Here is a 72,089-nt window from a genome sequence, read left to right on the forward strand (position 1 = left end):
ACGCATCTTTGGTTTTTGAGAGGGATTACGGGAAGTACCGCTTGCCCGACCCTTACAGAAACTGCAAGATGTCAGTGAATAGTAAAGTGGTTACAGGACTGGTTGACACTGCGGGGTCCCTGAGGCGTTCCAGATCAGGAAACCTGGAGGTTGTCAGATCCTTCTACTCGCACCTCTTGGGGAAGAGGGATCTTGATTGGGATGAGATGTCGGCTTTCCTGGCTGAAGTCGTCCCCGAACCAGGGGTAGACATCTCTCTTGACGTTTTGACAGAAATGATCAGGGAAGAGGAAGTTCAATTGGCGATTGAAGGGCTTGACATCTGAATTCTATAAGACCTTTAAGGACGTTTTGGTTCCCCTCTTGACTGAGGTATTCAATGAGTGTCTTTCCTCGGGCACTCTGCCAAAGTCAATGAGGAGGTCTGTTCTGATCATCTTGTCAAAGGGTAAGGACCCATCCTGCATTGAGAATTGGCATCCCATAGCGCTTCTCAATGCAGACAGGAAGGTTCTGGTAAAGGTGCTGTTTAATCGGCTGGTGAAATTTGCACCCCGACTCCTTTCGGAGGCCCAGCATTGCTCTGTTCCAGGCCGCAGCACATTTAGTGCTGTGCTCTGTGTCCGAAAGGCATTGGAGCAGGGTAGGGCTGGTCACTGGAAGGGGCACATGCTTCACTGGACCAGGCAAAAGCGTTTGATCGGGTTAATCATGAGTACCTCTGGTCCGTCCTTCTGAGATATGGCCTGCTGGGGGGTTTGTTGATTGGCTTAAGACCTTGTACAGTGGGGCAGAGAGTTTCCCGATTGTGAATGGTTGGATTGGCAGCTCTTTTGAGGTTGGGTCCGGTGTTCGCCAGGGTTGTCCCTTGAGCCCGCTGCTGTATGTGTTTGCGATTGACCCTCTTCTTAGGAGGGTGGAGCGTGGACCGTTGGCCGGGATCGGGATGGACCAGGCAGCACCGGAAGCCACTCTGAGGGTGGTGGCGTATGCCGATGATGTCACTGTGTTTGTTTCCTCTCACGAGGAGGCAGGGTGGCTGATGTCAGAGGTAGATCGCTACTCGGAGGCATCCGGGTCCAAGATCAACCGGGATAAGTGTGTGAGTCTCTGGCTGGGAGGAGGAGATCCTGGTTTTGATCTCCCGGACACCCTTCCAGGACCCAAAATCTCTGCAAAAGTCCTTGGCATCGAATTTGGCCAGGGGGATTACCCCAAACAAAATTGGGACAGCAGGCTAGAGATCGCCACTCAGAAGGTGAACCAATGGAATGGTCGGTCTTTGACCCTAAGGGAAAGGGTAAACCTGATCAAAACTTACCTGCTCCCTTTACTGATTTATCTGGGCAGTGTGTGCATCTTGCCGGAATTTCTCTGGACTCGGGTCTACTGTTTGTTCTTCCAACTGTTATGGGGGAATAGATTGAACCTGGTCAAGAGGGAGGTTACTTACCGTAGGAGGAGACTAGGAGGGTTGGGTGTGAAGAAACCAGATTGTATGTTAATTACCCAGACAGCTACGCTTTTGCATAAACAAAAGAACTGTTTTTTTTATCTGTATATTGGCTTGTGAATTTAAGTGTTTATGTCTGGTGGGTCAAAAAGACAGACTGCCCACTGATATACTATCTAACATACTGTGTAAGTCTGTAATAGTGACTGTACATTGAGTGGGTTAAGCTTTGTTTATTGATGTGTGCTTTAATAAAGTATTGCCGCCCTGTTTCACCTTAACCCTGTGTTGTCTGTGTAGTGTGTTGCCCACTGGGAGATAGCGCGGGCGTTTAGTGGTATGAGCCGTGGTCCATGCAGTCTTGCTAAAGACAGCCGGGCCAGCGGACAAGAGCACCCACTGACCCCGCTTCTCCGTAATACTAGGAGGGTTGGATATGGTCAACCCTGTGGTATTCCTTGTGGATACCTTCATTAAGATCAATATTGCAAACCTCTGGAAAGAGAGGGCTCCTCCGTGGGTATTCTCCTGTAGGGGATGGTTTCAGCCTTTCTTCCAGGAATGGGAGACAGGAGGGCAAGTGAAGGATCCTCGCACAACGCATGGACATCTTCCGGCTTACGCTACCTTGGTTCTGAGGGTAATTCGTCGGTGTGGTCTGGGAATGTGGGAGATCAGGACTCTGCCAAGGAAACTCCTTGACAATAGGGTTCTGTTGACCCATTTCCAGAGGCCTCTGGTGCTCAGGGACTGCCCAAGTCGGGATCTTGGGGTGGGTTTGCATCTTTTGAATTCTATCAGGATCCCCTCAAAGTTTTGGGACTTGGCTTGGCGGTGCTTCCATGGGAAACTGTGTGTGAGGGACAATCTGAAGTGTAGGAGCTCTGAGGACAGGAATTGTCCTCGGGAGCATTGTGGTACCTTGCTGGAAAGCATGGACCACTTCCTGCTTCATTGTCTCTTCAACACAGAGGTGTACAACAGGGTGGGCGCCTCCATTGACTGGTCTCGGCTAGCCGGTCTCTTCTATGCGGAATGGGCCTATGGAGCATTCGGAGACCTTGGTGGTCGGGACCGCTGCACCTTATTTCTAGTTCATGAAACAAGAAAAAAGCTGGCGCACTCTAATGCCACATACTAATATAAACAAAATGGGGGTGCGAACCAAAGTGGCTGAAATAGTATTAAAGCAAAAAGAAAAAAGAAGCCACTAGAACATATTCGCACACCACCAATACTACATATCAAAAAGGAACAACTTTATTGGAAGCATAATTAAAAACAATTAAAATCAGTACAAATAACAGCTACCTCCACCCACATATAAGGCCTGGACAATACTGCAAATACTGCAGAAATAGCGCCAAAATGGTAGAGAATTATTATATACAATAAACATATATCGGGATACAATGCACAGAATCAAAAATCTGCTACTGGGCAAGGGTACATCCACAGATAAGGAACATCAAAGTCTAATAGACATAATACACTAATGGTCCTTCATAACCCTATTTGACCAGGAAGTGGGCACATATTCAAGATCAAGACATAATAAAGATGAAGCCACCCCGGTCACCTCTGTATAGAGGCCAAAGCCCAGAGCAATACCATAGGGAAAAATATCCCAGACAAGACAGAGTATAACCCAGGCACCCAATAGTCACCTGCAATAGAGAGGGTTAAAATGGCAACCAAGCAGTGTCACAGGCCCGGGAGGCAGCTGAGCCCAACGCGTATCGCGGCAGAAAAAAGCCGCTTCGTCAGGGGAAATGCTTACCTCCATAAGTGCACTCCTTTTATAATCGACAGCAATTGTCCCCAGACGCCGGCGTGTGCACCGCCGCGGACCGGAAGCCAGAAGACCGGAAATCAGAGCAGAACGCAGCTGCGCAATGGACCCAGCATATACAAAGTGGGCAGACGTCTCTGCCCACAAGGATCAAATGCGCACGCGCCGGCAGGAAAGCCAGCGGTCCGCATCAGAACCAAAGAGGAGAATGCGCACACCCCGGCAAGAGAGCCAGCGGTCCGCATTAACCTCTTCAGGGAAGGCAAAGCCAGAACAAGGGCACAGGGCTATTAGGGTCATAGTGGAGGGACATATAGATGTTATATCACCCAGATAGAGCAACGGACCAAAAAACCCCCCCCAAAAAAAAAAAAAAAAAAAAAAAAAAAACACACCAACCCTGAGATATTGAACAAAAACTCAAAAAACATGGAATATTGACAAAAAGTAATAAAACACAATAACTGACAAATACAAAACATAAAATAAAATAAAATAGGGCTGGCTGTCTCAGAGTCGGGACTGATACGATGAATATCTTGTCAGCTCTAATCATGTCCACTAATATCAGTGGAGAACCCACTGAATCATAAACGCATGGACCCAATAATCTATCATCCAGTGATATATAGTCCAGTATCCAGACCCCTAGATGGAAATAGAAAGCATCTCCAATATACAAAGATACCAAAGCATACCCCACAAAGAGGACAGTTTAACCCAGGAAACCCGTAAATAGCAGGTCCTCATTGATCCCCTGAGGTGCTGTGGAATGGAGGGAATAAATCCATCGTGACTCAGTTTGTAACAGTCTTTTATGTAGAGAACCACCTCTGCCCGAGCTCCTGATATGTTCCAAGCCAATTATCTTGATGTTAGCGCAGCTGCCCCCATGTTGCAGAAGAAAGTGAGAGGCAACCGTGCTGAGCGTCTTGCCCTTCCGTTTGTCTACTGCTGCCGTGTTGATGGTAGAGAGATGACTTTGAATCCTGCGTCGTAGTTCTTGCGAGGTCTGGCCTACATAGATGCAAGGACATGGACAAATCAAGGCATAGACAACATTGGTCGTTTTGCAGTTTATGTAGGCCCTCAATTTATGCTGTGTGTGATCAACAGGGTCACAAAAAACATCACGCGTAGGATGCATAAACTGGCAAATGCTGCAGTCACCGCATGGAAAAGACCCCCTCATGATTACCCCGCGATTCAATCTCTGTGTTGGCCTTCTATAGTGACTCTGCGTGAGTATGTCCTTAAAATTTGGTGCCCTCCTGGCCGTGATTAGTGGCCGAGTACTAATGATTTGAGATGTTTGCGTGTCAGAGGTCAAAATTCTCCAATGATTATTGAGAATCCTACTCACCTCAGACCAATGGGTATGATAGCCCGTAATAAAACGTACAAGGCCATCCGATTTCCTTTCCCTCGCAACCAATAGAGAATCCTGCGACTGTTGATTAGCCCTCTGGAATGCACGAGAAATGCATTTCTTGGGATAATTCCTGGTTTTAAACCTGCTCGTAAGATCCTGAGCCTCTCTCCTAAAATCCACGTCCCGAGTGCAATTACGCCTGGCTCTAAGGAATTGGCCAGTCGGCACTCCATCCTTCGTGTGCCTGGGGTGAAAACTCCGATAATCCAAAAGTCCATTAGCTGCTGTGGGCTTACGGTAAAGGCATGTTGAGAGTGTGCCGTCCTGAAACCCTATCTCCAAATCCAGAAAATTGACTGAAATAGAAGAGAATTGATAAGTCAAAAAAACATTGATAGAATTATTGTTGAGAAGGTCCATAAACTGACACAGTTCCTCAGATGAACCTGACCAAATGAAAAAAACGTCATCAATGAAACGTGACCACTGTCGCACCCTATTCCTAAAGTAATCAGAAGCAAAAACAATAGTAGCCTCCCACCACCCTAAAAAAAGATTTGCGAACGAGGGGGCACATCGCGCCCCCATCGCCACACCCGATGTCTGTAAATAATATACCCTGTCAAATAAGAAAAAATTGTGCCTTAACGCAAAATCAAGTAAATCAATAATAAAAGAATCATGTAATCTATCGGAGTTTAACTGTAGGTCCAAAAAGAATAGAACCGCTTGCATGCCGTCATCATGATTAATATTAGAGTATAACGACTCAACGTCGCAAGTGACCAGGAGGTCCCCAGGATTCAGCCGAACCCCTTTGTGCATACTGATGAAGTGAGAGGAATCCCTGATATATGAAGGGAGTGTGGTAACCAAAGGCTGTAGAAAGAAATCTATGTAAGAACATGCCTTTTCACATAAACTCCCAATACTGGAGACTATTGGGCGACCAGGAGGCTTACTAGTGCATTTATGAACTTTTGGTAGCATATAAAAAGTCGGCGTGATAGAATGTTCCACCCAAATAAAGTTCCGCTCATGCACATTAATGATACCTAGTTCAAAAGTTCTATCCAACAGTACTCTCAGTTTACTGGAATAGACCCCTGTCGGATCCGAAGGCAGCCTACGATAAAAGCGCACATTCTCCAGCTGTCTACGAGCCTCCTCCACATACATCTGGTGGGGCCATAAAATGATGTTACCCCCCTTATCCGCCTCTCTAATCACAAAGTCCTGATTATCTCGCAGGCCATAAAGCGCCTTACGCTCTTGGTTGGTAAGATTGACACCAATATGAGGCCGACTGGACAATGCCTCAATGTCCTGTTTGACCATATCAAAGAAGATCTTTACTGCAGGCACTGTAGACAGAGGGGGGCATACCATTGATCTATTCCTATATGGAAATCGTGGCCTACCTCTAGCGGACTCCTCATCTTGTAGCAAATCCAGAAGGTCCTGAAGAACTCTTTGTTCAATCTGATCGGAGGTTGGTGCAGGGCCTGATTGGTTGTGTAAAACTTGTAGAATAATTTTTCTACAAAAAAGAAAAAGGTCTTTGATCAAGGTGAATTTATCAATCACCTGTGATGGTGAAAAAGTCAAGCCTCTCCTAAGTACTGATATTTCAATAGGGCTTAGCTGATGTTCAGACAGATTTATAATTTGTAAAGGATCATTTACTGTAGAGTTATCATACTCACGGGCGTCATCGGTGGTCTCAGAAGTTACTTGCGATTCTTCTTCCGTTGGTTGTGATAAACCGGCCTGTAGCCTCCATTCCTGGTGATCCGGGTGAAGAGATTTGTATCTCCTCCGACCACGCCTGGTCCTGACCCTCCTTCTGGCTCGCTTTCCGTGGAGGATAAAAAATCACTAGACGATTGTCTTTCAAAAGTTGAGCCATGAGCCGCTGGCTCACCGACATGGGCTTTGGTTACATGACCCCGTCTTTGATTCCCCTGATGTTTCCACTTATAAGCCCTATTCTGGTCAAAGTCCGATTTGTCTCTCAAGAATTTGGACCTCTTTTTGTCCATGATTTCTCGGTCATATTTGTCCAGAACTTCTTTGATTTTAACCTTAAAAGGCTGGATTTGCGACACTTCATCAAACTTACTGAGATCACCTTCCAAACTCTTGATCTCCATTTTCACCTGACCCAACAGGTCCCTATCATGTGACACCAATAAATTGATCAAAATCTGCGAGCACTGCAAAAGCCCTCCTTCCCAGGTAGCCCGAAAGCTATCAGATGGCTCCCAGGCAGGGAAGATAGGAATCCTCAAGCCCCTGGGCACCAATTTTAGTTTGAGATATTCCTCCAAGCATCTGATGTTCCATAATAATTTAATCCCCTGCTTCTGGGCCGCCATAAGTTTAGAGGAAACCCGTATAAAGTCCGAATCAGGGCCACTCTGTATATTATCCATGAAGGCCGTGGAAGCCGAAGCCCTCCATGCGGCCTCTCTGGTGTCCCAGTCCATGATGCACACGCCAGACACCGTCTGGCCCAACACTGCACAAAACAAAATATATGAGAATAAGGAATTAATATAGACAATTGGTCCTAATAAACCCGGTGCTGCCAAGCAAGAAAGAACATCAAAGAGATGTTCAAAATCTACAACATGAAACAAGAAAAAAGCTGGCGCACTCTAATGCCACATACTAATATAAACAAAATGGGGGTGCGAACCAAAGTGGCTGAAATAGTATTAAAGCAAAAAGAAAAAAGAAGCCACTAGAACATATTCGCACACCACCAATACTACATATCAAAAAGGAACAACTTTATTGGAAGCATAATTAAAAACAATTAAAATCAGTACAAATAACAGCTACCTCCACCCACATATAAGGCCTGGACAATACTGCAAATACTGCAGAAATAGCGCCAAAATGGTAGAGAATTATTATATACAATAAACATATATCGGGATACAATGCACAGAATCAAAAATCTGCTACTGGGCAAAGGTACATCCACAGATAAGGAACATCAAAGTCTAATAGACATAATACACTAATGGTCCTTCATAACCCTATTTGACCAGGAAGTGGGCACATATTCAAGATCAAGACATAATAAAGATGAAGCCACCCCGGTCACCTCTGTATAGAGGCCAAAGCCCAGAGCAATACCATAGGGAAAAATATCCCAGACAAGACAGAGTATAACCCAGGCACCCAATAGTCACCTGCAATAGAGAGGGTTAAAATGGCAACCAAGCAGTGTCACAGGCCCGGGAGGCAGCTGAGCCCAACGCGTATCGCGGCAGAAAAAAGCCGCTTCGTCAGGGGAAATGCTTACCTCCATAAGTGCACTCCTTTTATAATCGACAGCAATTGTCCCCAGACGCCGGCGTGTGCACCGCCGCGGACCGGAAGCCAGAAGACCGGAAATCAGAGCAGAACGCAGCTGCGCAATGGACCCAGCATATACAAAGTGGGCAGACGTCTCTGCCCACAAGGATCAAATGCGCACGCGCCGGCAGGAAAGCCAGCGGTCCGCATCAGAACCAAAGAGGAGAATGCGCACACCCCGGCAAGAGAGCCAGCGGTCCGCATTAACCTCTTCAGGGAAGGCAAAGCCAGAACAAGGGCACAGGGCTATTAGGGTCATAGTGGAGGGACATATAGATGTTATATCACCCAGATAGAGCAACGGACCAAAAAACCCCCCCAAAAAAAAAAAAAAAAAAAAAAAAAAAAAAAAACACACCAACCCTGAGATATTGAACAAAAACTCAAAAAACATGGAATATTGACAAAAAGTAATAAAACACAATAACTGACAAATACAAAACATAAAATAAAATAAAATAGGGCTGGCTGTCTTAGAGTCGGGACTGATACGATGAATATCTTGTCAGCTCTAATCATGTCCACTAATATCAGTGGAGAACCCACTGAATCATAAACGCATGGACCCAATAATCTATCATCCAGTGATATATAGTCCAGTATCCAGACCCCTAGATGGAAATAGAAAGCATCTCCAATATACAAAGATACCAAAGCATACCCCACAAAGAGGACAGTTTAACCCAGGAAACCCGTAAATAGCAGGTCCTCATTGATCCCCTGAGGTGCTGTGGAATGGAGGGAATAAATCCATCGTGACTCAGTTTGTAACAGTCTTTTATGTAGAGAACCACCTCTGCCCGAGCTCCTGATATGTTCCAAGCCAATTATCTTGATGTTAGCGCAGCTGCCCCCATGTTGCAGAAGAAAGTGAGAGGCAACCGTGCTGAGCGTCTTGCCCTTCCGTTTGTCTACTGCTGCCGTGTTGATGGTAGAGAGATGACTTTGAATCCTGCGTCGTAGTTCTTGCGAGGTCTGGCCTACATAGATGCAAGGACATGGACAAATCAAGGCATAGACAACATTGGTCGTTTTGCAGTTTATGTAGGCCCTCAATTTATGCTGTGTGTGATCAACAGGGTCACAAAAAACATCACGCGTAGGATGCATAAACTGGCAAATGCTGCAGTCACCGCATGGAAAAGACCCCCTCATGATTACCCCGCGATTCAATCTCTGTGTTGGCCTTCTATAGTGACTCTGCGTGAGTATGTCCTTAAAATTTGGTGCCCTCCTGGCCGTGATTAGTGGCCGAGTACTAATGATTTGAGATGTTTGCGTGTCAGAGGTCAAAATTCTCCAATCATTATTGAGAATCCTACTCACCTCAGACCAATGGGTATGATAGCCCGTAATAAAACGTACAAGGCCATCCGATTTCCTTTCCCTCGCAACCAATAGAGAATCCTGCGACTGTTGATTAGCCCTCTGGAATGCACGAGAAATGCATTTCTTGGGATAATTCCTGGTTTTAAACCTGCTCGTAAGATCCTGAGCCTCTCTCCTAAAATCCACGTCCCGAGTGCAATTACGCCTGGCTCTAAGGAATTGGCCAGTCGGCACTCCATCCTTCGTGTGCCTGGGGTGAAAACTCCGATAATCCAAAAGTCCATTAGCTGCTGTGGGCTTACGGTAAAGGCATGTTGAGAGTGTGCCGTCCTGAAACCCTATCTCCAAATCCAGAAAATTGACTGAAATAGAAGAGAATTGATAAGTCAAAAAAACATTGATAGAATTATTGTTGAGAAGGTCCATAAACTGACACAGTTCCTCAGATGAACCTGACCAAATGAAAAAAACGTCATCAATGAAACGTGACCACTGTCGCACCCTATTCCTAAAGTAATCAGAAGCAAAAACAATAGTAGCCTCCCACCACCCTAAAAAAAGATTTGCGAACGAGGGGGCACATCGCGCCCCCATCGCCACACCCGATGTCTGTAAATAATATACCCTGTCAAATAAGAAAAAATTGTGCCTTAACGCAAAATCAAGTAAATCAATAATAAAAGAATCATGTAATCTATCGGAGTTTAACTGTAGGTCCAAAAAGAATAGAACCGCTTGCATGCCGTCATCATGATTAATATTAGAGTATAACGACTCAACGTCGCAAGTGACCAGGAGGTCCCCAGGATTCAGCCGAACCCCTTTGTGCATACTGATGAAGTGAGAGGAATCCCTGATATATGAAGGGAGTGTGGTAACCAAAGGCTGTAGAAAGAAATCTATGTAAGAACATGCCTTTTCACATAAACTCCCAATACTGGAGACTATTGGGCGACCAGGAGGCTTACTAGTGCATTTATGAACTTTTGGTAGCATATAAAAAGTCGGCGTGATAGAATGTTCCACCCAAATAAAGTTCCGCTCATGCACATTAATGATACCTAGTTCAAAAGTTCTATCCAACAGTACTCTCAGTTTACTGGAATAGACCCCTGTCGGATCCGAAGGCAGCCTACGATAAAAGCGCACATTCTCCAGCTGTCTACGAGCCTCCTCCACATACATCTGGTGGGGCCATAAAATGATGTTACCCCCCTTATCCGCCTCTCTAATCACAAAGTCCTGATTATCTCGCAGGCCATAAAGCGCCTTACGCTCTTGGTTGGTAAGATTGACACCAATATGAGGCCGACTGGACAATGCCTCAATGTCCTGTTTGACCATATCAAAGAAGATCTTTACTGCAGGCACTGTAGACAGAGGGGGGCATACCATTGATCTATTCCTATATGGAAATCGTGGCCTACCTCTAGCGGACTCCTCATCTTGTAGCAAATCCAGAAGGTCCTGAAGAACTCTTTGTTCAATCTGATCGGAGGTTGGTGCAGGGCCTGATTGGTTGTGTAAAACTTGTAGAATAATTTTTCTACAAAAAAGAAAAAGGTCTTTGATCAAGGTGAATTTATCAATCACCTGTGATGGTGAAAAAGTCAAGCCTCTCCTAAGTACTGATATTTCAATAGGGCTTAGCTGATGTTCAGACAGATTTATAATTTGTAAAGGATCATTTACTGTAGAGTTATCATACTCACGGGCGTCATCGGTGGTCTCAGAAGTTACTTGCGATTCTTCTTCCGTTGGTTGTGATAAACCGGCCTGTAGCCTCCATTCCTGGTGATCCGGGTGAAGAGATTTGTATCTCCTCCGACCACGCCTGGTCCTGACCCTCCTTCTGGCTCGCTTTCCGTGGAGGATAAAAAATCACTAGACGATTGTCTTTCAAAAGTTGAGCCATGAGCCGCTGGCTCACCGACATGGGCTTTGGTTACATGACCCCGTCTTTGATTCCCCTGATGTTTCCACTTATAAGCCCTATTCTGGTCAAAGTCCGATTTGTCTCTCAAGAATTTGGACCTCTTTTTGTCCATGATTTCTCGGTCATATTTGTCCAGAACTTCTTTGATTTTAACCTTAAAAGGCTGGATTTGCGACACTTCATCAAACTTACTGAGATCACCTTCCAAACTCTTGATCTCCATTTTCACCTGACCCAACAGGTCCCTATCATGTGACACCAATAAATATGTCCCTCCACTATGACCCTAATAGCCCTGTGCCCTTGTTCTGGCTTTGCCTTCCCTGTAGAGGTTAATGCGGACCGCTGGCTCTCTTGCCGGGGTGTGCGCATTCTCCTCTTTGGTTCTGATGCGGACCGCTGGCTTTCCTGCCGGCGCGTGTGCATTTGATCCTTGTGGGCAGAGACGTCTGCCCACTTTGTATATGCTGGGTCCATTGCGCAGCTGCGTTCTGCTCTGATTTCCGGTCTTCTGGCTTCCGGTCCGCGGCGGTGCACACGCCGGCGTCTGGGGACAATTGCTGTCGATTATAAAAGGAGTGCACTTATGGAGGTAAGCATTTCCCCTGACGAAGCGGCTTTTTTCTGCCGCGATACGCGTTGGGCTCAGCTGCCTCCCGGGCCTGTGACACTGCTTGGTTGCCATTTTAACCCTCTCTATTGCAGGTGACTATTGGGTGCCTGGGTTATACTCTGTCTTGTCTGGGATATTTTTCCCTATGGTATTGCTCTGGGCTTTGGCCTCTATACAGAGGTGACCGGGGTGGCTTCATCTTTATTATGTCTTGATCTTGAATATGTGCCCACTTCCTGGTCAAATAGGGTTATGAAGGACCATTAGTGTATTATGTCTATTAGACTTTGATGTTCCTTATCTGTGGATGTACCCTTGCCCAGTAGCAGATTTTTGATTCTGTGCATTGTATCCCGATATATGTTTATTGTATATAATAATTCTCTACCATTTTGGCGCTATTTCTGCAGTATTTGCAGTATTGTCCAGGCCTTATATGTGGGTGGAGGTAGCTGTTATTTGTACTGATTTTAATTGTTTTTAATTATGCTTCCAATAAAGTTGTTCCTTTTTGATATGTAGTATTGGTGGTGTGCGAATATGTTCTAGTGGCTTCTTTTTTCTTTTTGCTTTAATACTATTTCAGCCACTTTGGTTCGCACCCCCATTTTGTTTATATTAGTATGTGGCATTAGAGTGCGCCAGCTTTTTTCTTGTTTCATGTTGTAGATTTTGAACATCTCTTTGATGTTCTTTCTTGCTTGGCAGCACCGGGTTTATTAGGACCAATTGTCTATATTAATTCCTTATTCTCATATATTTTGTTTTGTGCAGTGTTGGGCCAGACGGTGTCTGGCGTGTGCATCATGGACTGGGACACCAGAGAGGCCGCATGGAGGGCTTCGGCTTCCACGGCCTTCATGGATAATATACAGAGTGGCCCTGATTCGGACTTTATACGGGTTTCCTCTAAACTTATGGCGGCCCAGAAGCAGGGGATTAAATTATTATGGAACATCAGATGCTTGGAGGAATATCTCAAACTAAAATTGGTGCCCAGGGGCTTGAGGATTCCTATCTTCCCTGCCTGGGAGCCATCTGATAGCTTTCGGGCTACCTGGGAAGGAGGGCTTTTGCAGTGCTCGCAGATTTTGATCAATTTATTGGTGTCACATGATAGGGACCTGTTGGGTCAGGTGAAAATGGAGATCAAGAGTTTGGAAGGTGATCTCAGTAAGTTTGATGAAGTGTCGCAAATCCAGCCTTTTAAGGTTAAAATCAAAGAAGTTCTGGACAAATATGACCGAGAAATCATGGACAAAAAGAGGTCCAAATTTTTGAGAGACAAATCGGACTTTGACCAGAATAGGGCTTATAAGTGGAAACATCAGGGGAATCAAAGACGGGGTCATGTAACCAAAGCCCATGTCGGTGAGCCAGCGGCTCATGGCTCAACTTTTGAAAGACAATCGTCTAGTGATTTTTTATCCTCCACGGAAAGCGAGCCAGAAGGAGGGTCAGGACCAGGCGTGGTCGGAGGAGATACAAATCTCTTCACCCGGATCACCAGGAATGGAGGCTACAGGCCGGTTTATCACAACCAACGGAAGAAGAATCGCAAGTAACTTCTGAGACCACCGATGACGCCCGTGAGTATGATAACTCTACAGTAAATGATCCTTTACAAATTATAAATCTGTCTGAACATCAGCTAAGCCCTATTGAAATATCAGTACTTAGGAGAGGCTTGACTTTTTCACCATCACAGGTGATTGATAAATTCACCTTGATCAAAGACCTTTTTCTTTTTTGTAGAAAAATTATTCTACAAGTTTTACACAACCAATCAGGCCCTGCACCAACCTCCGATCAGATTGAACAAAGAGTTCTTCAGGACCTTCTGGATTTGCTACAAGATGAGGAGTCCGCTAGAGGTAGGCCACGATTTCCATATAGGAATAGATCAATGGTATGCCCCCCTCTGTCTACAGTGCCTGCAGTAAAGATCTTCTTTGATATGGTCAAACAGGACATTGAGGCATTGTCCAGTCGGCCTCATATTGGTGTCAATCTTACCAACCAAGAGCGTAAGGCGCTTTATGGCCTGCGAGATAATCAGGACTTTGTGATTAGAGAGGCGGATAAGGGGGGTAACATCATTTTATGGCCCCACCAGATGTATGTGGAGGAGGCTCGTAGACAGCTGGAGAATGTGCGCTTTTATCGTAGGCTGCCTTCGGATCCGACAGGGGTCTATTCCAGTAAACTGAGAGTACTGTTGGATAGAACTTTTGAACTAGGTATCATTAATGTGCATGAGCGGAACTTTATTTGGGTGGAACATTCTATCACGCCGACTTTTTATATGCTACCAAAAGTTCATAAATGCACTAGTAAGCCTCCTGGTCGCCCAATAGTCTCCAGTATTGGGAGTTTATGTGAAAAGGCATGTTCTTACATAGATTTCTTTCTACAGCCTTTGGTTACCACACTCCCTTCATATATCAGGGATTCCTCTCACTTCATCAGTATGCACAAAGGGGTTCGGCTGAATCCTGGGGACCTCCTGGTCACTTGCGACGTTGAGTCGTTATACTCTAATATTAATCATGATGACGGCATGCAAGCGGTTCTATTCTTTTTGGACCTACAGTTAAACTCCGATAGATTACATGATTCTTTTATTATTGATTTACTTGATTTTGCGTTAAGGCACAATTTTTTCTTATTTGACAGGGTATATTATTTACAGACATCGGGTGTGGCGATGGGGGCGCGATGTGCCCCCTCGTTCGCAAATCTTTTTTTAGGGTGGTGGGAGGCTACTATTGTTTTTGCTTCTGATTACTTTAGGAATAGGGTGCGACAGTGGTCACGTTTCATTGATGACGTTTTTTTCATTTGGTCAGGTTCATCTGAGGAACTGTGTCACTTTATGGACCTTCTCAACAATAATTCTATCAATGTTTTTTTGACTTATCAATTCTCTTCTATTTCAGTCAATTTTCTGGATTTGGAGATAGGGTTTCAGGACGGCACACTCTCAACATGCCTTTACCGTAAGCCCACAGCAGCTAATGGACTTTTGGATTATCGGAGTTTTCACCCCAGGCACACGAAGGATGGAGTGCCGACTGGCCAATTCCTTAGAGCCAGGCGTAATTGCACTCGGGACGTGGATTTTAGGAGAGAGGCTCAGGATCTTACGAGCAGGTTTAAAACCAGGAATTATCCCAAGAAATGCATTTCTCGTGCATTCCAGAGGGCTAATCAACAGTCGCAGGATTCTCTATTGGTTGCGAGGGAAAGGAAATCGGATGGCCTTGTACGTTTTATTACGGGCTATCATACCCATTGGTCTGAGGTGAGTAGGATTCTCAATAATCATTGGAGAATTTTGACCTCTGACACGCAAACATCTCAAATCATTAGTACTCGGCCACTAATCACGGCCAGGAGGGCACCAAATTTTAAGGACATACTCACGCAGAGTCACTATAGAAGGCCAACACAGAGATTGAATCGCGGGGTAATCATGAGGGGGTCTTTTCCATGCGGTGACTGCAGCATTTGCCAGTTTATGCATCCTACGCGTGATGTTTTTTGTGACCCTGTTGATCACACACAGCATAAATTGAGGGCCTACATAAACTGCAAAACGACCAATGTTGTCTATGCCTTGATTTGTCCATGTCCTTGCATCTATGTAGGCCAGACCTCGCAAGAACTACGACGCAGGATTCAAAGTCATCTCTCTACCATCAACACGGCAGCAGTAGACAAACGGAAGGGCAAGACGCTCAGCACGGTTGCCTCTCACTTTCTTCTGCAACATGGGGGCAGCTGCGCTAACATCAAGATAATTGGCTTGGAACATATCAGGAGCTCGGGCAGAGGTGGTTCTCTACATAAAAGACTGTTACAAACTGAGTCACGATGGATTTATTCCCTCCATTCCACAGCACCTCAGGGGATCAATGAGGACCTGCTATTTACGGGTTTCCTGGGTTAAACTGTCCTCTTTGTGGGGTATGCTTTGGTATCTTTGTATATTGGAGATGCTTTCTATTTCCATCTAGGGGTCTGGATACTGGACTATATATCACTGGATGATAGATTATTGGGTCCATGCGTTTATGATTCAGTGGGTTCTCCACTGATATTAGTGGACATGATTAGAGCTGACAAGATATTCATCGTATCAGTCCCGACTCTGAGACAGCCAGCCCTATTTTATTTTATTTTATGTTTTGTATTTGTCAGTTATTGTGTTTTATTACTTTTTGTCAATATTCCATGTTTTTTGAGTTTTTGTTCAATATCTCAGGGTTGGTGTGTTTTTTTTTTTTTTTTTTGGGGGGTTTTTTGGTCCGTTGCTCTATCTGGGTGATATAACATCTATATGTCCCTCCACTATGACCCTAATAGCCCTGTGCCCTTGTTCTGGCTTTGCCTTCCCTGAAGAGGTTAATGCGGACCGCTGGCTCTCTTGCCGGGGTGTGCGCATTCTCCTCTTTGGTTCTGATGCGGACCGCTGGCTTTCCTGCCGGCGCGTGCGCATTTGATCCTTGTGGGCAGAGACGTCTGCCCACTTTGTATATGCTGGGTCCATTGCGCAGCTGCGTTCTGCTCTGATTTCCGGTCTTCTGGCTTCCGGTCCGCGGCGGTGCACACGCCGGCGTCTGGGGACAATTGCTGTCGATTATAAAAGGAGTGCACTTATGGAGGTAAGCATTTCCCCTGACGAAGCGGCTTTTTTCTGCCGCGATACGCGTTGGGCTCAGCTGCCTCCCGGGCCTGTGACACTGCTTGGTTGCCATTTTAACCCTCTCTATTGCAGGTGACTATTGGGTGCCTGGGTTATACTCTGTCTTGTCTGGGATATTTTTCCCTATGGTATTGCTCTGGGCTTTGGCCTCTATACAGAGGTGACCGGGGTGGCTTCATCTTTATTATGTCTTGATCTTGAATATGTGCCCACTTCCTGGTCAAATAGGGTTATGAAGGACCATTAGTGTATTATGTCTATTAGACTTTGATGTTCCTTATCTGTGGATGTACCCTTGCCCAGTAGCAGATTTTTGATTCTGTGCATTGTATCCCGATATATGTTTATTGTATATAATAATTCTCTACCATTTTGGCGCTATTTCTGCAGTATTTGCAGTATTGTCCAGGCCTTATATGTGGGTGGAGGTAGCTGTTATTTGTACTGATTTTAATTGTTTTTAATTATGCTTCCAATAAAGTTGTTCCTTTTTGATATGTAGTATTGGTGGTGTGCGAATATGTTCTAGTGGCTTCTTTTTTCTTTTTGCTTTAACCTTATTTCTAGTTAGCGCAGTGGTTAGGTATCACACGTGGAACGCACGGTGCTTAGTATCGACGCTATGAAAAATCCTCCCAGTGGACGATGTGTTTAGGACCATACTGGGTGACCTGGTGAAGGTTCGCTCTCTGGAGTATGGGAGACTGGGCGCACGGAGGGCCGCTCTCCTCTGGAGGGGCTTTTCTTTTAGTGTGCCCTAGTCTGGTCATCTCCTTTCCTGGTGGTGGGCTGCTGCTGACACTGTAGATTTATTTTTTCTTTGATCATTATACAGTGATGTAGGGCTGCAGGCGCCGAACTTGGGCTTCGTGATTTGTAATTATTGTGATGTGTGCTGCTGTATATAATGTATATATTGTATATAGGGATATAGAATTGGGTGTAGGTGTTAGGTTGGGTGGTGGGAAAAGGGGGGAGGTGGGATTATCTTGTGGGTCTATGGGACACTGGGTTGTTTGGAGGAAAACTAGCACTGCCTGATCTGGCCTATGGACATTGGACATGGACTGAGGCATGAGACGCAGGACCAGCTCTCAGGTCAGTGCGGGGGGTTGGGAATGAAGGATAGCTTAGTATTGTATATACAGTATTTGTCTAATGTATAGTTATTTTATTTAAAACTAAAAAAATAAATAAAAAAAATATAAAAAGGTCATGTATATAGTTTTTGTTTGCCATTGTTTATTTTATTTGTTATTATTATTTTGTTTGGTGACCGGACCAGAAGGTCAAAGTAGTTTATTCTGTATATACTGTATAATATGTGTGAGAGGAGAGAATGAGCGGCTGGACCAGTGTTAAGTATACTGATTATTTTTTGGCTAATATTTTTGTTATGTTTTCTGCTATTATTATTGTTATGTTTTTCATTTTTATAATAAAAGATCTACAGGATGTAACTCAGGATCAGTAATGTAATGTATGTACACAGTGACTGCACCAGCAGAATAGTGAGTGCAGCTCTGGGGTATAATACAGGATGTAACTCAGGATCAGTAATGTAATGTATGTACACAGTGACTGCACCAGCAGAATAGTGAGTGCAGCTCTGGAGTATAATACAGGAGGTAACTCAGGATCAGTAATGTAATGTATGTACACAGTGACTGCACCAGCAGAATAGTGAGTGCAGCTCTGGAGTATAATACAGGATGTAACTCAGGATCAGTAATGTAATGTATGCACACAGTGACTCCACCAGCAGAATAGTGAGTGCAGCTCTGGGGTATAATACAGGAGGTAACTCAGGATCATTAATGTAATGTATGTACACAGTGACTGCACCAGCAGAATAGTGAGTGCAGCTCTGGGGTATAATACAGGATGTAACTCAGGATCAGTAATGTAATGTATGTACACAGTGACTGCACCAGCAGAATAGTGAGTGCAGCTCTGGAGTATAATGCAGGAGGTAACTCAGGATCAGTAATGTAATGTATGTACACAGTGACTGCACCAGCAGAATAGTGAGTGCAGCTCTGGAGTATAATACAGGAGGTAACTCAGGATCAGTAATGTAATGTATGTACACAGTGACTGCACCAGCAGAATAGTGAGTGCAGCTCTGGAGTATAATACAGGAGGTAACTCAGGATCAGTAATGTAATGTATGTACACAGTGACTGCACCAGCAGAATAGTGAGTGCAGCTCTGGGGTATAATACAGGATGTAACTCAGGATCAGTAATGTAATGTATGTACACAGTGACTGCATCAGCAGAATAGTGAGTGCAGCTCTGGAGTATAATACAGGAGGTAACTCAGGATCAGTAATGTAATGTATGTACACAGTGACTGCACCAGCAGAATAGTGAGTGCAGCTCTGGGGTATAATACAGGATGTAACTCAGGATCAGTAATGTAATGTATGTACACAGTGACTGCACCAGCAGAATAGTGAGTGCAGCTCTGGAGTATAATACAGGAGGTAACTCAGGATCAGTAATGTAATGTATGTACACAGTGACTGCACCAGCAGAATAGTGAGTGCAGCTCTGGGGTATAATACAGGATGTAACTCAGGATCAGTAATGTAATGTATGTACACAGTGACTGCACCAGCAGAATAGTGAGTGCAGCTCTGGAATATAATACAGGAGGTAACTCAGGATCAGTAATGTAATGTATGTACACAGTGACTGCACCAGCAGAATAGTGAGTGCAGCTCTGGGGTATAATACAGGATGTAACTCAGGATCAGTAATGTAATGTATGTACACAGTGACTGCACCAGCAGAATAGTGAGTGCAGCTCTGGAGTATAATACAGGAGGTAACTCAGGATCAGTAATGTAATGTATGTACACAGTGACTGCACCAGCAGAATAGTGAGTGCAGCTCTGGGGTATAATACAGGATGTAACTCAGGATCAGTAATGTAATGTATGTACACAGTGACTGCATCAGCAGAAGAGTGAGTGCAGCTCTGGGGTATAATACAGGAGGTAACTCAGGATCAGTAATGTATGTACACAGTGACTGCCCAGCAGAATAGTGAGTGCAGCTCTGGAGTATAATACAGGATGTAACTCAGGATCAGTAATGTAATGTATGTACACAGTGACTGCACCAGCAGAATAGTGAGTGCAGCTCTGGAGTATAATACAGGATAAGTAAAGGGGTTATCATACAACAAGAGATGGTGGAGACAATAGGCAGGGTTCCATGAAAAATGTTGTGATACAAAGGATCATGTTGCAGAGTTTCGTGTTATTACTCAGCTCTTCAGAAAGTAGCAGATAAGTCATCAGACATCAGACAGGATAAATCATCTGAGATCTAGGACTCCTCGGTCGCAGTCCTTTCCTTGCTGCTCTTGTGAGGTCTCCTCCCCTGTCCCCTCCTATCCTGTTTCCTCTCCTATTGTCACAATCCCCCCAGAGCGAACATAGAGGGTCCCCAGTACAGACGGAGGAGCGCTGCGTGGAGCTGTGTATGTATTACTAAACATTTATATCTTGTCCTGATTCTTTACGGTTTCAGTTGCTGATTCTGGATTATTTCCATCACTTCGGGGAGTTTTATGTTGTTTGTTCAAAGAAATGAAAGTATCAACAACACGACAACATGAGCACTCCGCATATTCCACCGCTCACAGTGTAGCATTAACAGGAGCGGCCGATGGAACAAACAAGACAAGGTCTCCAGATCTGTACTATTAGGTCTTATGGCAGAGGCTTACATGATCCTCACTAAGGAAAACCTCTCCGCATACGCTCTCTATGGAGAAAAGTATGTGCCCCCATAGTCTGACCTCCATCCTACACCCATAGACATAATATAGAGAAAAGTATGTGCCCCCATAGTCTGACGTCCATCCTTCACCCATAGAAATAATATGGAGAAAAGTATGTGCCCCCATAGTCTGACCTCCATCCTACACCCATAGACATAATATAGAGAAAAGTATGTGCCCCCATAGTCTGACGTCCATCCTTCACCCATAGAAATAATATGGAGAAAAGTATGTGCCCCCATAGTCTGACCTCCATCCTACACCCATAGACATAATATAGAGAAAAGTATGTGCCTCCCATAGTCTGACCTCCATCCTACACCCATAGACATACTATAGAGAAAAGTATGTGCCCCCATAGTCTGACGTCCATCCTTCACCCATAGACATAATATAGAGAAAAGTATGTGCCTCCCATAGTCTGACCTCCATCCTACACCCATAGACATAATATAGAGAAAAGTATGTGCCCCCATAGTCTGACGTCCATCCTTCACCCATAGACATAATACGGAGAAAAGTATGTGCCCCCCATAGTCTGACCTCCATCCTACACCCATAGACATAATACGGAGAAAAGTATGTGCCCCCCATAGTCTGACCTCCATCCTACACCCATAGACATAATACGGAGAAAAGTATGTGCCCCCATAGTCTGACCTCCATCCTACACCCATAGACATACTATAGAGAAAAGTATGTGCCCCCCATAGTCTGACCTCCATCCTTCACCCATAGACATAATATGGAGAAAAGTATGTGCCCCCCATAGTCTGACCTCCATCCTTCACCCATAGACATAATACGGAGAAAAGTATGTGCCCCCCATAGTCTGACCTCCATCCTACACCCATAGACATAATATAGAGAAAAGTATGTGCCCCCATAGTCTGACCTCCATCCTTCACCCATAGACATAATATGGAGAAAAGTATGTGCCCCCATAGTCTGACCTCCATCCTACACCCATAGACATAATATGGAGAAAAGTATGTGCCCCCCATAGTCTGACCTCCATCCTACACCCATAGACATAATATAGAGAAAAGTATGTGCCTCCCATAGTCTGACCTCCATCCTTCACCCATAGACATAATATGGAGAAAAGTATGTGCCCCCCATAGTCTGACCTCCATCCTTCACCCATAGACATAATACGGAGAAAAGTATGTGCCCCCCATAGTCTGACCTCCATCCTACACCCATAGACATAATATAGAGAAAAGTATGTGCCCCCATAGTCTGACCTCCATCCTTCACCCATAGACATAATATGGAGAAAAGTATGTGCCCCCATAGTCTGACCTCCATCCTACACCCATAGACATAATATGGAGAAAAGTATGTGCCCCCCATAGTCTGACCTCCATCCTACACCCATAGACATAATATAGAGAAAAGTATGTGCCTCCCATAGTCTGACCTCCATCCTTCACCCATAGACATAATATGGAGAAAAGTATGTGCCCCCCATAGTCTGACCTCCATCCTTCACCCATAGACATAATACGGAGAAAAGTATGTGCCCCCCATAGTCTGACCTCCATCCTACACCCATAGACATAATACGGAGAAAAGTATGTGCCCCCCATAGTCTGACCTCCATCCTACACCCATAGACATAATATAGAGAAAAGTATGTGCCTCCCATAGTCTGACCTCCATCCTTCACCCATAGACATAATATGGAGAAAAGTATGTGCCCCCCATAGTCTGACCTCCATCCTTCACCCATAGACATAATACGGAGAAAAGTATGTGCTCCCCATAGTCTGACCTCCATCCTACACCCATAGACATAATATGGAGAAAAGTATGTGCCCCCCATAGTCTGACCTCCCATCCTACACCCATAGACATAATATAGAGAAAAGTATGTGCCCCCCATAGTCTGACCTCCCATCCTACACCCATAGACATAATATGGAGAAAAGTATGTGCCCTCCATAGTCTGACCTCCATCCTACTCCCATAGACATAATATAGAGAAAAGTATGTGCCCCCATAGTCTGACCTCCATCCTACACCCATAGACATAATATGGAGAAAAGTATGTGCCCCCCATAGTCTGACCTCCCATCCTACACCCATAGACATAATATGGAGAAAAGTATGTGCCCTCCATAGTCTGACCTCCATCCTACTCCCATAGACATAATATAGAGAAAAGTATGTGCCCCCATAGTCTGACCTCCATCCTACACCCATAGACATAATATGGAGAAAAGTATGTGCCCTCCATAGTCTGACCTCCATCCTACTCCCATAGACATAATATAGAGAAAAGTATGTGCCCCCATAGTCTGACCTCCATCCTACACCCATAGACATAATACGGAGAAAAGTATGTGCCCCCCATAGTCTGACCTCCATCCTACACCCATAGACATAATATGGAGAAAAGTATGTGCCCCCCATAGTCTGACCTCCATCCTTCACCCATAGAAATAATACGGAGAAAAGTATGTGCCCCCCATAGTCTGACCTCCATCCTTCACCCATAGACATAATACGGAGAAAAGTATGTGCCCCCCATAGTCTGACCTCCATCCTACACCCATAGACATAATATGGAGAAAAGTATGTGCCCCCATAGTCTGACCTCCCATCCTACACCCATAGACATAATATGGAGAAAAGTATGTGCCCCCCATAGTCTGACCTCCATCCTACACCCATAGACATAATATAGAGAAAAGTATGTGCCCCCATAGTCTGACCTCCCATCCTACACCCATAGACATAATATAGAGAAAAGTATGTGCCCCCCATAGTCTGACCTCCATCCTACACCCATAGACATAATATGGAGAAAAGTATGTGCCCCCCATAGTCTGACCTCCATCCTACACCCATAGACATAATATAGAGAAAAGTATGTGCCCCCATAGTCTGACCTCCCATCCTACACCCATAGACATAATACAGAGAAAAGTATGTGCCTCCCATAGTCTGACCTCCATCCTACACCCATAGACATAATATGGAGAAAAGTATGTGCCCCCCATAGTCTGACCTCCATCCTACGCTCATAGACATAATACAGAGAAAAGTATGTGCCCCCCCAGTCTGACCTCCATCCTACATCCATAGACATAATATAGAGAAAAGTATGTGCCCCCCATAGTCTGACCTCCATCCTACACCTATAGACATAATATAGAGAAAAGTATGTGCCCCCATAGTCTGACCTCCCATCCTACACCCATAGACATAATACAGAGAAAAGTATGTGCCTCCCATAGTCTGACCTCCATCCTACACCCATAGACATAATATGGAGAAAAGTATGTGCCCCCCATAGTCTGACCTCCATCCTACGCTCATAGACATAATACAGAGAAAAGTATGTGCCCCCCCAGTCTGACCTCCATCCTACATCCATAGACATAATATAGAGAAAAGTATGTGCCCCCATAGTCTGACCTCCCATCCTACACCCATAGACATAATATGGAGAAAAGTATGTGCCCCCATAGTCTGACCTCCATCCTACACCCATAGACATAATATAGAGAAAAGTATGTGCCCCCATAGTCTGACCTCCCATCCTACACCCATAGACATAATACAGAGAAAAGTATGTGCCTCCCATAGTCTGACCTCCATCCTACACCCATAGACATAATATGGAGAAAAGTATGTGCCCCCCATAGTCTGACCTCCATCCTACGCTCATAGACATAATACAGAGAAAAGTATGTGCCCCCATAGTCTGACCTCCATCCTACACCCATAGACATAATATAGAGAAAAGTATGTGCCCCCCATAGTCTGACCTCCATCCTACACCTATAGACATAATATAGAGAAAAGTATGTGCCCCCATAGTCTGACCTCCATCCTACACCCATAGACATAATATAGAGAAAAGTATGTGCCCCCCATAGTCTGACCTCCATCCTACACCCATAGACATAATATAGAGAAAAGTATGTGCCCCCCATAGTCTGACCTCCATCCTACACCTATAGACATAATATAGAGAAAAGTATGTGCCCCCCATAGTCTGACCTCCATCCTACACCCATAGACATAATATAGAGAAAAGTATGTGCCCCCCATTATCTGACCTCCATCCTACACCCATAGACATAATATGGAGAAAAGTATGTGCCCCCCATAGTCTGACCTCCATCCTACACCCATAGACATAATATAGAGAAAAGTATGTGCCCCCCATTATCTGACCTCCATCCTACACCCATAGACATAATATGGAGAAAAGTATGTGCCCCCCATACTCTGACCTCCATCCTACACCCATAGACATAATATAGAGAAAAGTATGTGCCCCCCATACTCTGACCTCCATCCTACACCCATAGACATAATATAGAGAAAAGTATGTGCCCCCCATAGTCTGACCTCCATCCTACACCCATAGACATAATATGGAGAAAAGTATGTGCCCCCCATAGTCTGACCTCCATCCTACACCCATAGACATAATATGGAGAAAAGTATGTGCCCTCCATTATCTGACCTCCATCCTACACCCATAGACATAATATGGAGAAAAGTATGTGCCCCCCATAGTCTGACCTCCCATCCTACACCCATAGACATAATATAGAGAAAAGTATGTGCCCCCCATAGCCTGACCTCCATCCTGCACCCATAGACATAATATAGAGAAAAGTATGAGCCCCCCATAGCCTGACCTCCATCCTACACCCATAGACATAATATGGAGAAAAGTATGTGCCCCCCATAGTCTGACCTCCATCCTACACCCATAGACATAATATGGAGTCGTCCTCTGCAGATATAACGGCTCTCGCTCTTCTGGGAAGATTTTCTACAAGATGTTGGAGGCGTCTGTGGGAATTTTTGCCCCTTCATTCAGAAGGACATTTGTGGGGTCAGACCCTGATGTTGGGGGTCCGGGCTCACAATCTCAATTATAGGATGGGGCTGGGGTCCGGGCTCTGTGCGGCCGCTCATGTTCCTCCTCCTCCATGCCTGTATGGAGCTTGTGCACTGGGCACCGTCATGGGGGGCAGATGAGGGTCTTCCCCAAACTGTTCCCACAAAGCTGAAGCTACAATTGTCCACATCTTGTGCTGAAGATTAAGATTTCCCATCACAGGAGCTGAGGGTCCGAGGAGCCTCCTGATAACAGCACATAGCATTATCCCCCTCCACCATCTATACAGGGGGCACAATGCAGTCAGGGGGGGGGGAACGTCCTCCTGGAATCACCAAACCCAGACTCCTCCATCAGACGCAGATAGAGAAGTGCGATCCGTCACTGCACAGAACACGTCTCCTCCAGAGTCCAGTGGTGGCAGCTTTGCACCACTCCATCAGACGCTTAGCATCGTGCTAGGTGTCACCAGTGTCACTCTATAGGCAACGCAAAATGTCGCATAGGCCCTAACGGGGTCGATGATTCTACCACATTGGTGAGTTACTCGGTACACTCGTCATCACACTGGCCACTTTTTCTTTTCTTGACGCACGGCGAGGGTCTCCACTTTGTACCGTACGTCCACACTACACACAACATCTCACATGATCCTCCCTCCGCTGCTGTCTAATCGTCTGTCACTCTGCCCTAGTTCTGCTCAGCACTCCCAGCTCTGGTCTCACGACTCCTTCACTCAGATCTGGTCTCTCGTAATGGTGGCTATAAGCCAGCGCACTGTACCACACATCCGTCCTACTACAGGCTCGGACGTCAACGCCTCCTCTTCTCTACCCTCTTAGTCTTTTATTATTACTAACAGCGCCACAACTATCACCTGACCTGGCGTTTCCTCCAATCTCTTCCCTGAGGGAACATGCACTTCACTCTTGAGTTCCTACTACTGTAATTCCTTCTGCTTTCACTTTCTCTTTGACCAGCAGATATCTCTTTACATTACTACCAGAGGAGGTCTGGACTCTGCAGTTATGGGGCCAGCAGAGCGGTGGTGACTATTCTGCCCTCAGCATTCGACCCCTGATTTGTAACATTACGGGGTCTCCACTTTTTGGCCGAGTTGCTGCGGTTCCTTCCACTTCTCAATAATATCACTTACAGGTGATGGGGAAGATTTAGGAGGAGAAATGTAATAGACGGACTTGGTACCCGGCGGCTCCTATTACCGGACCGCGCGGGTATCAGTGACCTCTGCACCACCGGCCGCTCTGTCACATAGTAGTTAATGTAGATGGCATGGCGGGGGGGGGGGGGGGGGGGCAGAAGTTATACACGAGGGGCCAGGGAGCCGGATGTTACATACTTTAGACCAGGGGTGTCAAACTGCATTCCTCGAGGGCTGCAAACAGGTCATGTTTTCAGGATTTCCTTGTACTGCACAGGTGATAATTTAATCACCAACTCATTATTTGTGTAGGTGATTAAATTATCACCTGTGCAGTACAAGGAAATCCTGAAAACATGACCTGTTTGCAGCCCTCGAGGAATGCAGTTTGACACCCCTGCTTTAGACAATGAGGCCAGAAGGAATATACTGGGGGGGGCGATGGGATTGAATGAGAATTCGGAAATGATTAGACAATGCGTCCTTTATCTAAACACAGTGTAGACCTGTATATATTACGCCCCCCTCATCACATTTGCGCTGTTCAGCCACAGATGGTCCCAGATTCGCGTGTAGACTTCTGACGACGCGGCGCCCCACGATGCTGGAATGTGATCGCTTCCTGTAAACAGGGACTAATTATGAGAAATGTTTCCTCACACTCTCAGCCGGCATCTAAATCCCTACAGTAAAAAAAAAAACACAAAACTAGCAACAAATCCCCTAACCCTTTCTATGAAGTTTCATCCCGACCCAGAACCAAAAAAGCTTTTTGTTATAATCTGTTGCACAGATCTTTGTATTCTGACTGATTACAGCTGATCACATTGGATGGATAATTAACCAATACATTTTCTTCTTCCGTAAGAAACAAACAGATTTTGTCCAGATTATCTTCCAACAACAACAGTCATCACAATGAAGGCAGCGGCCATAACATGGTGGATCATATCTGTTCTCGTAATTGTCAGCTCAGAGGGTCAGAGCTTAACGAACAACTTCTCCGAGAACCAGAACAAAACAATGAAAATGATCATGGAACATTTCCATAACAAAGATCATATCAGAAACGGATTCAAGGTGTCAAATGTCATCAAAGCTGTGGAAATAGTAAGTATCTAAAGGAGAAGTCAGGGGTAGAGTGTACTATTATAACAGATATATTCTAGTATATAGGGGCAGTATTATAGCAGATACAGTTAGGGCCAGAAATATTTGGACAGTGACACAAGTTTTGCTATTTTAGCTGTTTACAAAAACATGTTCAGAAATACAATTATATATATAATATGGGCTGAAAGTGCACACTCCCAGCTGCAATATGATAGTTTCCACATCCAAATCGGAGAAAGGGTTTAGGAATCATAGCTCTGTAATGCATAGCGTCCTCTTTTTCAAGGGACCAAAAGTAATTGGACAATGGACTCTAAGGGCTGCAATTAACTCTGAAGGCGTCTCCCTCGTTAACCTGTAATCAATGAAGTAGTTAAAAGGTCAGGGGTGGATTCCAGGTGTGTGGTTTTGCATTTGGAAGCTGTTGCTGTGAGCAGACAACATGCGGTCAAAGGAACTCTCAATTGAGGTGAAGCAGAACATCCTGAGGCTGAAAAAAAAGAAAAAATCCATCAGAGAGATAGCAGACATGCTTGGAGTAGCAAAATCAACAGTTGGGTACATTCTGAGAAAAAAGGAATTGACTGGTGAGCTTGGGAACTCAAAAAGGCCTGGGCGTCCACGGATGACAACAGTGGTGGATGATCGCCGCATACTTGATTTGGTGAAGAAGAACCCGTTCACAACATCAACTGAAGTCCAGAACACTCTCAGTGAAGTAGGTGTATCTGTCTCTAAGTCAACAGTAAAGAGAAGACTCCATGACAGTAAATACAAAGGGTTCACATCTAGATGCAAACCATTCATCAATACCAAAAATAGACAGAAAAACACCTCAAGAAGCCAGCTCAGTTCTGGAAAAGTATTCTATGGACAGATGAGACAAAGATCAACCTGTACCAGAATGATGGGAAGAAAAAAGTTTGGAGAAGAAAGGGAACGGCACATGATCCAAGGCACACCACATCCTCTGTAAAACATGGTGGAGGCAACGTGATGGCATGGGCATGCATGGCTTTCAATGGCACTGGGTCACTTGTGTTTATTGATGACATAAGAGCAGACAAGAGTAGCCGGATGAATTCTGAAGTGGACCGGGATATACTTTCAGCCCAGATTCAGCCAAATGCTGCAAAGTTGATTGGCCGGCGCTTCATAGTACAGATGGACCATGACCCCAAGCATACAGCCAAAGCTACCCAGGAGTTCATGAGTGCCAAAAAGTGGAACATTCTGCAATGGCCAAGTCAATCTCCAGATCTAAACCCAATTGAGCATGCATTTCACTTGCTCAAATCCAGACTTAAGACGGAAAGACCCACAAACAAGCAAGACCTGAAGGCTGCGGCTGTAAAGGCCTGGCAAAGCATTAAGAAGGAGGAAACCCAGCGTTTGGTGATGTCCATGGGTTCCAGACTTAAGGCAGTGATTGCCTCCAAAGGATTTGCAACAAAATATTGAAAATAAAAATATTTTGTTTGGGTTATGTTTATTTGTCCAATTACTTTTGACCTCCTAAAATGTGGAGTGTTTGTAAAGAAATGTGTACAATTCCTACATTTTCTATCAGATATTTCTGTTCAACCCTTCAAATTAAACGTTACAATCTGCACTTGAATTCTGTTGTAGAGGTTTCATTTCAAATCCAATGTGGTGGCATGCAGAGCCCAACTCGCGAAAATTGTGTCACTGTCCAAATATTTCTGGCCCTAACTGTATATTCTAGTATATAGGGGCAGTATTATAGTAGTTACATTCTTGTACATAGGGGCAGTATTATAGTAGTTATATTCTTATACATAGGGGCAGTATTATAGTAGTTATATTCTTGTACATAGGGGGCAGTATTATAGTAGTTATATTCTTGTACATAGGGGCAGTGTTATCGTAGTTATATTCTTGTACATAGGAGCAGTTTTATAGTAGTTATATTCCTGTACATAGGGGGCAGTGTTATCGTAGTTATATTCTTGTACATAGGAGCAGTATTATAGTAGTTATATTCCTGTACATAGGGGGCAGTATTATCGTAGTTATATTCTTGTACATAGGAGCAGTATTATAGTAGTTATATTCTTGTACATAGGGAGCAGTATTATAGTAGTATATTCTTGTACATAGGTGTAGTATTATAGTAGTTATATTCTTGTACATAGGGGACAGTATTATAGTAGTTATATTCTTGTACTTAGCGGCAGTATTATAGTAGTTATATTCTTGTACATAGCGGCAGTATTATAGTAGTTATATTCTTGTATATAGGAGCAGTATTATAGGAGTTATATACTTGTACATAGGGGCAGTATTATCGTAGTTATATTCTTGTACATAGGGGGCAGTATTATAGTATATTCTTGTACTTAGCGGCAGTATTATAGTAGTTATATTCTTGTACATAGGAGCAGTATTATAGGAGTTATATACTTGTACATAGGGGTAGTATTATAGTAGTTATATTCTTGTATATAGGAGCAGTATTATAGTAGTTATATTCTTGTACATAGGGGCAGTATTATAGTAGTTATATTCTTGTACATAGGGAGCAGTATTATAGTAGTTATATTCTTGTACATAGGGCAGTATTATAGTAGTTATATTCTTGTATATAGGAGCAGTATTATAGGAGTTATATACTTGTACATAGGGGTAGTATTATAGTAGTTATATTCTTGTATATAGGAGCAGTATTATAGTAGTTATATTCTTGTACATAGGGGCAGTATTATAGTAGTTATATTCTTGTACATAGGGAGCAGTATTATAGTAGTTATATTCTTGTACATAGGGCAGTATTATAGTAGTTATATTCTTGTACATCGGGGCAGTATTATAGTAGTTTTATTCTTGTACATAAGGGCAGAATTACTGTAGTGGGGAGGTACGTTCAGAAATAAAAAATAGTCATTGTGTTTCAGTATATTGATTTTATCTCATATTGTAGTGGGGTATGTTTATATTTTTAGCTTCCTTTATTCTTCCTTCTAGGACTACATCTCTGGTGCATTTGTGAACTTGGAGATAGAACTAAAACAGACGACTTGCCACAAAAGTCACTGGACTAAAACAGACTGTGGCCTACTGAAAAATGGGGTAAGGTTCCTCCCAGTTTCCCTGCCCGTGGTGCCCAATACAGTCACAGCTCTGGCTTACCCCGTAGGTCTGTGCATTACATTGTCATCCACAATTCCACAATTCCCGTGCTCATCTTTGCCGTAAAGGTTGATTGTGCTTTATAACAGAGTGAGGGAGCAGCATCAGCAGTGCAGACAGTGAGGAGAGAGGATCCTGGAGACGTCTTCTCTAGGAGAGTTATCAAGTTGTGAAAGTTTCTATCTAAACCTATCGCCCTCTCCTCCATTCTGCCTGTTTTCAGTCTGCTAAGGCCACGTCTGTAAGAGCCAGGAGATGAAAGGAGAAAGTCATGAAAATCTGACACAATTAATGGAAATGTGTCATAAGAATATTACCTATAGTTTAAATTAGGGTTTATGTTAAATATATTATTTTAAATTCTTTTGATAATGTTTTTGGAAGCTCACCTCCTCCTCTACAATGACTGATAACACCTCTATATACAGTAGATAACACAGGATCCACCATTCACAATAGGTGATGTCACAGCTCACCTCCTCCTCCTGTATAATGACTGATAACACCTCTATATACAGTAGATAACACAGGATCTACCATTCACAATAGGTGATGTCACAGCTCACCTCCTCCTCATGTACAATGACTGATAACACCTCTATATACAGTAGATAACACAGGATCCACCATTCACCATAGGTGATGTCACAGCTCACCTCCTCCTGTATAATGACTGATAACACCTCTATATACAGTAGATAACACAGGATCCACCATTCACAATAGGTGATATCACAGCTCACCTCCTCCTCTACAATGACTGATAACACCTCTATATACAGTAGATAACACAGGATCCACCATTCACAATAGGTGATATCACAGCTCACCTCCTCCTCCTGTACAATGACTGATAACACCTCTATATACAGTAGATAACACAGGATCCACCATTCACAGTAGGTGATATCACAGCTCACCTCCTCCTCCTGTACAATGACTGATAACACCTCTATATACAGTTGATAATACAGGATCCACCATTCACAATAGGTGATGTCACAGCTCACCTCCTCCTCCTGTACAATGACTGATAACACCTCTATATACAGTAGATAACACAGGATCCACCATTCACCATAGGTGATGTCACAGCTCACCTCCTCCTGTATAATGACTGATAACACCTCTATATACAGTAGATAACACAGGATCCACCATTCACAATATGTGTTGTCACAGCTCACCTCCTCCTCCTCCTGTACAATGACTGATAACACCTCTATATACAGTAGATAACACAGGATCCACCATTCACAGTAGGTGATATCACAGCTCACCTCCTCCTCCTGTACAATGACTGATAACACCTCTATATACAGTTGATAATACAGGATCCACCATTCACAATAGGTGATGTCACAGCTCACCTCCTCCTCCTGTACAATGACTGATAACACCTCTATATACAGTAGATAACACAGGATCCACCATTCACCATAGGTGATGTCACAGCTCACCTCCTCCTGTATAATGACTGATAACACCTCTATATACAGTAGATAACACAGGATCCACCATTCACAATAGGTGTTGTCACAGCTCACCTCCTCCTCCTCCTGTACAATGACTGATAACACCTCTATATACAGTAGATAACACAGGATCCACCATTCACAATAGGTGATATCACAGCTCACCTCCTCCTCCTGTACAATGACTGATAACACCTCTATATACAGTAGATAACACAGGATCCATCATTCACAATAGGTGATGTCACAGCTCACCTCCTCCTCCTGTACAATGACTGATAACACTTCTATATACAGTAGATAACATGGGATCCACCATTCACAATAGGTGATGTCACAGCTCACCTCCTCCTCCTGTAGAATGACTGATAATGGAGCGCCCCCAGACACAGGGCCACAGGTTACTCAGTACTGGTCCGTTCTGTCTCAGTTCTGGGGTTGTCACTGTGGCTGGACCCGGTCCGTGACCCTGCTAAGGGGCGTCCAATAAAAGGTGATAGGAGTCTGTCAAGGTTTCGAGACGCCACCTGTGGTGTTCGGTCAGGGTGACCGACTCTGCTTGGGGTCAACTGGGGTGATGTGATGGCAGCTAGATGGTATACCTTCCTACAGGTGAAGTGTGTTCCCAGGGCTTCCCAGTAAGGTGGACAGTGATGGTGTGAGGTGCAGTCAATAACGAGGACACAAGGTTGCAGTCTCTTTACCTCTTTACTGAAGACTTCAGGATCCTCAATCCAGAGCACAGTTAACAGGGCTATCAGAGACCGGCCGGTCCGATGGGCACTTCCAGAGTTCCCTTTACAGGTGGAAATCGTTGCCTACCACTAGCGCCTGTGTGTTGTAGTGCTTCCCTGCTGAGGATTCGGTATAGTCCTCACAACTTCTGTTCTAGTTCGTTCGTTCTTTCTAGTTCTTTCTCTTTCGTTCTATTTCGTTCCAGATGTTTCTAGTTTCTCGTCCCCCAGGTATGTTATGGCTAGGATGCACCCGTATGACGGGAAGGCTCAGAGCTCTTCCGGGACCCTAGAGACGCCCCTCTCCACGCGTTGCCCCCTATGTCTTCGTAGGAAATTTAAGGCAGACAGCCAACCTATAATTAACTGTCCTGCGGTATTTGAAGTAAGGCCTAGAGTCAGTTACTTCCTCGGTGTTCCGGCCACCGGCTACGCGCCTCAGTAGGATGTTGCCGTTCTCAGGGCACGACTCCTACTGGCTCTCCTTTGTGCTTGATCTCGTTTCTCACTGTTCCACAATATCCTTCGCTTCGTGTCTCTTTCTTAGGATACCGCCGCAAGGTAGTGCAGGTGCGGTTCCATAACGTTCTGTTCTGTTCGCTAGGTACCTGCCCGGTTCCCACGCCTGACAGGGACCCCCCTGTGTCTTCTCCCTGCAACACCCCCTGCCACGGGATGTTGCCTGAATCCAACCCAGTCAGCTTCTGCCTAACTTCCTATCCAACCCCTAGTTTTACCAGTGTGCGGAGTGGCCCAATAAATAAAGCCTTTTTCTCCCCCTAGTTCCCGTAGTGTGAAGTGTAATGTGTGCTGGTGATACCTGGTCAGGAGAATTCCTTCTGTGCCATCAGATGTACCATCACTCCCCTTAGCGGCAGAGAGACGTTACTGCAACGACCAGATCTCTGGGGCGCTGCAATAACACCTCTATATACAGTAGATAACACAGGATCCACCATTCACAATAGATGATGGCACAGCTCACCTCCTCTTCCTGCACAATGACTGATAACACCTCTATATACAGTAGATAACACAGGATCCACCATTCACAATAGGTGATGTCACAGCTCACCTCCTCCTCCTGTACAATGACTGATAACACCTCTATATACAGTAGATAACACAGGATCCACCATTCACAATAGATGATGGCACAGCTCACCTCCTCCTCCTGCACAATGACTGATAACACCTCTATATACAGTAGATAACACAGGATCCACCATTCACAATAGGTGATATCACAGCTCACCTCCTCCTCCTGTACAATGACCGATAACACCTCTATATACAGTAGATAACACAGGATCCGCCATTCACAATAGGTGATGTCACAGCTCACCTCCTCCTCCTGCACAATGACTGATAACACCTCTATATACAGTAGATAACACAGGATCCGCCATTCACAATAGGTGATATCACAGCTCACCTCCTCCTCCTGTACAATGACCGATAACACCTCTATATACAGTAGATAACACAGGATCCGCCATTCACAATAGGTGATGTCACAGCTCACCTCCTCCTCCTGTGCAATGACTGATAACACCTCTATATACAGTAGATTACACAGGGTCCACCATTCACAATAGGTGATGTCACAGCTCACCTCCTCCTCCTCCCTGCTCAATATCTTCTGCACATATTCGCTCGCGCCTATAAAGCTCTGATGTAGAAGTGATCATTTAGAGCTGGTGTGTTGTTGTCTGTGCTCTGTTCTTCTCTCCTCTTGTATAGGACTCCAGTGATCTAGGGTTGGGGAGCATTATTATGGGCGCCGCCATGTCCGCCATCTTTTAGTGCCGTCTTAGTGTTCTGCTCTCGTCTTCTCTGCTGTGTTCAGACTGATGAGCAGTAAACCTGATTTTTATCTTTTCTTGTAGAGGACATTTAATTGCTTCGCTTGTTTCAAGTTTTCTTACCATTCTGAGAAGATTCTGTCTCAGCTCCTGGACTGTGTCGCCACTCATCAAGTGGAGGCGGTAAAGTATCCTGCACTCATAGCTGGAGATCCCAGAAACCAGTGACCCCCAATGCCCCCCAGCCCCCTGCGTGGGATATAATTAATAATAATTATGGGACTGTACAATATGGAAAGGGGGCGCGGGCAACATTAATATCATCCGCTGGTCTCACAAACTAACCGTATCCAAACAGCCAAGCCCTGTTCACATTATTCCATTGCATGCCTCGGCCACATGCAGCACGTGATACCTCTGCACCCTCCTCATGTAATGCCAACTCTTTACCCACCTGGCAGAGAGTCCAGAGGAGGAATCAGTCCTGCACCGACGTGGAGATGAAGCAAGGATTTGACAAACCTGGAAGTTACGGATTCCTGAAATCTAACTAAGGATCTGACTACAGGAGAACAAGTACGAACTGATGTATCTAATCCTCTCCTGTGTGATACTGTCTGCTGAGCTGTGTATCTAATCCTATCTTGTGTGATACTGTCTGCTGAGCCGTGTATCTAATCCTATCCTGTGTGATACTGTCTGCTGAGCTGTGTATCTAATCCTCTCCTGTGTGATACTGTCTGCTGAGCCGTGTATCTAATCCTCTCCTGTGTGATACTGTCTGCTGAGCTGTGTATCTAATCCTCTCCTGTGTGATACTGTCTGCTGAGCTGTGTATCTAATCCTCTCCTGTGTGATACTGTCTGCTGAGCTGTGTATCTAATCCTATCTTGTGTGATACTGTCTGCTGAGCTGTGTATCTAATCCTATCCTGTGTGATACTGTCTGCTGAGCCGTGTATCTAATCCTCTCCTGTGTGATACTGTCTGCTGAGCTGTGTATCTAATCCTCTCCTGTGTGATACTGTCTGCTGAGCTGTGTATCTAATCCTCTCCTGTGTGATACTGTCTGCTGAGCCGTGTATCTAATCCTCTCCTGTGTGATACTGTCTGCTGAGCTGTGTATCTAATCCTCTCCTGTGTGATACTGTCTGCTGAGCTGTGTATCTAATCCTCTCCTGTGTGATACTGTCTGCTGAGCTGTGTATCTAATCCTATCTTGTGTGATACTGTCTGCTGAGCTGTGTATCTAATCCTATCCTGTGTGATACTGTCTGCTGAGCTGTGTATCTAATCCTATCCTTTGTGATACTGTCTGCTGAGCTGTGTATCTAATCCTATCTTGTGTGATACTGTCTGCTGAGCTGTGTATCTAATCCTATCCTGTGTGATACTGTCTGCTGAGCTGTGTATCTAATCCTATCCTTTGTGATACTGTCTGCTGAGCTGTGTATCTAATCTTATCTTGTGTGATACTGTCTGCTGAGCTGTGTATCTAATCCTCTCCTGTGTGATACTGTCTGCTGAGCTGTGTATCTAATCCTATCCTTTGTGATACTGTCTGCTGAGCTGTGTATCTAATCCTATCCTGTGTGATACTGTCTGCTGAGCTGTGTATCTAATCCTATCCTTTGTGATACTGTCTGCTGAGCTGTGTATCTAATCCTATCCTTTGTGATACTGTCTGCTGAGCTGTGTATCTAATCCTATCTTGTGTGATACTGTCTCCTGAGCTGTGTATCTAATCCTCTCCTGTGTGATACTGTCTGCTGAGCTGTGTATCTAATCCTATCCTTTGTGATACTGTCTGCTGAGCTGTGTATCTAATCCTATCTTGTGTGATACTGTCTGCTGAGCTGTATCTAATCCTATCCTATGATACTGTCTCCTGAGCCGTGTATCTAATCCTATCCTGTGTGATACTGTCTGCTGAGCTGTATCTAATCCTATCCTATGATACTGTCTGCTGAGCTGTATCTAATCCTATCCTGTGTGATACTGTCTGCTGAGCCGTGTATCTAATCCTATCCTGTGTGATACTGTCTGCTGAGTTGTATATCTAATCCTATCTTGTGTGATACTGTCTGCTGAGCTGTATCTAATCCTATCCTATGATACTGTCTCCTGAGCCGTGTATCTAATCCTATCCTGTGTGATACTGTCTGCTGAGCCATGTATCTAATCCTATCCTGTGTGATACTGTCTGCTGAGTTATGTATCTAATACTATCTTGTGTGATACTGTCTGCTGAGTTATGTATCTAATCCTATCTTGTGTGATACTGTCTGCTGAGCTGTATCTAATCCTATCCTATGATACTGTCTCCTGAGCCGTGTATCTAATCCTATCCTGTATGATGCTGTCTGCTGAGCTGTGTATCCAGGGATCTGTAACTTGCTCAGCAGTTTGCTGTAGTTTGAATATAATCAGTGTCTTATCAGCAGGAGATTATCACTGCAAGACTAGGTGTCTCATGCCAGGCAGTCCAGCTAATCTGTGTAATCACTCCCCCAACCACTGATTGGCTGCTTTCTGCCTGTCACACTCGCCTGTGGTGCACATGGTCCGTAGACCCACTGCGCCACGGGGCCGGGTTTACCCAGAAGGGGTGTAGCAAAGTGGCTACCTGGTGTTCACTGGAGCTCCTGATAGTGTAGTCAGGGTTGAGCTGCAGGTAGCCGCCAGGTACCACTCCTAGGTAGTCCTTGGTACCGCAGCTGCCGATCCCAGGGGTGGGGTTCGCTAGACGGGGATTGGGAGACAGACAGCGTGGACAATATAGACTTTGGGGATTGGCTCTCATTCAGACACACACAGGTCTCGGGAAACGGTTTAGATACCGCTGACGTGGCCACAGGATTCAGGTACCACCGACACAGCCGCAGGGTTCAGGTACCGCAGACACGACAACAGGATTCAGGTACCACTGACACGGCCGCAGGGTTCAGGTACCGCAGACACGGCAACAGGGTTAAGGTACCGCAGACACGGCCGCAGGGTTCAGGTACCACAGACACGGCAACAGGGTTAAGGTACCGCAGACACGGCAACAGGGTTAAGGTACCGCAGACACGGCCACAGGGTTAAGGTACCGCAGACACGGCCGCAGGGTTCAGGTACCACAGACACGGCAACAGGGTTAAGGTACCGCAGACACGGCCACAGGGTTAAGGTACCGCAGACACAGCCGCAGGATTCAAGTACTGCAGACAGCTTCAGGGGAACATATAAACTGAACAGGACTACAGGGACAGTACAGGATAGGGAATAACTATAATGGACTAAAGACGGGGGTCCTGGTCACATACAGTTGCACACACCAGCACCAGGAACAGGCTAACTATAAGGGCTGCTCAGGCACCTACCTATTGGGGAGGGTGCCTCATACACAAGATGCCTCTCAGCTATTGCCTAGGAGCCATCTTGTAGGTGAATTATTTTACTAAATGTCTCCTAGCTGTTAGCTGGGGGCTTTTGTATGTGCACACACCGTCCATTTTAGAGCAGGGGAGCGTGCGCTCACTAGACGTGCTGCTGGAAGACAGTGTGGCGTGCACAGAGAGGGAAGGATGAGTGCGAGAACTCTCCTGCGGCTGGGGCAGTGAGTATGCCGCCATCCCCGCATAGAGGGAGCAGAGAAACAGGGATTTATCAAAACTGCAGCAAGCAGCCCAGCAAGTGACACATCCCTGGAATCATGGTCTCTGCCCCTACATCAGATTCTATAGCGAAAAAGCAGGTGACAGATTCCTTTTAATGGGGGGTCATGTGGGGTATGCAGCCTAATTTTTCGGGTGTATGTGGAAAGGGAGTGATTATTTTTTGCAGGTCCTTACATTTTTCACTCTTTTTTTTTTTTTCAGATCCTTAGTGGAACTGTAGAAAAAGAGGTCCCACATGTATGGGGGTGATGAAGACGCGCCCATAGCTGCCTATAACCATACTGTATACAGCATAGTACCGCACTATAGATGCATATTACACACTGAGCTATAGAGGACCTGGAGGACCCCCGACGGGGGCAGAACATGGTTACACACAAGTCTGGAATGATGTACACTGTAATAAAACATTGTAAAACATAAACCGTCTGCAAAATGATTGTATCGAAACTACAGGGGCGACAACTGGGTCATATTCAATAGTGCTGGATGGAAAGTTGTCAGATATCTGATGGCTATGGAGCCAGAGCGGTGTCCGCTTATATCCAGAGGACGGGGCGCCGCACTCTCTTACTCCGCATATACAGGTATGTGAAACTAGCTGAAGAGCCCGGCGTTCCCTGGGCATAGTAAATATCTGTGGTTAGTTATAGCACCTCACTTCTCTCATTTTCCCAATCACTCCTCTCATTTTCTCCCTCACTCCTCTCATTCCCCCCTAACACTTGTCATTTCAACCTCACATCTGTCATTTTCTGATCACTCCACTATTTTTCCTCACTCCTCTCATTTTGCACTCACACCTTTTCATTTTCACCTCACACCTCTCATTTTCACCTCATCACCTCAGTATATACATGTTTGTCATCTCCCTTATATATAGTATACATCTGTATGTCATCTCCTGTATATAGTATATACCTGTATGTCATCTCCCCTGTATATAGTATATACCTGCTGTGTGTCATCTCCCCTATATATAGTATATACCTGAATGTCATCTCCTTCTATATATAGTATATACCTGTATGTCATCTCCTCCTGTATATAGTATATAACTGTGTGTCATCTCCCCTGTATATAGTATATATCTGTGTGTCATCTCCTCCTGTATATAGTATATACCTGCATGTCATCTTCTATATATAGCAAATACCTGTATGTCATCTCCTCCTGTATATAGTATATACCTGTAGGTCATCTGCTCCTGTATATAGTATATACCTGTGTGTCATCTCCTCCTGTATATAGTATATACCTGTATGTCATCTCCTCCTGTATATATATGTACCTGTATGTCATCTCCTCCTCTATATAGTATATACCTGTGTGTCATCTCTCCTGTATATAGTATATATCTGTGTCATCTCCCCTGTATATAGTATATACCTGTGTGTCATCTCCTCCTGTATTAGACCTCGTTCACACATTATTTGCTCAGTATTTTTACCTCAGTATTTGTAAGCTAAATTGGCAGCCTGATAAATCCCCAGCCAACAGGAAGCCCTCCCCCTGGCAGTATATATTAGCTCACACATACACATAATAGACAGGTCATGTGACTGACAGCTGCCGTATTTCCTATATGGTACATTTGTTGTAGTTTGTATGCTTATTAATCAGATTTTTATTTTTGAAGGATAATACCAGACTTGTGTGTGTTTTAGGGCGAGTTTCGTTTGTCAAGTTGTGTGTGTTGAGTTGCGTGTGGCGACATGCATGTAGCGACTTTTGTGAGATGAGTTTTGCGTGGCGACATGCGTGTAGCAACTTTTTGTGTGTCGAGTTGCATGTGACAGGTTAGTGTAGCAAGTTGTGTGCAGCAAGTTTTGCGCATGGCGAGTTTTGCGCATGGCGAGTTTTATGTGTGGTGCCTTTAGAGTATGTGCAAGTTTTGTGTGAGGCAACTTTTGCATGTGTTGTAACTTTTGTGCATGTTGTAATTTTTACGCGTGTGTAAGTTTTGCGTGTGGCGAGTTTTCCATGAGGTGAGTTTTGCACTTGTGGCGAGTTTTGCAAGAGCCTAGTTTTTGCATGTGGCGAGTTCTGCGCGTGGCGAGTTTTGAGCGGCGACTTTTGTGTTTCTACTTTTATGTGGCGAGGTTGGTGTATTTGTGGTGAAATGTGTGCTGAGGGTAATATGTGTTCAAGCACGTGGTAGTGTGTGGCGCATTTTGTGTGTGTGTTCATATCCCCGTGTGTGGTGAGTATCCCATGTCGGGGCCCCACCTTAGCAACTGTACGGTATATACTCTTTGGCCCCATCGCTCTCATTCTTTAAGTCCCCCTTGTTCACATCTGGCAGCTGTCAATTTGCCTCCTACACATTTCCTTTCATTTTTTTCCCATTATGTAGATAGGGGCAAAATTGTTTGGTGAATTGGAAAGCGCGGGGTTAAAATTTCACCTCACAACATAGCCTATGACGCTCTCGGGGTCCAGACGTGTGACTGTGCAAAATTTTGTGGCTGTAGCTGCGACGGTGCAGATGCCAATCCCGGACATACACGCATACATACACACACACACACACACATATAGCTTTATATATTAGATGTAAAAGGAGGGGAGACTGAAGCAGCCACTGATTGGCCGCAGGGGTCGCATGATGTCGCACTGATCGCTGGAGAGACAGTGGAGTCACCGCCGGAACGGGAGTGTAAGTGTTATATGCTGAAAAAGAGAATGGAGCGCACCTCCGAAAATCATACAATGATCTAGGCAAAAATATATATAACTGAGCATGATGTTAAGTCTTGCAGTTTGGGTGCTGTGGGGCACCAGGCCGTCCGCCCTGCCGGTGCATTGTCGCTGCAGCGGTGGTCGGCGCACGGCTCCGCTCAGGGTCCCAGTATGAGGTTCGCCGTGTCGTGGCAGTGGGCTTCATACAAGTCTGATCACAAGGGTAAACTAAGAACCTCATGCTCAGTTATATATATTTTTGCCTAGCAGCATTAGATCACTGCGATTTTTGGAGGTGCGCTCCATGTTCTTTTTCAGCATATTATAAGTGCTGTTATACTTCAAGGGGGAAACAAGAGTATTGCGCAGGGGCTTAGTAGTGGACAGCCCCTCTAATCATCCCTGTGTATCTTCTGACATGATAGTCCTCAAGCTCCACGGGCCGGGTCCTGGCTCAGCGCCTCTTTCGCTACAATCCTCACCAACACAAAGAAATGAGCCAAAAATAACAACAGCTGGACACCTAAGAGTTTATTGATGCAATGAATCCTATACAGAATGTTTGGAAGGATTCTATCTATATTTGTAAGGTTACTGGATACATTAGTTACATCGCTCTAACACAACATGGCAGTGGCAGGACCGATGTAAGTCAGATCAGACGCTTTCATCCGTCATTATTCAGACATGGACCCACTCATCCTCCAGAGTAGAGAATGTGGATCCTGCAGATTCTGATCCTTACTGCCCAAGATCCTGTCCAGGCAAACTCAAAAGAGTGACTGTCTCTCCAGGATCTGGATCACCAGGGATTCCCCACGTGCTGTGCCAGCCAGAAGAAGGACATCATCGCTGCTCTTGTCCTTTTGTGACACCCAATGGCGTAATAAATGCAGATCTGAATTTGCATCTCAAAGTCTGGAGGGATTCTCATTCCAGCAGTCTAAGATTTCATGCAGACTGCCATGTAATTCGGTCAGAGCACGGTCCGCTAATGCACAGACTGGCGCGGCTCTCATGGACATACATGAAGTGTCATGCTGCTGCAGTGCAGTATAGCACAACCTCCACCAGGGGGAGCTTGGGAGTGAAGTGAGGCTGCACACACAGAGTAGCACCACAGAGCAACAGCACAGGTGCCACCAAGTGGCGAGAGAGCGGTCAGACAAGCCGAGTCAAAAAACAGTCCGAAGCAGAAGTACCAGAGGTTGCAGCAGTACACGTGGTCAGGAACAAGCCAGGGGGTTCAGCAACGGTTGAAAGTGGAAAAGACAAATAAGGCAGGAACGAGTCCGAATACAAGCCAAGTCAAAAACCAGGGAATCAAACCAACTAACAGGGAAATACTGGGGAAAGGGCAGACAGAGGGAGTCAACAGACACGGGGCAAGTCGGGGATCACAGCAGGACAAATCAGGATCTACCAGTGTCAGGTTCACACGCCGAAGGCAGAACTATAGCTGACATCGCCGGCAGGAAGCATCGGAGCTAAATAGCAAACCTGAACCCAGAATGAGGCAGAGCAAGTTAACCCTTGACATGATCCGGCCGGAAAAAGGGCAGACAGGACAAAACTCCGGAACGGATCATGACATGAAGCTGTCGGTTCTGGAATGCCGCGGCCAGTCTGTGCATTGCAATCCGACCCTGGACCGATTTGCACGGTCGTCTGAAGCCCTAAGTGTATGTTCACACGAGCAGCAAACATGGTGAATAAAAAATGTAGCCTTTTACATTACCAGCAAAATCGGTGAGATTTCTGAAATCTCATGCACATGCTGCTTTTTTTCAGAGCGTAAATCGCAGCAGTTAATTTTTTTGAGCACTTTTGCAGCATTTTTACCCCCCACTGAAAGCAAGAACAGCCTGCAAAAAGGCTGATATAATGCAAATACTTTCTGCAGCATTTTTACCCTCCCCCCCCCTGCTGAAAGCAATAACAGCCTGCAAAAAGGCTGATATAATGCAAATACTTTCTGCAGCATTTTTTTTTAAATCTATTTGCAGTGTTTTTGTATTATAAAATCGCTTCTCTTTTCAGACATTCTTTTAACTAACTTTATTAACATATACTGTAGACAAAAGCACATATGAAATCCACCTGGGAAATGCACTAAAATACAGTAAAAACTCATGTAAAACAACAAATGTATGCATATTGTTCACAGCACGTTTCCTGCCAAGAGAGTTTTGGGAGCAGAAAAAAATGCTGCAAAAATGCCTTGTAACATAACATAGTAACATAGTTAGTAAGGCCGAAAAAAGACATTTGTCCATCCAGTTCAGCCTATATTCCATTATAATAAATACCCAGATCTACGTCCTTCTACAGAACCTAATAATTGTATGATACAATATTGTTCTGCTCCAGGAAGACATCCAGGCCTCTCTTGAACCCCTCGACTGAGTTCGCCATCACCACCTCCTCAGGCAAGCAATTCCAGATTCTCACTGCCCAAACAGTAAAGAATCCTCTTCTATGTTGGTGGAAAAACCTTCTCTCCTCCAGACGCAAAGAATGCCCCCTTGTGCCCGTCACCTTCCTTGGTATAAACAGATCCTCAGCGAGATATTTGTATTGTCCCCTTATATACTTATACATGGTTATTAGATCGCCCCTCAGTCGTCTTTTTTCTAGACTAAATAATCCTAATTTCGCTAATCTATCTGGGTATTGTAGTTCTCCCATCCCCTTTATTAATTTTGTTGCCCTCCTTTGTACTCTCTCTAGTTCCATTATATCCTTCCTGAGCACCGGTGCCCAAAACTGGACACAGTACTCCATGTGCGGTCTAACTAGGGATTTGTACAGAGGCAGTATAATGCTCTCATCATGTGTATCCAGACCTCTTTTAATGCACCCCATGATCCTGTTTGCCTTGGCAGCTGCTGCCTGGCACTGGCTGCTCCAGGTAAGTTTATCATTAACTAGGATCCCCAAATCCTTCTCCCTGTCAGATTTACCCAGTGGTTTCCCGTTCAGTGTGTAATCGTGGTATTGATTCCTTCTTCCCATGTGTATAACCTTACATTTATCATTGATAAACCTCATCTGCCACCTTTCAGCCCAAGTTTCCAACTTATCCAGATCCATCTGTAGCAGAATACTATCTTCTCTTGTATTAACTGCTTTACATAGTTATGTATCATCTGCAAATATCAATATTTTACTGTGTAAACCTTTTACCAGATCATTAATGAATATGTTGAAGAGAACAGGTCCCAATACTGACCCCTGCGGTCCCCACTGGTCACAGCGACCCAGTTAGAGACTATACCATTTATAACCACCCTCTGCTTTCTATCACTAAGCCAGTTACTAACCCATTTACACACATTTTCCCCCAGACCAAGCATTCTCATTTTGTGTACCAACCTCTTGTGCGGCACGGTATCAAACGCTTTGGAAAAATCGAGATATACCACGTCCAATGACTCACCGTGGTCCAGCCTATAGCTTACCTCTTCATAAAAACTGATTAGATTGGTGACAGGAGCGATTTCTCATAAACCCATGCTGATATGGAGTTAAACAGTTATTCTCATTGAGATAATCCAGAATAACATCCCTCAGAAACCCTTCAAATATTTTACCAACAATAGAGGTTAGACTTACTGGCCTATAATTTCCAGGATCACTTTTAGAGCCCTTTTTGAATATTGGCACCACATTTGCTATGCGCCAGTCCTGCGGAACAGACCCTGTCGCTATAGAGTCCCTAAAAATAAGAAATAATGGTTTATCTATTACATTACTTAGTTCTCTTAGTACTCGTGGGTGTATGCCATCCGGACCCGGAGATTTATCTATTTTAATCTTATTTAGCCGGTTTCGCACCTCATCTTGGGTTAGATTGGTGACCCTTAATATAGGGTTTTCATTGTTTCTTGGGATTTCACCTAGCATTTCATTTTCCACCACGAATACCGTGGAGAAGAAGGTGTTTAATATGTTAGCTTTTTCCTCGTCATCTACAACCATTCTTTCCTCACTATTTTTTAAGGGGCCTACATTAAGGGGCCTTGTGTGAACAAACGCGAAGAGTCGTATTCAAAATGTCAAATTAGTCTGGATCTGGTAGCTGGAAGGATCTGGGGGAGTCTGGAGTGTTTGTGTGGATCTGGTAGCAGGGTGTGAACTGGGAGGATCTGGTATCTGAATGGGGATCTGGTATCTGAATGAGGATATGGTATCTGGGCAAGGATGTGGTTTCGGAGTCTAGCTATGGTGGAGGATCTGGTGTATTGGTAAGAATCTGGTAGCTGGGTGTATCTCTTGAACATGGGCGTAAATTTGATATACGGGTGAGAGTCTGGTATATGGGTGTGGATCTGCTGACTGGATGAAAATGTACTTGCTGGGTTGGGCTGTCTTGGGGATCCAATGACTATATCTAAATCTGGCTGGTTGTTGATATGGTGAGGATCCTTTAGCTGGGATGAGATCTTGAAGATGAAATAGATGTGGGGATCTAGTAGTAGGATGTTGATCTGATAGCTGGGAGTGGACATGGTGTAACTCTGGTAGCTGGGTATCTATGTGGTCGAGGAGGCTTTACTTTGGTGAGGATGTGGTGGGGATCAGTTAGTCTATTGTGGATCTGGTAGAGATCTAGTAGACAGGTTGGGCATCTGTTCGCTGAGGCATGATTCTGTATGTGGAAGAACCATCAATCTCAGGAATCAGGTCAGTATCCACTTCCATTCAAGAGACAGCCATTCTCCATCAAGATGCATGAGGCATGAGTGCTTGAAGTCCTCTCCTCTTGGAAACACCAGTCTAATGTAACAGTCAGAGAAGACTCAGGTAGTAAATGAGATTCAGATGACACAAGGAACTGGGGTTCTGAAGTTGACTTGTGCCCATTAATGATCTTGTAACATTCTTGAGATCTTCTATCTTCTTCTAATACGAATTTGGGCTCTTCTAAGCATCTCAATTCTCCCTTGAAATCCGCAATCTCTTGTATACTGCTCAGATTCAATGAGCTGCTCCATAAATTCATCTTCAGACCTTATGGAAGTGCACTGCCTAACGTGCTCAGTTGCCCTCCTGATAAGTTGAGCGCCATTTTCTCCAAGCTGCTCCGTTTCAGCCTTGAGCCTCTCGAGAACCATTTGGTATGTCAACACTTCTTGGTCGTCTCTTTGATACTTCATCTTTAGGCTTCTGTAAGTGGCTCTTTGGTTGATAACCAGGTTTTGCCATAGAAACTTCTCAGAGAAGTGCTCACTAGATCCGTGTTCACAAACCTTGCAAGTGGCACTGAAATAAAACACTTCGCACAAACGGACGATGGCATTGTAGGCCACAAAGCAATCATGGTGACAGGTGGAGCTGCATTCCCGGCAGTTGGTGCAGTTTTTCATGGTCTCAATCTTCTTTTTGATTGGTTTGGTCACTTCATATTCAAAACATTCATTCTTTTCTATTTCGACTCTGTGTCGAGTAAGGATTTTCTCGGTTTGCTCCAGCTCGTACTGCTTGGACATCACCTCCTTGATTCTATGGACCAGTGCCTCCACCGTGATTTCAGTGGCATTGTTCTGCATGAGGATGTTCTTTGGTAAAATTATATTGTTTCGCGAGGTTCCAGACAAAAATGTAAAAAAGTTCTTGACGTTTTCCATCCCCGAACTCCACTGCTGCTCATTAGCCGTATTGTCATCCAGGGAATTATTTGCATATAACACTTTATCATTGAACATGAACTGGATGGGACAACCATTTCTATCTTTTGCACATGGAACCCTGGCACAGATCTGTGCGTTTTGGTCATCATCGGCAGAAGTCATGAAGATCACTATATTTTTTTGTACGCTTGAGCCAAACATAGCCAGGAGGGAATCAAACGTGTATGTCTGAGTGAGAGACAAATCGGTCATTGATGATTGAGCCACAAAACAAATTGCATCAATGTGGTCTAACTCCGAGTTATAGAATAATTCCCGGATCTGCTGGATAGCTCGTCTATCTGGACTCACACCTCGGGTCTCCGGAAGTCCAGGAGTATCAATGATGGTTACAGAGAATGGGATACAGAATTCCGATTGATGATTGATCTGATACACCATGAGCTTTGATCTCTGACATGAATCCCTGGCCTGTCCTAGGGGGTGTTCTCCAACTAATTGGATCCTGCAGTCGTACTTCCACTGGATCCCAAAAATGTAGTTGACGAGGGCATTGATGAGGACGGTTTTTCCAGCTCCGGTTTCACCAATCATCATTATGACCTTGTTGTCTCTCCCTGGACCTCCATTCCCAAAATCCCATTTCTTGAGTTTTGGATCATAATTTAGGAGCATCTTGTAGATGTTCAGGAGTCCGACCTCCTTATTCTCATTTGACAGATTAGGACTTGATTTAATCCACATCACTTTTCTCAAATCTTCTATGTGAGGTCCACAAAATCCATTACCTGCATGGATGAATATGAGATGGTGAGAGATCTGCTGTTATGTCATTGACACAGTCAGGATATATGGCAAACATATAGTTGTAGCTGCATTTACGGGGGCTTGTTACAGGTTTATTGTAGGGTCAGGACACAATGTCCCTAATATTATTATAAGGAGCCACAAGGGGTGGGAGTTCTCATTACTATAAGGAGGATCGGGAGGTATCATTACTATAAGGAGGAACGGGGGAATCATTACTATAAGGAGGAACGGGGGAATTATTACTATAAGGAGGAACGGGGGAATTATTACTATAAGGAGGAACGGGGGTATCATTACTATAAGGAGGAACGGGGGAATTATTACTATAAGGAGGAACGGGGGAATCATTACTATAAGGAGGAGCGGGGGTATCATTACTATAAGGAGGAACGGGGGAATTATTACTATAAGGAGGAACGGGGGAATCATTACTATAAGGAGGAACGGGGGAATCATTACTATAAGGAGGAACGGGGGAATCATTACTATAAGGAGGAACGGGGGAATCATTACTATAAGGAGGAATGGGGGAATCATTACTATAAGGAGGAGCGGGGGAATCATTACTATAAGGAGGAACGGGGGAATCATTACTATAAGGAGGAACGGGGGAATCATTACTATAAGGAGGAACGGGGGAATCATTACTATAAGGAGGAATGGGGGAATCATTACTATAAGGAGGAACGGGGGAATCATTACTATAAGGAGGAACGGGGGAATCATTACTATAAGGAGGAACGGGGGAATCATTACTATAAGGAGGAATGGGGGAATCATTACTATAAGGAGGAACGGGGAATCATTACTATAAGGAGGAGCGGGGGTATCATTACTATAAGGAGGAACGGGGGAATCATTACTATAAGGAGTAACATGAGGCATCAATACTATAAGGAGGAACGGGGGTATCATTGCTATAAGGAGGAACGGGGGAATCATTACTATAAGGAGGAATGGGGGAATCATTACTATAAGGAGGAACGGGGGAATCATTACTATAAGGAGGAACGGGGGAATCATTACTATAAGGAGTAACATGAGGCATCAATACTATAAGGAGGAACGGGGGTATCATTACTATAAGGAGGAACGGGGGAATCATTACTATAAGGAGTAACATGAGGCATCAATACTATAAGGAGGAACGGGGGTATCATTGCTATAAGGAGGAGCGGGGGAATCATTACTATAAGGAGGAACAGGGGAATCATTACTATATAGAGGAACGGAGGAATCATTACTATAAGGAGGAGCGGGGGAATCATTACTATAAGGAGGAACGGGGGAATCATTACTATAAGGAGGAACGGGGGAATCATTACTATAAGGTGGAACGGGGGAATCATCACTATAAGGAGGAACGGGGAATCATTACTATAAGGAGGAATGGGGGAATCATTACTATAAGGAGGAACGGGGGAATCATTACTATAAGGTGGAACGGGGGAATCATCACTATAAGGAGGAACGGGGAATCATTACTATAAGGAGGAACGGGGGAATCATTACTATAAGGAGGAACGGGGGAATCATTACTACAAGGAGGAACGGGGGGAATCATTACTATAAGGAGGAACGGGGGAATCATTACTATAAGGAGGAACCGGGGGAAACATTACTATAAGGAGGAACGGGGGAATCATTACTATAAGGAGGAACGGGGGAATCATTACTATAAGGAGGAACGGGGGAATCATTACTATAAGGAGGAATGGGGGAATCATTACTATAAGGAGGAACGGGGGAATCATTACTATATAGAGGAACGGGGGAATCATTACTATAAGGAGGAACGGGGGAATCATTACTATAAAGAGGAACGGGGGAATCATTACTATAAGGAGGAACGGGGGAATCATTACTATAAGGAGAAACGGGGTAATCATTACTATAAGGAGGAACGGGGGAATCATTACTATAAGGAGGAGCGGGGGAATCATTACTATAAAGAGGTACGGGGGAATCATTACTATAAAGAGGAATGGGGGAATCATTACTATAAGGAGGAACGGGGGAATCATTACTATAAGGAGGAACGGGGGAATCATTACTATAAGGAGTAACATGAGGCATCAATACTATAAGGAGGAACGGGGGTATCATTACTATAAGGAGGAACGGGGGAATCATTACTATAAGGAGTAACATGAGGCATCAATACTATAAGGAGGAACGGGGGTATCATTGCTATAAGGAGGAGCGGGGGAATCATTACTATAAGGAGGAGCGGGGGAATCATTACTATAAAGAGGTACGGGGGAATCATTACTATAAAGAGGAATGGGGGAATCATTACTATAAGGAGGAACGGGGGAATCATTACTATAAGGAGGAACGGGGGAATCATTACTATAAGGAGTAACATGAGGCATCAATACTATAAGGAGGAACGGGGGTATCATTACTATAAGGAGGAACGGGGGAATCATTACTATAAGGAGTAACATGAGGCATCAATACTATAAGGAGGAACGGGGGTATCATTGCTATAAGGAGGAACGGGGGAATCATTACTATAAGGAGAAACGGGGTAATCATTACTATAAGGAGGAACGGGGGAATCATTACTATAAGGAGGAGCGGGGGAATCATTACTATAAAGAGGTACGGGGGAATCATTACTATAAAGAGGAATGGGGGAATCATTACTATAAGGAGGAACGGGGGAATCATTACTATAAGGAGGAACGGGGGAATCATTACTATAAGGAGTAACATGAGGCATCAATACTATAAGGAGGAACGGGGGTATCATTACTATAAGGAGGAACGGGGGAATCATTACTATAAGGAGTAACATGAGGCATCAATACTATAAGGAGGAACGGGGGTATCATTGCTATAAGGAGGAGCGGGGGAATCATTACTATAAGGAGGAGCGGGGGAATCATTACTATAAAGAGGTACGGGGGAATCATTACTATAAAGAGGAATGGGGGAATCATTACTATAAGGAGGAACGGGGGAATCATTACTATAAGGAGGAACGGGGGAATCATTACTATAAGGAGTAACATGAGGCATCAATACTATAAGGAGGAACGGGGGTATCATTACTATAAGGAGGAACGGGGGAATCATTACTATAAGGAGTAACATGAGGCATCAATACTATAAGGAGGAACGGGGGTATCATTGCTATAAGGAGGAGCGGGGGAATCATTACTATAAGGAGGAACAGGGGAATCATTACTATATAGAGGAACGGAGGAATCATTACTATAAGGAGGAGCGGGGGAATCATTACTATAAGGAGGAACGGGGGAATCATTACTATAAGGAGGAACGGGGGAATCATTACTATAAGGTGGAACGGGGGAATCATCACTATAAGGAGGAACGGGGAATCATTACTATAAGGAGGAATGGGGGAATCATTACTATAAGGAGGAACGGGGGAATCATTACTATAAGGTGGAACGGGGGAATCATCACTATAAGGAGGAACGGGGAATCATTACTATAAGGAGGAACGGGGGAATCATTACTATAAGGAGGAACGGGGGAATCATTACTACAAGGAGGAACGGGGGGAATCATTACTATAAGGAGGAACGGGGGAATCATTACTATAAGGAGGAACCGGGGGAAACATTACTATAAGGAGGAACGGGGGAATCATTACTATAAGGAGGAACGGGGGAATCATTACTATAAGGAGGAACGGGGGAATCATTACTATAAGGAGGAATGGGGGAATCATTACTATAAGGAGGAACGGGGGAATCATTACTATATAGAGGAACGGGGGAATCATTACTATAAGGAGGAACGGGGGAATCATTACTATAAAGAGGAACGGGGGAATCATTACTATAAGGAGGAACGGGGGAATCATTACTATAAGGAGGAACGGGGGAATCATTACTATAAGGAGTAACATGAGGCATCAATACTATAAGGAGGAACGGGGGTATCATTGCTATAAGGAGGAACGGGGGAATCATTACTATAAGGAGGAATGAGGGAATCATTACTATAAGGAGTAACATGAGGCATCAATACTATAATTAGGAACGGGGGAATCATTACTATAAGGAGGAACGGGGGAATCATTACTATAAGGAGGAACGGGGGAATCATTACTATAAGGAGTAACATGAGGCATCAATACTATAAGGAGGAACGGGGGAATCATTACTATAAGGAGGAACGGGGGAATCATTACTATAAGGAGGAACGGGGGAATCATTACTATAAGGAGTAACATGAGGCATCAATACTATAAGGAGGAACGGGGGTATCATTACTATAAGGAGGAACGGGGGAATCATTACTATAAGGAGTAACATGAGGCATCAATACTATAAGGAGGAACGGGGGTATCATTGCTATAAGGAGGAGCGGGGGAATCATTACTATAAGGAGGAACAGGGGAATCATTACTATATAGAGGAACGGAGGAATCATTACTATAAGGAGGAGCGGGGGAATCATTACTATAAGGAGGAACGGGGGAATCATTACTATAAGGAGGAACGGGGGAATCATTACTATAAGGTAGAACGGGGGAATCATCACTATAAGGAGGAACGGGGAATCATTACTATAAGGAGGAACGGGGGAATCATTACTATAAGGAGGAACGGGGGAATCATTACTATAAGGTGGAACGGGGGAATCATCACTATAAGGAGGAACGGGGAATCATTACTATAAGGAGGAACGGGGGAATCATTACTATAAGGAGGAACGGGGGAATCATTACTATAAGGAGGAACGGGGGGAATCATTACTATAAGGAGGAACGGGGGAATCATTACTATAAGGAGGAACGGGGGAATCATTACTATAAGGAGGAACGGGGGAATCATTACTATAAGGAGGAACGGGGGAATCATTACTATAAGGAGGAACGGGGGAATCATTACTATAAGGAGGAATGGGGGAATCATTACTATAAGGAGGAACGGGGGAATCATTATTATAAGGAGGAACGGGGGAATCATTACTATAAGGAGGAATGTGGGGTATTATTACTGTAAGGAGGAATGGGGGAATCATTACTATAAGGAGGAACGGGGGAATCATTACTATAAGGAGGAATGTGGGGTATTATTACTGTAAGGAGGAACGGGGGAATCATTACTATAAGGAGGAACGGGGAATCATTACTATAAGGAGGAATGTGGGGTATTATTACTGTAAGGAGGATCGGGAGTTATCATTGCTACACACAGTATACGTTACTACACCCACTTTACGTTACTGCACATACTATAGGTTACTATACGCTACTACACATGCCATACATTACTGCACATACTATATGTTACTATACCTTATTACACATACTATATGATATTACACATACTATAAGTTACTGTACATACTATACCTTATTACACATACTATACGTTATTACACATACTATAAGTTACTATACATACTATACCTTATTACAGATACTCTACGTTATTACACGCACTACCCATGATGCTACTAGTACTCCTCCACACATCACTCTGGATACATTCACATTCCGTCAGATGTTACTCATAATGTTCCTCATCACTCACACGTCTCTACAGTAAATACTCAGTATCTCATTACTACCCCATCCTGCGCCCATATCTGCCCCTATCTCAGGGTATAATGCCATCGCATGCAGATACTACTACATTGGGGTAATGTGCTGCGTCACCTTCTGGGCTCCCGTGGGCGGCCATGCTCCTCTCTGTTCTCTGTCTGGTGCCTCTGTGATGGGATTTTCCCTTATATAAGGCTCATCTTGTTTCATTTTTCATTTTGGACACTACTGTCAGCAAAACTGAAAAAAAAAAATTCTGGGAAGTAAAGCTGGTATTTGTACGTCTCCACCTCGCATAGAACTGACCATAATTATAGAACATGGCCCCCAATCACAAGTCGACAATGTCACCAGGTAATGAAGCCTCCAGGTGCCCACTGGGACCCGCACAGCAGACACAATATGGCTCCTGTTTATGTTTGTGCCTCCCGGCAGCTCAATGCCAGTAAGGCTCTGGGCAGCCAGATGGATGGACCCGGCCTCTGACGCCTCTGTCTATACAATAGTATCCCAATGTTACAAGGACCTGATGGTTTGTTGGTCTCCCCCTCCCATGGTCTCTGTCATGTGGTGAAGTCTTGAACCCTGTCCTGCCCGAGGGTCTTTGAATGTTCTTCTACCACATTGTCTGGTTTTCTCCTTATAGTGTATAAAGCTATAAAGAAGATAAATAATTTGTAATAGGGTTAGAACAGACCGTCTCTGGACCCTCTTACAAGAGACATTTCCTGCCATGTTTGCGGAGTCGTTCTGCCCCTGCCGAGATGTAATGTTTTATCACGTTCTGCCATATTGGTGACAGTATAGATGGTTGTAGCTCACCCTGAATATGCTCCTCCTGTCGCACTTATGCTATGAGCGGAACGTGTTTTGGGAAAGCCTTCAAGACTGGTATCACCTGGCATTCGGGACAGTATCCTTGGGTGAGCGCGTAGATGGCTCTGGGTCAACACAAGAGTGTCCATACCTGTGTCGAGCTGCTTGGCGCTGTCTTGCCACGTAATTCGGGTATGGTTACTCATGCAGGGAACATTTCCAGTGTGCCCAATACAGGTGTGTTATTCACCACTCGGGGTCAGGTGCTGAGGCTTGGGTGAGCAGCGGGTGGGTGACACTATACTTGAGAAATTCCAGGACGGGTAGCTCTGAGGGTACTTAGGCTTCTTTCACACTAGCGTCGGGCTCGACCCGTCGCAGTGCGTCGGGCCGAGGTTACCGACGCTAGCGTTGTAAGCGCCGCACAACGGGTGCAGCGGATGCAGATTTTCATCGCATCCGCTGCCCCATTGTGAGGTGCGGGGAGGTGGGGGAGGAGTTCCGGCCGTGCATGCGCGGTCGGAAAAAGCGGTCCGTCGGCAGCAAAAAACGTTACATGTAGCGTTTTTTTGTGCCGACGGTCCGCCAAAGCACAACGCATCCGTCGCACGACGGATGCGACGTGTGGCAATCCGTCGCAATGCGTCGTCAATACAAGTCTATGGGGAAAAAACGCATCCTGCAAGCACTTTTGTGCATGTTCACACTGCGGCCATTGACACACAAAACCTAAAACAAAAAAAGAACAAAATAAGCAAATACCCTGCAGTAAGCAAATAGTAATAGTACATAACACACAACACAGTACATAACGCAGGAGACTTCACAGACACTATCCTGATAAAAAAAAAAAGTGTAAAAGCCATCCCACCGGGTTCAATCATGATCCCATTATCCATTACATTTATTAAGTCTGTTGATTGACTAAATGAAGGAGTTAAGGAATCAGATGACTGCGGAGTACCATCACATGAAGCCTGGGATCAGGGAGCGGTCAGGATGGGACATTGGGAGCGGCTGAATACTTTCCCAGCGCTGAAGGCACAAGGCGAACTGTGAACAGACTAAACTCACGCTGACCTCGCCAAATTCAACTTTAATATGAGAAGTTTCAAGCTGCCGGTATCAATTCTGGCGTTGGGGTCAAAGGCCTCTCTGTTCAGGCGTCTACATAGGACATAAAGAGGAAAAAAAAACCTAAATCTAACAATAGCTAAAAATGATTAGATCACCCAGGATTTTCCAGAATATGATCTGAGCACATCTGGACTGTCCACAGGAACTTACTCCGCAATATCCATATTTGGGGATGGGGAGCGGCGTATTTAACAAATGAAAAGTGAAACAATGTAACAAACCTCAGCAACATTGTGTAACTATATTGTGGACCTTTTCACTGTAAAACCTTTCATGTGACTCTGAGGTTGTTGTCGTGACCGCTCGGTTTAAATGGACTTTCCGAATTACAAGACAGAAAGTCCTAAAATATTCTGAGGGGATTCACTAAATAAAAAGTGCACGAATTAAAGTGCAGGGAAAAAGACACGAGTACATGCAGAAGGGGAAATGAAGTGTCTAGGACAGCAGCGTGTAAGCGTATTACATTAACCGTTGTGATAAATTTAGTGCAATATTTTCATGAGATCATGACATCTTGTGGCACTTTGGAGAATTTTCCCCCAGTCGTCTATGGATAGCAGGAGTCGCGTAGACATCGAGTCCTGGGTGCAGCCGATTCAGCAGGGTAATAGTCTAACATGTGCAGCATTCAAGACTTGTGAATTTGGTATCTTGGAAACTATAGAATTTACCCGACTTTTCATGGATTCTTCATAATTTTCAGTTGTTTTCTATCGGTTTAGTAGTTGCCCTTTTTTTCTCTGTTTTTTTGTGGGTGAGATTATTAAGTGTTGTTGGTGTGTGATGATCTCTTATAGTTGATAGTAATCAATATGCACTTTAGCGTATCAGCGCTTTGGTTTATAAAAAACATTATTGATCTAGATAAAGGGAACCTGTCACCTGTTTTGGCCGCTATAAGATACGGCCACCGCCTTTCAGGGCTAAGGCTACTTTCACATTTCCATCGGTACGGGCCCGTCACAATGACAGGGCGGAGTTTTGGCCCCGCATGCGCGGTCGAAAATGGCGGATGCGATGCACAAAAATCAAACTTTTTTTTGTGCGTTGCGTCCGCCAAAACATGCATGACAGACGCGACGTGTGGCCATCCGTCGCGATCCGTCGCTTATACAAGTCTATGGGCAAAAAACGCATCCTGCAAGCACATTTGCAGGATCCGTTTTTTGCCCCAACCGACGGATTGCGACCGAGGACAAAAGACGGAAGTGTGAAAGAGGCCTTATCTACAGCGTTCTATGAGGCTGCCGTCACACTATCAGTATTTGGTCAGTATTTGACATCAGTATTTGTAGCCAAAACCAGGAGTGGGTGATAAATACAGAAGTGGTGCATATGTTTCTATTATACTTTTCCTCTATTTGTTCCACTCCTGGTTTTGGCTACAAATACTGATGTAAAATACTGACCAAATACTGAGCGTGTGACGGCAGCCTAATGCTATATATAAGCCCCCGGTCTGACCTGAAAAATAAGAAAAATAACTTATTATACTCACCCAGGGGTGGTCCAGTGCAGTCCGGACAGATGGGTGTCGCAGGTCCAGGTCCGGCACCTCCCATCTTCTTGCGCCGCCGCCCTCCTGCTTGCATCGTTGCACCCCGGCATCACACTTCGGCGCAGGCATACTTATCTGTCCTGCTGGGGGGAGAGTAAATTACTGCAGTGCGCCGGGAAAGATCTGAGAGGCCCGGCGCCTGCACACTGCGGTACTCTGCTCTGCTCTCAACAGGACAGATAAGTATGCCTGCGCAGAAGCACGATGCCGGAGAGCGATGAAGCAACTTCAAGCAGGTGGCCGGTGGCGCAAGAAGATGGGAGGCGCTGGACCCAGACCTGTGACACCTATCGGACCGGACTGGGACCTGCGACACCCATCGGACCGGACTGGGACCTGCGACACCCATCAGACCAGACCAGGACTTGCGACACCCATCAGACCGGACCGGGACCTGCGACACCCATCGGACCGGACCGGGACCTGCGACACCCATTGGACCGGGACCTGTAACACCCATCGGACCGGACCGGGACCTGTGACGCCCATCGGACTGGACCGGGACTTGCGACACCCATCGGACTGGGACCTGCGACACCCATCGGACCAGACCGGGACCTGCGACACCCATCGGACCGGGACCTGTGACACCCATCGGACCGGGACCTGCTACACCCATCGGACTGGACCGGGACTTGCGACAGACATCGGACCGGACTGCACTGGACTGCCCCTGGGTGAGTATAATATAACTTATTTTTCAGGTCGGACCGGGGGCCTATATACAGCATTATAGAATGTTGTAGATAAGCCCTGAAAGGCAGTGGCCGTATCTTATAGCGGCCAGGTGACAGGTTCCCTTTAAAATTAATCTACAGTATATAGAGTCATGTTATCACCATTGATTGTTTATGAACACATACACCAAACGTGTCCTCATTATATAGAAAGAGATGAGAGACAGAAAACAAGAAAGAAAATGAGAGAGAGAGAGAGAGAGAGTGAAAAAAGGATGAGTGACAAGAGACAGAAACAGAGAAGGGGAGAGACTGAGCGAAAGAAGAAAAGAAACAAATACAAAGAGGTGAGAGCGAAAGAGAGAAATCGTGTAGCAGACTAGTTATTGTACAGGTTATTGCCATTAGCATAAACATGTTTATATAAAAAATTTATAAGGTTACATTTGTTAAAAAATATACAGCTCTGGCAAAAATTAAGAGACCACTGCAAAATGTTCAGTGTATAGATATATTTTTGAGTAAAATGTAAATTATTTTAGTCTATAAACTTCTGACAACATGTCTCCGAAGTTCCAAGCAATACATTTTGTATTTTTTCTGAAAAGGAGAAATGGTCAAAATAACAAAAAAATGCATTGCTTGCAGACCTCAAATAATGCAAAAAAAAAAAACCAACAACAAAAAAACAAGTCCATAATTATTTAGAAACAACAATACTAATGTTATATTTCAGAAATCAATATTTTGTGGAATAACCATGATTGTTAATCCCAGCTTTCCTGCGTCTTGGCAGCTTTCCACCAGTCTCTCACACGGCTCCTGGGTGACCTTATGCCGCTCCTGGTACAATAATGTCAGCCGTTCTTTGTTTGATGGCTTGTGACTATCCTTCTTCCTCTTGATTACATTCCAGGGGTGTTCAGTGGGGTTCAGGTCTGGAGATTGGGCGGCCATGACAGGAATTTGATGTGGTGGTCCCTTCATTTTTGCTAGAGCTGTATATTCACATGAAATAATCATTGTGATAGTAAACAGCAAGAGAAGGCTGGAATATGGATGAGGTGACCACTTATAATTTTCCCTGTACTGACTTATGAATCACTCTTTGACCAACATTCAGTGCTATTTGCAAACTCCGCATTTCATTGAAGGTTTGTGGAGGTCTTCACAGCAGATCATGCTCTGCACGCATAGTAGAGCCAAGCCTAGCTGAGCTGTGCTGCAAACTGGTTGTCAGTGCAATGAGAAGGCTGTGAGGGCATCTTGGGACGGTTTCTATAGATAGGGTCATTAGATGCATCTGTTTTTCATGAATTAGACCATCTCATCAGATACATCTGCAGTTGATGCCTGTGGGATCTTCAAGGCTGGCAAAACACAGCTCAGGTGAGCTTAGCATAGCTGATCTGTGCTACAACCTGGCTGTCTGATCAATGATGAGGGACGGTTTTATTAGGGTCAACAGCATTAGAATTACTGGAGGATGGAGCCAATGGGTGAAATCCATGGAGGGAGGAGGGTGCAAACTGCAAATCAGTGCAGGTTTAACCCCTTAGTGACAGAGCCAATTTGGTGCTTAATGACCAAGCAAATTTTTACAATTCTGACCATTGTCACTTTATGAAGTTATAACTCTGAAACGCTTTAACGGATCCCACTGATTCTGAGAGTGTTTTTTCATGACATATTGTACTTTATGATAGTGGTAAAATTTAAAAATTTCTTCGATATTACTTGCGTTTATTTATGAAAAAAATGGAAATATGGAATTTTTATGCCCTTCAATCAGAGAGATGTGTCACACAAAATAGTTATTAAATAACATTTCCCACATTTCAACTTTACATCAGCACAATTTTGGAAACAAATTTTTTTTTGTTAGGAAGTTATAAGGGTTAAAAGTTGACCAGCAATTTCTCAGTTTTACAACAAAATTTACAAAATCATTATTTTAGGGACCACCTCACATTTAAAGTCACTCTGAGGGGTCTATATGGCTGAAAATATGCAAAAGTGACACCATTCTAAAAACAACACCCCTCAAGGTACTGAAAACCACATTTAAGAATTTTATTAACCCTTTATGTGCTTCACAGGAAGTGAAGCAATATGGAAGGAAAAAATTTACATTTAACTTTTTTTTTTTTTTTACAAACATTTTACTTCAGAACCAATTTTTTTTATTTTCACAAGTGTAAAAAGAGAAAATGAACCACAAAATTTGTTGTGAAATTTCTCCTGAATAGGCTGATACCCCATATGTGGGGGTAAACCACTGTTTGGGCGCACGGCAGAGCTTGGAAGAGAAGGAGCGCCGTTTGACTTTTTCAACTCAGAATTGGCTGGAATTGAGATCGGATGCCATGTTGTGTTTAGGATGCCCCTAATGTGCCTAAACAGTGGAAACCCCTCACAAGTGACACCATTTTGGAAACTAGGCCCCATAAGGAACTTATCTAGATGTGCGGTGAGCACTTTGACCCACCAAGTGCTTCACAGGAGTTTATAACGTAGTGTCGTGAAAATCAAAAATCGTATTTTTTTTCCACAAAAATGATCTTATCGCCCCAAAATTTTTATTTTCACAATGGTAACAGGAGAAATTAGACCACCAAAGATGTTGTGCAATTTGTTCTGAGTACAGCAATACCTCATATGTGGGAGTAAACCACTGTTTGGGCACACGGCACAACTTGGAAGAGAAGGAGTGCCATTTGACTTTTTCTATGCAGAATTGGCTGAAATTGAGATCAGACAGCATGTTGCATTTTGAGAGCCCCTGATGTGCCTAAACAGTGAAAACCACCCACAGTTGACACCATTTTGGAAACTAGACCCCTTAAGGAACTTATCTAGATGTGTAGTGAGCACTTTGAACCCCAAGTGCTTCACAGGAGTTTATAACGTAGAGTCGTTAAAAAAAAAAAAAATCACATTTTTTCCACAAAAATTATATTTTTGCCCCAAAATTTTTATTTTCAAAAGGGTAACAGGAGAAATTAGACTGTAAACGTTGTTGTGCAATTTGTCCTCACATTTAAAGTCACTCTGAGGGGTCTGTATGGCTGAAAATATGCAAAAGTGACACCATTCTAAAAACAACACCCCTCAAGGTACTCAAAACCACATTTAAGAATTTTATTAACCCTTTATGTGCTTCACAGGAAGTGAAGCAATATGGAAGGAAAAAATTTACATTTAACGTTTTTTTTTACAAACATTTTACTTCACAACCAATTTTTTTTATTTTCACAAGTGTAAAAAGAGAAAATGAACCACAAAATTTGTTGTGAAATTTGTCCTGAGTACGCCGATACCCCATATGTGGGGGTAAAGCACTGTTTGGGCGCACGGCAGAGCTTGGAAGGGAAGGAGCGCCGTTTCACTTTTTTTCAATGCAGAATTGTCTGGAATTGAGATAGGACGCCATGTTGCGTTTGGAGAGCCCCTGATGTGACTAAACAGTGGAAACCCAAGTGACAAGTGACACTATTTTGGAATCTAGACCCATTAGGGAACTTATCTAGATGTGTGGTGAGCACTTTGAACCCCCAAGAGCTTCACAGAGGTTTATAACGTAGAGCCGTAAAAATACAAAATCTTTTTTTTTCCTCAAAAATGATTTTTTTAGCCCGCAATTATTTACTTTCACAAGGATAACAGGAGAAATTGGACCCCAAAAGTTGTTGTCCAGTTTGTCCTGTGTACGCCAATACCCCATATGTAGGGGGAACACTGTTTGGGCACACAGCGGGGCTCGGAAGGAAAGTAATGACATTTTAAAATGCACACTTTGATGCAATGGTCTGCAGGCGTAATGTTGTGTTTGCAGAGCCCCAGATGTGCCCAAACAGTAGAAACCCCCCACAAGTGACCCCATTTTGGTTCCTAGACCCCCCCCAAGAAGCTTATCTAGATGTGTGGTGAGCACTTTGAACGACCAAGTGCTTTACAGAAGTTTATAACGCAGAGCCATGAAAATAAAAAAATTTTTTTTTCCACAAAAATGATTTTTTAGCCAACAAATTTTTTTTTCCCCCAGGGTAGCAGGAGAAACTGGACCCCAAAAGTTGTTGTCCAATTAGTCCTGAGTATGCTGAAGCCCCATATGTGGGGGTAAATCACTGTTTGGGTGCACTGCAGAGCTCAGAAGGGAGGGAGCACCATTTGACTTTTTCAACGCAAAATTGGCTGGAATCAATGGTGAAGCCATGTCACGTTTGGAGACCCCCTCATGTACCTAAACAGTGGAAACTCCTAACCCCAACACACCCCTAACCCTAATCCTAATCACAACCCTAATCACAACCATAACCCCAACACACCCCTAACCCTAATCCCAACCCTAACCATAACCCTAATCACAACCCTAACCCCAACACACCCCTAACCCTAATCACAACCCTAACTACAAACCTAACCCTCATCCCAACATAACCATAACCCTAACCCTAATCGGAAAAATCTTCCTATTGTTGCCGGATGCCTGATGGCAGATCTCGGGGGGCGCACTGCGCATGTGCAAGCCATTTTTTTCCCTGATAAAGATGGCGACGCCCAGCAGAGGAAGCAGGAGGGCCGAGGAGCACCGGGAGACACTGGTAAGTATGGGGGGGGGGCGATCGGGGACCCTATTTCTCTCTCCTGCGATCACATCAGATGACAGAGAAATTAAATGGCAAATTGCGCTTTTTTTTTTGCGGCCGACGGTAAACGGTTAATTACCAGCGGTCGCAACCCGGGGTCGGTAAAAACTAACCCGAATCATGTTCTCTGGGGTCTCGGCTACCCCTGGCAGTCGAGACACCGGAGAAAATCCGACTCTGGGGGGGCGTTATACACTTTTTCCACAGTGCCGTTAATTAATGACGTTGTGGTTTAAGTACCCTTAACTACCGCCATTAAAAGGCGTATCGGCGGTCGTTAAGGGGTTAAAAACACAGTAGGTTGTGTGGAGAGTGATGGTGTTTCGCTTAGTGCACACCTGTGATATAATTAGGAGACATCGTTCTACTAACGTACACCACAGTGTAATGGACGGTTGTAGGACAGAGTTATGAGGCTGGTTTCACCATGCTTGCACCATAACAACTAGTGGTGCCACAGTCAGTCGGAGCAGGTAATTATAGGAGAGAAGGAAATTACATAAGTGACCCCCTGAAGAAGAGGAAAGCGAAACACACGTAGGTGCAGGAATGTGGTTTGAGTAGATAATGGGCAAGCCCCTTACTTTAATTCTTAGTGTTACTATTTTGGTAGGGCAGATAAGTAATAGTGTAATTCATAAGATATTAGGGGTTTTTCTGACTTTCGTACTCAGTGGTCTTTTTATGGTTGAATAACAGTAACTGTGACAAACAGTAACAAATAAAATGCAAAATTATTAAACAGAAAAGAAATCTAGATCCAATCAATAGGTGACTGCCTGTAGCCTTCAAGTATCTGCCTGTATTTCTCAACAGGAGGACACCAAGACATAGGCAACGTGAATACGGTCCATGGCGGAGCTACAAACTGAGAAACAAAGCAGTCGGGACAGAGAAGAGGATGCAGCTGTATAAAGTCATTTATGACACTGAGATTATATAGAAAGATGAGTGATGCCCCTATAAATCATACATTTACCAGAGTCAGAGGTGAACTAAACCAAGAATTAGCTGAAAAGAAGACAGTAGGCAGCAAACATTGGGGATGCCTGAAGAGGTAATAGAGATTCTCATTTCCTCATTGTCAGAAATGTTCAAGAATTCCAAGAAGCTACAAACGCTGAGACTATGGGGCAAAGGCAGACGAAAGCTACAACTGACAGGGCAAGAATCATGAGAAAGACGTGTTGTGATTTAGATATACTAAACACATTTTTTTGTTCTAATTTTCCCTTGTAGGGCACAGAACAACATCTAAAGATAATTCCTTTATGGATAAGAATATAACTATTATAATACTGGGTTCAAATCCCACCAAGGACAACATCTGCAAAGAGTTTGTATGTTCTCTCCGTGTTTGCGTGAGTTTCCTCCGGGCACTCCGGTTTCCTCACACACTCCAAAGACATACTGATAGGGAATTTAGATTGTGAGCCCCATTGGGGACAGCGATGATAATGTCTGTAAAGCGCTGCAGAATATGTTAGCGCTATATAAAAATAAAGATTATTATTATTATTATAATACTGCTCCTATGTACAAGAATATAATACTGCCCCTATGTACAAGAATATAACTACTATAATACTGCTCCTATGTACAAGATAACTACTATAATACTGCCCCTATGTACAAGAATATAACTACTATAATACTGCTCCTATGTACAAGAATATAACTACTATAATACTGCCCCTATGTACAAGAATATAACTACTATAATACTGCCCCTATATACAAGAATATAACTTCTATAATACTGCTCCTATGTACAAGAATATAACTACTATAATACTGCTCCCTATGTACAAGACTATAACTACTATAATACTGCTTCTATGTACAAGAATATAACTACTATAATACTGCCCCCTATGTACAAGAATATAACTACTATAATACTGCTCCTATGTACAAGAATATAACTACTATAATACTGCCCCTGTGTACAAGAATATAACTACTATAATACTGCCCCTATGTACAAGAATATAACTACTATAATACTGCTGATATGTACAAGAATATAACTACTATAATACTGCCCCTGTGTACAAAAATATAACTACTACTAGCTATTGAACCCGTTCTACGCCCGGGTGGCGAGCATTTATATTGGTATATGGTCTCCATCCTGGTATGTGCTGCTCCATCCTGCGTCCCCATCCTGTCATGTGCTGCACCCATCCTGCGTCCCCATCCTGTCATGTGCTGCACCCATCCTGCATCCCCATCCTGGTATGTGCTGCAACCATCCTGCGTCCCCATCCTGTGTCCCCATCCTGGTATGTGCTGCACCCATCCTGCGTCCCCATCCTGTCATGTGCTGCACCCATCCTGCGTCCCCATCCTGTCATGTGCTGCACCCATCCTGCGTCCCCATTCTGTCATGTGCTGCACCCATCCTGCGTCCCATCCTGTCATGTGCTGCACCCATCCTGCGTCCCCATCCTGTCATGTGCTGCAACCATCCTGCGTCCCCATCCTGTCATGTGCTGCACCCATCCTGCGCCCCCATCCTGTCATGTGCTGCACCCATCCTGCGTCCCCATCCTGTCATGTGCTGCACCCATCCTGCGTCCCCATCCTGTCATGTGCTGCACCCATCCTGCGCCCCCATCCTGTCATGTGCTGCACCCATCCTGCGTCCCCATCCTGTCATGTGCTGCACCCATCCTGCGTCCCCATCCTGTCATGTGCTGCACCCATCCTGCGTCCCCATCCTGTCATGTGCTGCACCCATCCTGCGTCCCCATCCTGTCATGTGCTGCACCCATCCTGCGCCCCCATCCTGTCATGTGCTGCACCAATCCTGTGTCCCCATCCTGTCATGTGCTGCACCCATCCTGCGTCCCCATCCTGTCATGTGCTGCACCCATCCTGTGCCCTCATCCTGTCATGTGCTGCACCCATCCTGCGTCCCCATCCTGGTATGTGCTGCACCCATCCTGCGTCCCCATCCTGCATCCCCATCCTGGTATGTGCTGCACCCATCCTGCGTCCCCATCCTGTCATGTGCTGCACCCATCCTGTGCCCTCATCCTGTCATGTGCTGCACCCATCCTGCGTCCCCATCCTGGTATGTGCTGCACCCATCCTGCGTCCCCATCCTGCATCCCCATCCTGTCATGTGCTGCACCCATCCTGCGTCCCCATCCTGTCATGTGCTGCCCCCATCCTGCGTCCCATCCTGTCATGTGCTGCACCCGTCCTGCGTCCCCATCCTGTCATGTGCTGCACCCATCATGCGCCCCCACCCTGTCATGTGCTGCTCCATCCTGCGTCCCCATCCTGTCATGTGCTGCACCCATCCTGCGTCCCCATCCTGTCATGTGCTGCACCCATCCTGCATCCCCATCCTGGTATGTGCTGCAACCATCCTGCGTCCCCATCCTGTGTCCCCATCCTGGTATGTGCTGCACCCATCCTGCGTCCCCATCCTGTCATGTGCTGCACCCATCCTGCGTCCCCATCCTGTCATGTGCTGCACCCATCCTGCGTCCCCATTCTGTCATGTGCTGCACCCATCCTGCGTCCCATCCTGTCATGTGCTGCACCCATCCTGCGTCCCCATCCTGTCATGTGCTGCAACCATCCTGCGTCCCCATCCTGTCATGTGCTGCACCCATCCTGCGCCCCCATCCTGTCATGTGCTGCACCCATCCTGCGTCCCCATCCTGTCATGTGCTGCACCCATCCTGCGTCCCCATCCTGTCATGTGCTGCACCCATCCTGCGCCCCCATCCTGTCATGTGCTGCACCCATCCTGCGTCCCCATCCTGTCATGTGCTGCACCCATCCTGCGTCCCCATCCTGTCATGTGCTGCACCCATCCTGCGTCCCCATCCTGTCATGTGCTGCACCCATCCTGCGTCCCCATCCTGTCATGTGCTGCACCCATCCTGCGCCCCCATCCTGTCATGTGCTGCACCAATCCTGTGTCCCCATCCTGTCATGTGCTGCACCCATCCTGCGTCCCCATCCTGTCATGTGCTGCACCCATCCTGTGCCCTCATCCTGTCATGTGCTGCACCCATCCTGCGTCCCCATCCTGGTATGTGCTGCACCCATCCTGCGTCCCCATCCTGCATCCCCATCCTGTCATGTGCTGCACCCATCCTGCGTCCCCATCCTGTCATGTGCTGCCCCCATCCTGCGTCCCATCCTGTCATGTGCTGCACCCGTCCTGCGTCCCCATCCTGTCATGTGCTGCACCCATCATGCGCCCCCACCCTGTCATGTGCTGCACCCATCCTGCGTCCCCATCCTGTCATGTGCTGCACCCATCCTGCGTCCCCATCCTGGTATGTGCTGCACCCATCCTGAGTCCCCATCCTGTCATGTGCTGCACCCATCCATCCTGCGTCCCCATCCTGTCATGTGCTGCACCCATCCTGCGTCCCCATCCTGTCATGTGCTGCACCCATCATGCGCCCCCACCCTGTCATGTGCTGCTCCATCCTGCGTCCCCATCCTGTCATGTGCTGCACCCATCCTGCGTCCCCATCCTGTCATGTGCTGCACCCATCCTGCATCCCCATCCTGGTATGTGCTGCAACCATCCTGCGTCCCCATCCTGTGTCCCCATCCTGGTATGTGCTGCACCCATCCTGCGTCCCCATCCTGTCATGTGCTGCACCCATCCTGCGTCCCCATCCTGTCATGTGCTGCACCCATCCTGCGTCCCCATTCTGTCATGTGCTGCACCCATCCTGCGTCCCATCCTGTCATGTGCTGCACCCATCCTGCGTCCCCATCCTGTCATGTGCTGCAACCATCCTGCGTCCCCATCCTGTCATGTGCTGCACCCATCCTGCGCCCCCATCCTGTCATGTGCTGCACCCATCCTGCGTCCCCATCCTGTCATGTGCTGCACCCATCCTGCGTCCCCATCCTGTCATGTGCTGCACCCATCCTGCGCCCCCATCCTGTCATGTGCTGCACCCATCCTGCGTCCCCATCCTGTCATGTGCTGCACCCATCCTGCGTCCCCATCCTGTCATGTGCTGCACCCATCCTGCGTCCCCATCCTGTCATGTGCTGCACCCATCCTGCGTCCCCATCCTGTCATGTGCTGCACCCATCCTGCGCCCCCATCCTGTCATGTGCTGCACCAATCCTGTGTCCCCATCCTGTCATGTGCTGCACCCATCCTGCGTCCCCATCCTGTCATGTGCTGCACCCATCCTGTGCCCTCATCCTGTCATGTGCTGCACCCATCCTGCGTCCCCATCCTGGTATGTGCTGCACCCATCCTGCGTCCCCATCCTGCATCCCCATCCTGTCATGTGCTGCACCCATCCTGCGTCCCCATCCTGTCATGTGCTGCCCCCATCCTGCGTCCCATCCTGTCATGTGCTGCACCCGTCCTGCGTCCCCATCCTGTCATGTGCTGCACCCATCATGCGCCCCCACCCTGTCATGTGCTGCACCCATCCTGCGTCCCCATCCTGTCATGTGCTGCACCCATCCTGCGTCCCCATCCTGGTATGTGCTGCACCCATCCTGAGTCCCCATCCTGTCATGTGCTGCACCCATCCATCCTGCGTCCCCATCCTGTCATGTGCTGCACCCATCCTGCGTCCCCATCCTGGTATGTGCTGCACCCATCCTGCGTCCCCATCCTGCGTCCCCATCCTGGTATGTGCTGCACCCATCCTGCGTCCCCATCCTGCGTCCCCATCCTGGTATGTGCTGCACCCATCCTGCGTCCCCATCCTGTCATGTGCTGCACCCATCATGCGTCCCCATCCTGGTATGTGCTGCAACCATCCTGCGTCCCCATCCTGCGTCCCCATCCTGGTATGTGCTGCACCCATCCTGCGTCCCCATCCTGCGTCCCCATCCTGGTATGTGCTGCACCCATCCTGCGTCCCCATCCTGTCATGTGCTGCACCCATCATGCGTCCCCATCCTGGTATGTGCTGCAACCATCCTGCGTCCCCATCCTGCGTCCCCATCCTGGTATGTGCTGCAACCATCCTGCGTCCCCATCCTGTGTCCCCATCCTGGTATGTGCTGCAACCATCCTGCGTCCCCATCCTGTCATGTGCTGCACCCATTCGGGGGCCTGAGCAGGCGGGGACACTGGCGCGCTGTGGGGGTCAGGTGCCGGTATCGCCACCAGCTCAGGCCCCCCAGCACTTACTATACTCACCTGTCCTGCGTTCCACCGCTGAGCGCCGCCATCTTCCCGGTCTCCTGGCTGTCACTGTTCAGTCAGAGGGCGGCGCCGGCGCGCATTAAGCGCGTCATCGCGCCCTCTGATTTGAAGGTCACAGGCCGAAGACCGGGAAGATGGCGGCGCTCAGCGGTGGAAAGCAGGACAGGTGAATATGGCCGATACTCACCCTCCTGGCGGTCCCTGCTTCTCTGTTGGAGATCGCGGTGTGCGTTCAGTGTGAACGCATACCGCGATCTCCCGGGAGCGTCACTCTGTGAGGCCCAGACTGCGCCGACGCTTGCGCCAGCGCAGTCTATAAAGGCTTCGGACAGAGTGACGCTCCCAGCGTTATATTATAGATAATACTGCCCCTATGTACAAGAATATAACTTCTATAATATTCCCCCTATATACAAGAATATAACTACTATAATACTGCCCCTATGTACAAGAATATAACTTCTATAATATTGCCCCTGTCATGTGCTGCACCCATCCTGTGCCCTCATCCTGTCATGTGCTGCACCCATCCTGCGTCCCCATCCTGGTATGTGCTGCACCCATCCTGCGTCCCCATCCTGCATCCCCATCCTGTCATGTGCTGCACCCATCCTGCGTCCCCATCCTGTCATGTGCTGCCCCCATCCTGCGTCCCATCCTGTCATGTGCTGCACCCGTCCTGCGTCCCCATCCTGTCATGTGCTGCACCCATCATGCGCCCCCACCCTGTCATGTGCTGCACCCATCCTGCGTCCCCATCCTGTCATGTGCTGCACCCATCCTGCGTCCCCATCCTGGTATGTGCTGCACCCATCCTGAGTCCCCATCCTGTCATGTGCTGCACCCATCCATCCTGCGTCCCCATCCTGTCATGTGCTGCACCCATCCTGCGTCCCCATCCTGTCATGTGCTGCACCCATCATGCGCCCCCACCCTGTCATGTGCTGCTCCATCCTGCGTCCCCATCCTGTCATGTGCTGCACCCATCCTGCGTCCCCATCCTGTCATGTGCTGCACCCATCCTGCATCCCCATCCTGGTATGTGCTGCAACCATCCTGCGTCCCCATCCTGTGTCCCCATCCTGGTATGTGCTGCACCCATCCTGCGTCCCCATCCTGTCATGTGCTGCACCCATCCTGCGTCCCCATCCTGTCATGTGCTGCACCCATCCTGCGTCCCCATTCTGTCATGTGCTGCACCCATCCTGCGTCCCATCCTGTCATGTGCTGCACCCATCCTGCGTCCCCATCCTGTCATGTGCTGCAACCATCCTGCGTCCCCATCCTGTCATGTGCTGCACCCATCCTGCGCCCCCATCCTGTCATGTGCTGCACCCATCCTGCGTCCCCATCCTGTCATGTGCTGCACCCATCCTGCGTCCCCATCCTGTCATGTGCTGCACCCATCCTGCGCCCCCATCCTGTCATGTGCTGCACCCATCCTGCGTCCCCATCCTGTCATGTGCTGCACCCATCCTGCGTCCCCATCCTGTCATGTGCTGCACCCATCCTGCGTCCCCATCCTGTCATGTGCTGCACCCATCCTGCGTCCCCATCCTGTCATGTGCTGCACCCATCCTGCGCCCCCATCCTGTCATGTGCTGCACCAATCCTGTGTCCCCATCCTGTCATGTGCTGCACCCATCCTGCGTCCCCATCCTGTCATGTGCTGCACCCATCCTGTGCCCTCATCCTGTCATGTGCTGCACCCATCCTGCGTCCCCATCCTGGTATGTGCTGCACCCATCCTGCGTCCCCATCCTGCATCCCCATCCTGTCATGTGCTGCACCCATCCTGCGTCCCCATCCTGTCATGTGCTGCCCCCATCCTGCGTCCCATCCTGTCATGTGCTGCACCCGTCCTGCGTCCCCATCCTGTCATGTGCTGCACCCATCATGCGCCCCCACCCTGTCATGTGCTGCACCCATCCTGCGTCCCCATCCTGTCATGTGCTGCACCCATCCTGCGTCCCCATCCTGGTATGTGCTGCACCCATCCTGAGTCCCCATCCTGTCATGTGCTGCACCCATCCATCCTGCGTCCCCATCCTGTCATGTGCTGCACCCATCCTGCGTCCCCATCCTGGTATGTGCTGCACCCATCCTGCGTCCCCATCCTGCGTCCCCATCCTGGTATGTGCTGCACCCATCCTGCGTCCCCATCCTGCGTCCCCATCCTGGTATGTGCTGCACCCATCCTGCGTCCCCATCCTGTCATGTGCTGCACCCATCATGCGTCCCCATCCTGGTATGTGCTGCAACCATCCTGCGTCCCCATCCTGCGTCCCCATCCTGGTATGTGCTGCACCCATCCTGCGTCCCCATCCTGCGTCCCCATCCTGGTATGTGCTGCACCCATCCTGCGTCCCCATCCTGTCATGTGCTGCACCCATCATGCGTCCCCATCCTGGTATGTGCTGCAACCATCCTGCGTCCCCATCCTGCGTCCCCATCCTGGTATGTGCTGCAACCATCCTGCGTCCCCATCCTGTGTCCCCATCCTGGTATGTGCTGCAACCATCCTGCGTCCCCATCCTGTCATGTGCTGCACCCATTCGGGGGCCTGAGCAGGCGGGGACACTGGCGCGCTGTGGGGGTCAGGTGCCGGTATCGCCACCAGCTCAGGCCCCCCAGCACTTACTATATTCACCTGTCCTGCGTTCCACCGCTGAGCGCCGCCATCTTCCCGGTCTCCTGGCTGTCACTGTTCAGTCAGAGGGCGGCGCCGGCGCGCATTAAGCGCGTCATCGCGCCCTCTGATTTGAAGGTCACAGGCCGAAGACCGGGAAGATGGCGGCGCTCAGCGGTGGAAAGCAGGACAGGTGAATATGGCCGATACTCACCCTCCTGGCGGTCCCTGCTTCTCTGTTGGAGATCGCGGTGTGCGTTCAGTGTGAACGCATACCGCGATCTCCCGGGAGCGTCACTCTGTGAGGCCCAGACTGCGCCGACGCTTGCGCCAGCGCAGTCTATAAAGGCTTCGGACAGAGTGACGCTCCCAGCGTTATATTATAGATAATACTGCCCCTATGTACAAGAATATAACTTCTATAATATTCCCCCTATATACAAGAATATAACTACTATAATACTGCCCCTATGTACAAGAATATAACTTCTATAATATTGCCCCTATATACAAGAATATAACTACTATAATACTGCCCCTATGTACAAGAATATAACTACTATAATACTGCCCCTATGTACAAGAATAAAACTTCTATCATATTGCCCCTATGTACAAGAATATAACTACTATAATACTGCCCCTGTGTACAAGAATATAACTGCTATATTACTGCTCTTATGTACAAGAATATAAATACTATAATACTGCCCCTATGTACATGAATATAACTACTATAATACTGCTCCTATGTACAAGAATATAACTACTATAATACTGCTCCCTATGTACAGGAATATAACTACTATAATACTGTCCCTTATGTAGAAAAATATAACTACTATAATACTGCTCCTATGTACAAGAATATAACTAGTATAATAATGCCCCTATGTACAAGAATGTAACTACTATAATACTGCTGCTATGTACAAGAATATAACTACTATAATACTGCTCCCTATGTACAAGAATATAACTACTATAATACTGCTCCTATGTACAAGAATATAACTACTATAATACTGCTCCTATGTACAAGAATATAACTACTATAATACTGCTGCTATGTACAAGAATAAAACTTCTATCATATTGCCCCTATGTACAAGAATATAACTACTATAATACTGCCCCTGTGTACAAGAATATAACTGCTATATTACTGCTCTTATGTACAAGAATATAAATACTATAATACTGCCCCTATGTACATGAATATAACTACTATAATACTGCTCCTATGTACAAGAATATAACTACTATAATACTGCTCCATATGTACAGGAATATAACTACTATAATACTGTCCCTTATGTAGAAAAATATAACTACTATAATACTGCTCCTATGTACAAGAATATAACTAGTATAATAATGCCCCTATGTACAAGAATGTAACTACTATAATACTGCTGCTATGTACAAGAATATAACTACTATAATACTGCTCCCTATGTAC

General features: G+C 45.7%; 2 protein-coding genes across 3 annotated transcripts; one reads left to right on the top strand and one right to left on the bottom strand.

Moving 5' to 3' along the window:
* Positions 1-19,971: 19,971 nt before the first annotated feature.
* LOC138641643 (retinoic acid receptor responder protein 2-like) lies at positions 19,972-38,761 on the top strand. Of its 2 annotated transcripts, none has more exons than XM_069729193.1 (6): positions 19,972-20,064; positions 27,268-27,509; positions 30,498-30,602; positions 34,761-34,859; positions 35,138-35,252; positions 38,539-38,761. In XM_069729193.1, the coding sequence occupies exons 2-5, from the start codon at positions 27,318-27,320 to the stop codon at positions 35,228-35,230; spliced, it is 489 nt and encodes a 162-aa protein (XP_069585294.1). In that variant the 5' UTR covers positions 19,972-20,064; positions 27,268-27,317; the 3' UTR covers positions 35,231-35,252; positions 38,539-38,761. The 2 variants fall into 2 exon arrangements, with proteins under 2 accessions (XP_069585294.1, XP_069585295.1); XM_069729194.1 differs by having other exon boundaries at positions 19,977-20,064; positions 27,278-27,509.
* Positions 38,762-43,069: 4,308 nt separating this feature from the next.
* LOC138641644 (uncharacterized) lies at positions 43,070-53,245 on the bottom strand. The gene is made up of 2 exons (XM_069729195.1): positions 53,110-53,245; positions 43,070-47,440 (listed from the first exon to the last, which is right to left on the bottom strand). The coding sequence occupies exons 1-2, from the start codon at positions 53,132-53,134 to the stop codon at positions 45,915-45,917; spliced, it is 1,551 nt and encodes a 516-aa protein (XP_069585296.1). The 5' UTR covers positions 53,135-53,245; the 3' UTR covers positions 43,070-45,914.
* Between the last annotated feature and the right edge of the window lie 18,844 nt (positions 53,246-72,089).

Source organism: Ranitomeya imitator, chromosome 6 (genome assembly GCF_032444005.1).
Source record: "Ranitomeya imitator isolate aRanImi1 chromosome 6, aRanImi1.pri, whole genome shotgun sequence".
Lineage (NCBI taxonomy): Eukaryota > Metazoa > Chordata > Amphibia > Anura > Dendrobatidae > Ranitomeya > Ranitomeya imitator.

What these genes read in the sequence shown, in the direction of transcription:
- LOC138641644 (XM_069729195.1), bottom strand. Translation starts at nt 53,134, where the DNA reads ATGGCCGCCCACGGGAGCCCAGAAG. An exon ending in CGCCCACGGGAGCCCAGAAG is followed by an intron (nt 47,441 to 53,109) that starts GTGACGCAGCAC and finishes TCATCCATGCAG; the next exon opens with GTAATGGATTTTGTGGACCT.
- LOC138641643 (XM_069729193.1), top strand. Translation starts at nt 27,318, where the DNA reads ATGAAGGCAGCGGCCATAACATGGTGGATCATATCTGTTCTCGTAATT. An exon ending in TCATCAAAGCTGTGGAAATA is followed by an intron (nt 27,510 to 30,497) that starts GTAAGTATCTAA and finishes TCTTCCTTCTAG; the next exon opens with GACTACATCTCTGGTGCATT. An exon ending in CCACTCATCAAGTGGAGGCG is followed by an intron (nt 34,860 to 35,137) that starts GTAAAGTATCCT and finishes CCCACCTGGCAG; the next exon opens with AGAGTCCAGAGGAGGAATCA.